The following is a 65104-nucleotide window of genomic DNA, read 5'->3' on the forward strand; positions in this document are numbered from 1 at the left end:
GTGGGCCAGCCACCACCGGCCTGAGGAGAGACACATGGAACGAGGGGTTAATACGGTAATTTACTCTCTCCACCTGCCTGTTACTCTCGGGGTGATAACCTGAGGTCAGGCTGCCCGAGACCCCCAGACGCTCCATAAACACCTTCCAAACCCTCGAAGTGAACTAGGGACCCCGATCAGACACTATGTCCTCAGGCACCCCATAGTGCCGGAAGACGTGCGTGAACAAGGCCTCCGCAGTCTGTAGGGCCGTAGGGAGACCGGGCAACGGGAGGAGATGGCAGGACTTAGAAAAGCGGTCCACAACGACCAGGATCGTGGTGATACCCTGTGAGGGAGGTAGATCAGTTAGAAAGTCCACCGATAGCTGTGACCAAGGCCGTTGTGGAATGGGTAAGGGTTGTAACTTACCTCTGGGCAGGTGCCTAGGCGGCTTACACTGGGCGCACACCGAGCAGGAGGAAACATAAACCCTCACGTCCTTAGCCAAAGTGGGCCACCAGTACTTCCCACTAAGACAGCGCACCGTCCGATCGATGCCCGGATGACCAGAGGAGGGTGACGTGTGGGCCCAGTAGATCAGCCGGTCGCGGACAGCAGACGGAACGTACATACGCCCAGCTGGACACTGGAGGGGAGTGGGCTCTGCACATAGCACCTGCTCTATGTCCGCGTCCAGCTCCCACACTATCGGGGCCACCAGGCAGGAGGCCGGGAGTATGGGGGTGGGATCCATGGACCGCTCCTCCGTGTCATACAGCCTGGACAGTGCGTCTGCCTTAGTGTTCTGGGAACATGGTCTGTATGAAAGGGTGAAAACAAAACGGGTGAAAAACATGGCTCACCTTGCCTGGCGAGGGTTCAGTCTCCTCGCTGCCCGGATGTACTCCAGGTTGCGGTGGTCAGTCCAGATGAGAAAAGGGTGTTTAGCCCCCTCAAGCCAATCTCTCCACGCCTTCAAAGCCTTAACCATAGCCAACATCTCCCGGTCCCCCACATCATAGTTCCGCTCCGCCGGGATGAGCTTCTTCGAGAAGAAGCACAGGGACGGAGCTTCGGTGGCGTGCCCAAGTGCTGAGAGAGCACAGCTCCTATCCCAGCCTCAGATGCGTCCACCTCCACTATGAACGCCAAAGAGGGATCCGGATGGGCCAGCACTGGAGCCGAGGTAAACAGAGCCCTTAGTTACCCAAAAGCCCTGTCCGCCTCAACCGACCACTGCAGCCGTACAGAACCCTCCTTAAGCAATGAGGTAATGGGAGCTGCCACCTGGCCAAAACCCCGGATAAATCTCCAGTAGTAATTGGCAAACCCTAAAAATCGCTGCACCTCCTTCACCGTGGTGGGAGTCGGTCAATTACGCACGGCTGAAATGCGGTCACTCTCCATCTCCACCCCTGATGTGGAAATGCGGTACCCTAGGTAGGAGACGGCCTGCTGAAAGAACAAGCATTTCTCAGCCTTGACGTACAGGTCATGCTCCAACAGTCGTCCAAGTACCCTGTACACCAAAGACATATGCTCGGCGTGTGTAGCGGAGTATATCAGAATGTCATCGATGTACACCATTACACCCTGCCTGTGCAAGTCCCTGAAAATCTAATCAAAGGATTGGAAGACTGATGGAGCATTCATCAACCCATACGGCATGACGAGGTACTCATAATGCCTTGAGGTGGTACTAAACGCCGTTTTCCACTCGTCTCCCTCCCGGATACGCACCAGGTTGTACGCGCTGCTGAGATCCAGTTTAGTGAAGAAGCGCGCCCCGTGCATTGACTCGATCGCCATGGCGATAAGAGGTAGCGGGTAACTGTACCTCATCGTGATTTAATTGAGACCTCGATAATCAATGCACGGGTGCAGACCTCCATCCTTCTTCACAAAAAAGAAACTCGAGGAGACGGTGAAGTGGAGGACCGAATGTACCCCTGACGCAGGGATTCAGAGACATATGTCTCCATAGCCTCCGTCTCCGCTTGTGACAGGGGATACACGTGACTCTTGGGAAGTGCAGCGTCGACCAGGAGATTTATCGCACAATCCCCCCGTCGATGGGGTGGTAATTGAGTCGCCTTCTTTTTACAGAAGGCGAGTGCCAAATCGGCATATTCTGGGGAAATGCGCACGGTGGAGACCTGGTCTGGACTTTCTACTATGGTGGCACCAACGGAAATGTCTACACACCTCCCTGAACACTCTCGCAACCACCCCGTGAGAGCCCTTTGTTGCCATGAAATGGTGGGGTCATTGCGAGCTAACCAGGGAAGGCCTAGTACCACGGGAAACGCAGGAGAATCATTGAGATAGAGACTGATTCTCTCCTCATGACCCCCCCTGCGAGAGGCACCGACTCCGGCCGAAGTCGTGACATTTATGGGCTTTTTGGTTGTTTCTGTTGTTTTTGTGTGGCTTAATCCAAATTGTATACTTATACAGACTCTTGAAATATTTGCTCTATACAGCCAAAATGTAACCTTAACATGTTAATGTAACTACGCTCCTTAGTAAAGACAGCAAAGATGTCTACGTATGGTACATGTTCTTTATGTGCTCTTTAATAAAAATGTATGTTAAAAAAAAGAAATGTGTGTGTGTGTTCATGCATGTGTGAATGGTTGTGTGTTTGTGATTAAGTGTGTTTTATATAACCATACACAATAACATTCTAATGTGAATGATGATGATTTCTAATATTGTCTGGTTTCATCCATCAGATGCCTGTGATCTCACACTGGACCCAAACACAGTAAACTGACTCCTCTCTATGTCTGAGGAGAACAGAAAGGTGACACGTAGGAGAGAGGATCAGCCGTATCCTGATCACCCAGAGAGATTTGAGTACCGTGGACAGGTGCTGTGTAGAGAAGGTCTGACTGGGCGGTGTTACTGGGAGGTAGAGTGGAGTGGGAGAGGGACTAATATAGGAGTGACATATAAAGGAATCAGCAGGAGAGGAAGTGGTTATGACTGTATTATTGGATTCAATGACAAGACCTGGAGTCTGGACTGCCATGACAACAGTTATGTAGCCTGGCACAATAATAATCACTACCATAGACGTCCCCTCCTCCAGCTCCCACAGAGTTGGAGTGTATCTGGACTGGCCAGCCGGCACTCTGTCCTTCTACAGAGTCTCCTCTGACACACTGACCCACATGTACACATTCCACACCAAATTCACTGAGCCCCTCTATCCAGGGTTTAATGTTTGGGGTGATGACTCCTCAGTGTCCCTGTGTCAGGTGGTCCCTGTGTCAAACACAACATGATGTTTCACTCTGATCATGTGTTTCATGTTTGATCAGAATATGACATTTACATACATAGAGTAACACACACACATCAGTTTGGGCCAGTTTATTCCTGTAAATAATAACCATGGTAACTCTGTCTGTCTCTTTCTGTGATCCTGAACCCTGTGAGAACGGTTCAGATTCACCACACACACACTGGACACACACACACTGGATACACACTGGACACACACACACACACTGGACACACAAACATACACCCTGGACACACACACACACACATTGGACGCACACACACTGGACGCACACACTGGACACACACACACACACACACACACTGGACACACACACACACTGGACACACACACACACACTGGTCACACACTGGACACACACACTGGACACACACTGGTCACAACCAGCCTGGACACACACACTGGACACACACTGGTCACAACCAGCCTAAAAACCGCAGACCACGTATATGGCGTCATGAAGGCGAGCGATTTACTGATGACAACGTTGTCAACAGAGTGCCCCATGGTGGTGGGGTTATGGTAGTGGCAGGCATAAACTACGGACAATGAACACAAGTGCATTTTATCGATGGCAATTTGAATGCACAGAGATACCGTGGTGAGATCCAATTGACGTGTACGACAGCGTGTTCCAGTTCCCGCCAATATCCAGCAACTTTGCACAGCCATTGAAGAGGAGTAGGACAACATTCCACAGGCCACAATCAACAGTCTGATCAACTCTATGTGAAGAAGATGTGTCGTGCTGCATGAAGCAAATAAATGGTGGTCACTCAAGATACTGACTGGTTTTCTGATCCACTTTCCTACTTTCTTATTAAAGTATCTGTGACCAACAGATGCATATCTGTATTCCCAGTCATGTGAAATCCATAGATTAAGGTCTAATTAATTCATTTCCTTATATGAACTGTAACTCAGTCAAATTTGAGAAATTGTTGCCTGTTGCGTTTATATTTTTGTTCAGTATAATAAAAAAGAGCGGTTCTAAATGTTTTATGTTTGATATGATGTTAGTAACTGTAACGTCTTGTCTGTAGTGTGGCGGAAAGAAGCGCAGGAAGCAGCGAACACTGTGTGGTAATTTTAATAAAACCACCTGTACAAAATAAAAGGTCTCCCAACAACAGGGAAAAATACAATTGACAAGCACAGTCGAACAAACGCAGTCGACACACAGAAAAACAATCCCGCACAATAGGGTGCGGGCCAGCTGAACTAAATAGCCCTCTTAATTGCCTAACTCAGGGCAGGTGAGAAAACATTAAAAAAGGGAAAAACAAAAAGGGAATCGGTGGTAGCTAATAGGCCGGTGACGACGACCGCCGAGCGCCACCCGAGCAGGAGGGGGCGCCACCGTCGGTAGGAATCGTTACAGTAACACTGTCATTTCGTCCTTTCACTAAAACTCTAAAGTAACTTTTTATTAACAGATGACTCATTTCCATGTTCTGGATTTTGATGAAAGGAAATTCCATAAAGCCTACTAGGTCCAAGAGGCTTCTAAACAGCTTTTACTCCCAAGCCATGAGACTCCTGAACACCTAATCAAGACTATTTGCATTGCCCCCCTATTTTACACCGCTGCTACTCTCTGTTTTTATCATCTATGAATAGTCACTTTAATAACTCTACCTACATGTACATATTACCTCAACTAACCGGTGAACCCGCACATTTTTATTTACATTTTTATTTAACCTTTATTTAACCAGGTAGGCCAGTTGAGAACAAGTTCTCATTTACAACTGCAACCTGGCCAAGCTAAAGCAAAGCAGTGCGACAAAAACAACACAGAGTTGCACATGGGATAAAGAAACGTATAGTCAATAACACAATAGAAAAATCTGTATACAGTGTGTGCAAATGAAGTAAGGAGGTAAGGAAATAAATAGGCCATAGTGGTGAAGTAATTACAATTTAGAAATTAACACTGGAGTGTGCAGATGAGGATGTGATATTAGAAATACTGGTGTGTAAAAGAGCAGAAAAACAGAAACAAATATGGCGATGAGGTAGGTTGTTGGAAGGATTGGCTATTTACAGATAGACTGTGTACAACTGCAGCAATCGGTAAGCTGCTCTGACAGCTGATGCTTAAAGTTAGTGAGGGAGATATGTGTCCAACTTCAGTGATTTTTGCAATTCGTTCCAGTCATTGGCAGCAGAGAACTGGAAGGAAAGGCGACAGAAAGTGGTATTGGCTTTGGGGATGACCAGTGAAATATACCTGCTGGAGTGCATGCTACGGGTGGGTGTTGCTTTGGTGACCAGTGAGCAGAGATAAGGCAAAGCTTTACCTAGCAAAGATTTATAGATGACCTGGAGCCATTGGGTTTGGTGACGAATATGTAGCGAGGGCCAGCCAACGAGAGCATACAGGTCACAGTGGTGGGTAGTATATGGGGCTTTGGTGAAAAAATTGATGGCACTGTGATAGACTGCATCCAATTTGCTGAGTAGAGTGTTGGAGGCTGAGTAGAGTGTTGGAGGCTATTTTGTAAATAACATCGCAGAAGTCAAGGATCGATAGGATAGTCAGTTTTACGAGGGTATGTTTGGCAGCATGAGTGAAGGAGGCTTTGTTGCGAAATAGTAAGCCGATTCTAGAATTCATTTTGGATTGGAGATGCTTAATGTGAGTCTGGAAGGAGAGTTTACAGTCTAGCCAGACACCTAGGTATTTATAGTTGTCCACATATTCTAAGTCAGAACCGTCCAGAGTAGTGATGCTAGTCGGGCGGGCAGGTGCGGGCAGCGATCGGTTGAAGAGCATGCATTTCGTTTTACTAGCATTTAAGAGCAGTTGGAGGCCACGGAAGGAGTGTTGTATGGCATTGAAGCTCGTTTGGAGGTTTGTTAACACAATGTCCAAAGAAGGGCCAGATGTATACAGAATGGTGTCGTCTGTGTAGAGGTAGATCAAAGAATCACCCGCAGCAAGAGCGACATCATTGATATATACAGAGAAAAAAGTCGGCCTGAGAATTGAACCCTGTGGCACCCCAATAGAGACTGCCAGAGGTCCGGACAACAGGCCCTCCGATTTGACACACTGAACTCTATCTGAGAAGTAGTTGGTGAACCAGGCGAGGCAGTCATTAGAGAAACCAAGGCTGTTGAGTCTGCCGATAAGAATGTGGTGATTGACAGAGTCGAAAGCCTTGGCCAGGTCGATGAAGATGGCTGCACAGTACTGTCTTTTATCGATGGCAGTTATATCATTTATGACCTTGAGCATGGCTGAGGTGCATCCGTGACCAGCTCGGAAACCAGATTGCATAGCGGAGAAGGTAAGGTGGGATTCAAAATTGTCGGTGATCTGTTTGTTCACTTGGCTTTCGGAGACTTTAGAAAGGAAGGGCAGGATGGATATAGGTCTATAACAGTTTGGGTCTAGAGTGTCTCCCCATTTGAAGAGTGGGATGACCGCAGCCGCTTTCCAATTTTTAGGAATCTCAGACGATACGAAAGAGAGGTTGAACAGACTAGTAATAGGGGTTGCAATAATGGCGGCGGAAAATTTTAGGAAGAGAGGGTCCAGATTGTCTAGCCTAGCTGATTAATAGGGATCCAGATTTTGCAGCTCTATCAGAACATCAGCTGTCTGGATTTGGGTGAAGGAGAAGCGGGGGGTGGGGGCATGGGCAAGTTGCTGCGGGGGGTGCAGAGCTGTTGGCCGGGTTTGGGGTAGCCAGATGGAAATCATGGCCAGCCGTAGAGAAATGCTACTTGAAATTCTCGATTGTCGTGGATTTATCGTTGGTGACAGTGTTTCCTATCCTCAGTGCAGTTGGCAGCTGGGAGGAGGTGCTCTTATTCTCCATTGACTTTACAGTGTCCCAAAACCTTTTGGAATTAGTGCTGCAGGATGCAAATTTCTGTTTGAAAAAGCTAGTCTTTGCTTTCCTAACTGACTGTGTATAGTGGTTCCTGACTTCCCTGAAAAGTTGCATATCGAGGGGACTATTCGATGCTATTGCTGTATACCACAGGATGTTTTTGTGCTGGTCAAGGGCAGTCAAGTCTTGAGTGAACCATGGGCTATATCTGTTCTTAGTTCAACATTTTTTGAAAGGGGCATGCTTATTTAAGATGGTGAGGAAAGCACTTTTAAAGAACAACCAGGCATCCTCTACTGACGGGATGAGGTCAATATCCTTCCAGGATACCCAGGCCAGGTGGATTAGAAAGTCCTGCTCGCAGAAGTGTTTTAGGGAGCGTTTGACAGTGATGAGTGGTGGTCGTTTGACCGCGGACCCATAACGGATGCTGGCAATGAGGCAGTGATCGCTGAGATCCTGGTTGAAAACAGCAAAGGTGTATTTAGAGGGCAAGTTGGTCAGGATGATATCTATGAGGGTGCCCATGTTTACGGATTTCGGATTGTACCTGGTCGGTTCCTTGATCATTTGTGTGAGATTGAGGGCATCTAGCTTAGATTGTAAGACGGCCGGGGTGTTAAGCATATCCCAGTTTAGGTCACCTAACAGTACGAACTCTGACGATAGATGGGGGGCAATCAATTCACATATGGTGTCCAGGGTGCAACTGGGACCTGAGGGGGGTCATTAACAAGCAGCAACAGTGAGGGACTTATTTCTGGAGAGATGGATTTTTAAAAGTAGAAGCTCGAACTGTTTAGACCTACAGTGCCTTGCGCAAGTATTCGGCCCCCTTGAACTTTTCGACCATTTGCCACATTTCAGGCTTCAAACATAAAGATATAAAACTGTATGTTTTTATGTTTGAAGCCTGAAATGTGGCAAAAGGTCGAAAAGTTCAAGGGGGCCGAATACTTTCGCAAGGCACTGTATGCCCTGGATAGTATGACAGAACTCTGCAGGCAATTTCAGACTTTTGTGGTGGCCTTCCTAAGCCAGGATTCAGACACGGCTAGGACATCCGGGTTGGCGGAGTGTGCTAAAGCAGTGAATAAAGCAAACTGAGGGAGGAGGCTTCTGATGTTAACCTCTCTGGGCTAGGCGGGACGAATTCGTCCCACCTACGCAACAGCCAGTCTAATCCAGTGGCGCGATTTTCAAATACCTTAGAAATGCTATTACTTCAATTTCTCAAACATATGACTATTTTACAGCTATTTAAAGACAAGACTCTCGTTAATCTAACCACACTGTCCGATTTCAAATAGGCTTTCCCACGAAAGCAAAACATTAGATTATGTCAGCAGAGTACCAAGCCAGAAATAATCAGACACCCATTTTTCAAGCTAGCATATAATGTCACAAAAACCCAGAAGACAGCTAAATGCAGCACTAACCTTTGATGATTTTCATCAGATGACACACCTAGGACATTATGTTATACAATACATGCATGTTTTGTTCAATGAAGTTCATATTTATATCAAAAAACAGCTTTTTACATTGGCATGTGACGTTCAGAACTAGCATACCCCCCGCAAACATCCGGGGAATTTACTAAAAATTTACTAAATTACTCACGATAAACGTTCACAAAAAGCATAACAATTATTTTAAGAATTATAGATACAGAACTCCTCTATGCACTCGATATGTCCGATTTTAAAATAGCTTTTTGGTGAAAGCACATTTTGCAATATTCTAAGTACATAGCCCAGTCATCACGGGCTAGCTATTTAGACACCCGGCAAGTTTAGCACTCACCAATATCAGATTTACTATTACAAAAGTTTGATTACCTTTTGTTGTCGTCGTCAGAATGCACTCCCAGGACTGCTACTTCAATAACAAATGTTGGTTTGGTCCAAAATAATCCATCGTTATATCCGAATAGCGGCGTTTTGTTCGTGCGTTCCAGAAACTATCCGAAATGGTAAATCAGGGTCGCGAGCATTGCGCAATTCGTGACAAAAAAAATCTAAATATTCCATTACCGTACTTCGAAGCATGTCAACCGCTGTTTAAAATCAATTTTTATGCCATTTTTCTCGTAAAAAAGCGATAATATTCCGACCGGGAATCTCCATTTAGCTAAACAGAGGAAAGAAAACAAAGCTTTCGGTCGACGCGGGCACGAGCCTGAGTCTCACAGTACTGTAACCAGCCACTACCCAAACGCGCTACTTTTTTTCAGCCAGAGCCTGCAAAGCCACGATTCAGCGTTTTGCCGCCTTCTGAGAACCTATGGCAGCCGTAGGAAGTGTCACGGGACAGCTAAGATCCTCACTCTTCAATAAACAGAGACAAGAAGAACGACACCTTGTCAGACAGGCCACCCTGCATGAAATCTTCTCAGGTTTTTGCCTGCCATATGAGTTCTGTTATACTCACAGACACCATTCAAACAGTTTTAGAAACTTTAGGGTGTTTTCTATCCAAAGCCAATAATTATATGCATATTCTAGTTACTGGGCAGGAGTAGTAACCAGATTAAATCGGGTACGTTTTTTTATCCGGCCGTGAAAATACTGCCCCCTATCCCAGACAGGTTAAATAATTTCCAAATTGATTGGGCTTCTACAATGAGACAATATGAACTTTTTCCACATGAACTTAGATGAAGCAAAGCTCTCAGGTAAATTTAAAGTTTAATTCCCAGATAGCCTATAAAGGTTTGATTATTCATTAAATTTGATTAATCAGTAAAATCTGCTTTTGCAAAGCACAATCAATCAGTCCCGCCTCCAGCGGGAATCCCATATGGCTGTGGCCTGAGGGGAAAGTGTACATTAGTGGTGAATGTACCTAACATTACCTTTAAAATAATCCAGCAATCTCAATTGCTTGGGTATCATCGTCTCATTCAATTTATTTATTTAAATTGTACAACATACCTTTCTAGGTTCTTCCAATTAAATGAGACATGTTAAACTTTGCAATAGTAACCTAGATGAACCAAGATAGCCTATCCTATCATACCCAGATAGCCTATCCAGGTATGATTAATCATTATCATTGATTAATTCAATTTGCTTTTGCAAATTCATTCACGTCCAACTCCCACAGTACTGTCCAGGACTGATTGTTCATTAACGTCTATAAATAGATTAAAATCATCTTTGCAGCTCCCAACATATTCCAAAACCAAACTTTTGAAAATTAGGAAAAACATTTTTCCTTTCAAATGTTCTAATAATGTGCAAGCTATCAGAGGGGGTAGTCCCCACTCACCCGCTAATTAGTGAACCTCCACCCGTAAATGGATTGATCTCTGACCTCAGCAGCGATAACAACCCTAATTATGCCATTAGTGGAAAAGCAGACAACAACGCTTTCCAAAATCAACCATCGGGCACAGGCCTCGTAAAGGTTCTCTCCAGTCTAGCCCTGATGTCTTGCCATCCGAGATTGGCATATGTCCAATACCGCAGTGCACAGCTGAAGCACTAGCAGGTAATGGTAGACATAAAGGGACAGGTGGAGAGAACCGGAAAACCAATGACAAATGCAGAAAAGGGAAAAATTCTGCTAGCTATGGAACTGCGCTTGAAAACTGAACAATTAAATGTAATTGCAAAAACGTATGACGATGAACAAGCACAAGCTCTTCAACAAAATTGTCTTCTACAGGAACAAGATCATGTGCTACAGGAGCAACTCGATTTAGCCAAAACTATTATACGATGATGTCCACGCCAAACTAGATAAATCTGAAGAGTTATCTACAAACAGGAGAACTTAACTTGATAACATGCATGCTGTTTTGTTGAATGTTACTCAAAGTAACACGGTTCTCCTCAAAACACTGCAGACCAAAGACGATCAGTTAATGAACACAATAACAAAGTTGGATGACAAATCAGCAGAACTCATTGAAGTCGCTGACCAAATGAATGATGAGAGAACTCAGGTGATGAAGATGGAAATATTGATTTCTAAGCAAGCGGAGGAAATCTCATCACTGAATCTCTAGCTCTGTACTCAAGACCTCTATCTGCAAACCATGACAGATAAGTTTGAGACCGAAAGGAGCAGGTGTGCCACTCACGTGTCCAAAATCAGTACTCTAAGCGCTCAAGTGGACTCTGCAATGCAGCAGAATACCACCCTTAGGAACCATCTGGAGGAAGTCCAGAATGGTCAAGCTCTACAGCGTGACTACCAATCCAAGCAACCGGAGCCCCGTACTCACAGGAGTGAAGACGATAGGTTTCAGACTTTGCCTCCATCATGTGTCCCTCAGTCTTCTCCTCTTGGCCATTCGGCACTGAGTAATATGGCACCTCTTGGCCAACAAAGCCAAAGCTTGGCTTCTCCTCTTGGCCTTTCGGCCCCAATCTCTCCACAGGATAAAGCCAACCCTCTCCGCTCGCTTGCCGCGGAATACCTTGACAAACTCGTCAAGAATTTCCCCACCTTTGACCCCGTTCCAGGTCAGCCAAACGATACTGAGACGTTCCTAGCTGACATAGAGGATGCGTTGGATGGCTACCCGAACGCTACGGGTTCTGACAGGGTTTACCTGTTAAAGCAAACGTCGAATAGACACGTGACAAGGTTCATTCGTCTACAACAGCAACACGTGCTAAATAACTACGCTAAACTTGCCACAGCTTTGAAATTAGAATTCAGTGGTTCTGCGACTCGCAAAAACGATTGCTCACTGGCTAACACCGTCAAACAAGCTCAGAACGAACACCCACAAGCTTACTATCATAGGCTTCGTTCAGCTTACTTTGGCCTACTCACTGAAACAGGAATGGAAGAGCTGTTACCATTCAAACAAATGTTTCTGTTGAACATGTATCCCACCTTCATTACCTACTTGGGCCCTGCCGCCCACGTTGGCTTGCCTATCTTACAACTCAGAGAGCTTGCAAGCACAGCTTTTGAGGCATCAAAAGTTCACAACGCTAAGAGCCCTGACCACTCGGTTTTGAAGTTTGACCAGGAGCACTCACTCCAGTTAGAGGGTGCATTATCAGGTATTGGAGCATTGAGAGATGACGCACAACAACAGTTTCTACCACGAAACCATTACTCCAATAACCTCCGCGGTCGAAATAACTGTAAAGTACGTTGCCATCAACATGTCTACCGCTACAATCGACCTGTTCGCTACGTTCCTGCACCCAACCCACAAAAAGTGTCAGAGCACAAGGGTGACAAAGGGTTGAAGGACGATCAAAACGTAGACCAATGTTCTCCAGAAGTTCCACTACGGGAAGAACTAAAGCGAGAACAATTTGAGAAAAGGGTAAAAGATAAGTCACAAGGACTAGACGGGGAATTACCGGACACCAGGTCTGCAGGAATTAACACCCATAGCAAGGACGTTAAAGTTCAAATTTCTCCTGCTCTCATTCGAGACCCTATCCAGGGCCCGTTTGATCAAGAAACAAGCACCCAGGCTTTGTCTATAGACTCTGATACAAAGGTTGCGAAGAAAAAGGTCAAACGCTTCGTTAAAGCCAAGCCCACTCAAAATCGGAAAAGTCAATCTGCTTCCACCTTGAACAGAAATGGCACATCACGTCGTTGCGAACGACCACTCCACTTTGTGGGGAATATGTCCACTAACCACGAATCTAAACGGCCATACCTGGAAACAGTCCTGGAGGACTGCTTAACTTGTCATGTGCTAATTGATTCTGGTGCGACAATATCACTCATCTCTCAAACATTGTTCGATGATCTCAAAAGGGCTTTGAAGCCAACTAAACGTTGGTTAACCTGTTAGGGCTAGGGGGCAGCATTGACACGGCTGGATAAAAAACATACCCGATTTAATCTGGTTACCACTCCTACTCAGTAACTAGAATATGCATATACTTATTACATATGGATAGAAAACACCCTAAATTTTCTAAAACTGTTTGAATGGTGTCTGTGAGTATAACAGAACTCAAATGGCAGGTCAAAACCTGAGAGATTCCTTTACAGGAAGTGGCCTGTCTGACCATTTGTTGAACTTGTTTTCCATCTCTATCATTTACTAAGGATCTCTGCTCTAACGTGACACTTCCCACGTCTTCCATAGGCTCTCAGAGCCCGGGAAAAAACAGAATGTCGTCATTCCAGCCCCAGGCTGAAACACATTATCGCCTTTCTCAAGTGGCCCATCAAGAGACACTAGCTTATGCGCGTAACCCCGACCGCCCCCGCCTTTGGGATTTTTTCCTCTGTTTGCCGAAAAGGAGATTCCCTGTCGGAATATTATCGCTTTTCTACGAGAAAAATGACGTAAAAATTGATTTTAAACAGCGGTTGACATGCTTCGACGTACGGTAATGGAATACTTTGAATTTTATTGTCAGGAATTGCGCCAAGCGCGCGACACTTCTTTACTATTTCGGATAGTGTCTGGAACGCACGAACAAAACGCCGCTATTCGGATATAACGATGGATTATTTTGGACCAAACCAACATTTGTTATTGAAGTAGCTGTCCTGGGTGTGTATTCTGACGAAGACAACAAAAGGTAATGACATTTTTATAATAGTAAATATGATTATGGTGAGTGCTAAACTTGCCGGGTGTCTAAATAGCGAGCCCGTGATGCCTGGGCTATGTACTTAGAATATTGCAAAATGTGCTTTCACCAAAAAGCTATTTTAAAATCGGACATATCGAGTGCATAGAGGAGGTCTGTATCTATAATTCTTAAAATAATTGTTATGCTTTTTGTGAACGTTTATCGTGAGTAATTTAGTAAAATGTTAGCGAATTCCCCGGATGTTTGCGGGGGGTATGCTAGTTCTGAACGTCACATGCTAATGTAAAAAGCTGGTTTTTGATATAAATATGAACTTGATTGAACAAAACATGCATGTATTGTATAACATAATGTCCTAGGGTTGTCATCTGATGAAGATCATCAAAGGTGAGTGCTGCATTTAGCTGTCTTCTGGGTTTTGGTGACATTATATGCTGGCTTGAAAAATGGGTGTCTGATTATTTCTGGCTTGGTACTCTGCTGACATAATCTAATGTTTTGCTTTCGTTGTAAAGCCTTTTTGAAATCGGACAGTGTGGTTAGATTAACGAGAGTCTTATCTTTAAATGGCTGTAAAATAGTCATATGTTTGAGAAATTGAAGTAATAGGATTTTTATGGTTTTGAAAATCGCGCCACAGGCTGGCAGTGGCTGTTACGTAGGTGGGACGAATTCGTCCCGCCGGTCCCATAGAGGTTAAAAGTGGAACGATGCGACACTACACTTCGAGGGGTCACTCAGGCTACCTCGCCTCTCACATTGAGAGTCATGCTGAAACTACACTTTAAGGACGTATCGCTCGTTCACCCTGTGTATGTTACCAGCCTCGAAACTGTACCCCTGCTACTTGGAGCAGACTTGATGGATTGGTTACTCCCATTGATGGATTGGAAAACCAACCAGGTATGGTCACAGGCCAGAGTGCCCTCTCCACTGACCACACTGTCTTCCCCTAACACTAGCTGCAACGCAGTCATTCACAAGGGGTATCTGTCGAAAGCACCCCTTGGGAAAAATACATTTAGAAACCTCTTGGTGCAGAATCCAATCCAAGGAGATATTACGATATCTCGACACCTTCCATCAGCCAACCTGATTGACCATTCTTTTCATGATTTCGAGCCAGCTGTCTCTGTGAATAAGCAACTTCCCTCCTCCTTGTAGTCTTGCAATACGGTAGTTGAGATGAACTTATCTTGCCCTTTGGACACTTTCGCAAGCACTGTGGCTGTCTCAGCAAGAAAAACATTGATGCGCAGAGTATACTCTGCTTCCGATGATACACCTTCCGCTTTGTTGGGGACTGTCACCCCTTACAATGACACTAATGGCATCAGTCCAGGACTCCCACTGGTGAAACACTTTGCGATATCACAGACCGATATCCTTGTCTCAGTTCGCAGGTACTGAAGAGGTTGCCACATGCGGACGCGGTGGTGACTGACAGGCCTCGACAGCCACTGAGCGTTTAGAATCACAAACACCAAGAGATTTGGTTAAAAGGTTACAGCCATTCTCATAACAACGCGGCCACTGACAACTCATACATAGGGTCCGACCTTTTCGTTTGCGCCTCGGATACCAACACCACCCTCTGGTGGGGGTGTCCCGAGACACAAAGGGGGGTAATAGTAGCCCAGACCCATGATGAGCCTCATCGAGGCCGGTGGGGGGGTCGAGGCTACGGACAACACGATAAGAGGCTGCCAGAGCATAAATCAAATCTAGTTGTAAACTCCCCTATGAGAACAGTGAGGAGCAGACAGGCCCCAAGGCGTGGATTATCTTAGAACACATCTAAGATAGTACTGAGGTGTACCACACTGGTCGTAAAGGAAGTCCAGTGGACTTGTCCACCTCCAAAACAAATGGCAACAATAATCATTCCTTGCCATGTGTAGGTTCAACTACAATACAACTAGTAAAATGCTCCAATCATGTGTTCCGATAGTATAATATTTCAGAATAAATCAGTAGGATAACTGGTCCCCTTGAGTACCAGTACCAATACCAGCAACAGTCAGTCCAGCTACAATCAGTAAGAAGGTTAGAGACCTAACCAATCAAATTACCCTTGACAACAGCGACATAGGAGTCACTCTGAGTGCAACACGTGGAAGGGAATCTCCAGTGCACTCTTGCAATGGTTAACACACGTCACTAATAAATAGAATCCTCCATTCAGGGGGAAAATTATTAGAAGTCATGAACCATGATCACACCACATACGACTGGTCCAGTACTTCCGTCGTAAGGTTAGCTCCTCCGTGGATAACATACAGTGGGGGAAAAAAGTATTTGATCCCCTGCTGATTTTGTACGTTTGCCCACTGACAAAAAAAGGATAAGTCTATAACTTTAATGGTAGGTTTATTTGAACAGTGAGAGACAGACTAACAACAAAAACATCCAGAAAAACGTATGTCAAAAATGTTATACATTTATTTGCATTTTAATGAGGGAAATATGTATTTGACCCCCTCTCAATCAGAAAGATTTCTGGCTCCCAGGTGTCTTTTATACAGGTAACGAGCTGAGATTTGGAGCACACTCTTAAAGCGAGTGCTCCTAACCGCAGCTTGTTACCTGTAAAAAAGACACCTGTCCACAGAAGCAATCAATCAATCAGATTCCAAACTCTCCACCATGGCCAAGACCAAAGAGCTCTCCAAGGATGTCAGGGACAAGATTGTAGACCTACACAAGGCTGAAATGGGCTACAAGACCATCGCCAAGCATCTTGGTGAGAAGGTGACAACATTTAGTGAGATTATTTGCAAATGAAAGAAACACAAAAGAACTGTCAATATCCCTCGGCCTGGGGCTCCATGCAAGATCTCACCTCGTGGAGTTGCAATAATCATGAGAACGGTGAGGAATCAGCCCAGAACTACACAGGAGGATCTTGTCAATGATCTCAAGGCAGCTGGGACTATAGTCACCAAGAAAACAATTGGTAACACACTACGCCGTGAAGGACTGAAATCCTGCAGCGCCCGCAATGTCCCCCTGCTCAAGAATACATATACATGCCCGTCTGAAGTTTGCCAATGAACATCTGAATGACTCAGAGGACAACTGGTGAAAGTGTTGTGGTCAGATGAGAACAAAATGGAGCTCTTTGACATCAACTCAACTCGTCGTGTTTGGAGGAGGAGGAATGCTGCCTATGACCCCAAGAACACCATCTCCACCGTCAAACATTGAGGTGGAAACATTATGCTTTGGGGGTGTTTTTCTGCTAAGGGGACACTGCATCAAAGGGACGATGGATGGGGCCATGTACCGTCAAATCTTGGGCGAGAACCTCCTTCCCTCAGCCAGGGCATTGAAAATGGGTCGTGGATGGGTATTACAGCATGACAATGACCCAAAACACACAGCCAAGGCAATAAAGGAGTGGCTCAAGAAGAAGCAAATTAAGGTCCTGGAGTGGCCTAGCCAGTCTCCAGACCATAATCCCATAGAAAATCTGTGGAGGGAGCTGAAGGTTCGAGTTGCCAAACGTCAGCCTCGAAACCTTAATGACAGATCTTGGAGAAGATCTGCAAAGAGGAGTGGGACAAAATCCCTCCTGAGATGTGTGCAAACCTGGTGGCCAACTACAACAAACGTCTGACCTCTGTGATTGCCAACATGGGTTTTGCCACCAAGTACTAAGTCATGTTTTGCAGAGGGGTCAAATACTTATTTCCCTCATTAAAATGCAAATCATTTTATAACATTTTTGACATGTGTTTTTTTTATTTTTTTTTATTCTGTTTCTCAGTGTTCAAATAAACCTACTATTAAAATTATAGACTGATAATTTCTTTGTAAGTGGGCAAACGTACAAAATCAGCAGGGGATCAAATACTTTCCCCCCCCCCCACTGTAGCTATGAAATAGACTTCATACTTATCACCACTACAATAGTGGAAGACAGTGACTGGTAGTAAAACCACTACAGACTCCCTCGACACCAATTTTGACCGACCTCCAGGCATTGATCTGAAAATTACCTGACTACGTCAGACTCATTCTGAACAAGTTGTAATCTGACAGGATACTTGGTTTTCTTCCCTTGACATGCGCGCTTGTGCAAGCATAAACGCACATACACAACGGAACATCCAATTAGGATTTATGCTAGGATCACTTAAGGGTCCAAGCAAAATACCGGCCTTAGTAAAGTTGAACATTTACTTCTAGGCCTTTGACTCTACAGCACTCACCAGTTTTCTTCCCAGAAGTCCATAGGTCATCCCTGTAGACTGCCCAAAACTAGTGCCTTACAGCTGTAGACTTATCATATAGTTATCAACTTAGGATAGTGCCTAATCAACACACCAAATAGGAAAACCCTAGATATGGCATTAGAGACAATGCCATGATAGTCATTTTGCCAGAACATTGGACGTATATAGAATACAGTCCAATTAGATGATTTTTGTGTGAGAACTATATTTTGTATATCTTTTGTTTATGCTTTCATTCCTTTTCGGTTCAGTTCCTTTTACACTTAGGAAGTGATAGAGCCATTAACAAAGTCCCCATACAACCACCACTTAGTGCCACAATCCCACTCATTGGGGAATGAATGTAATTATATATATATTTCATGAGTGTTAACGTTGTTAACATCTGCATAAGTTACTGCCCAGATCTTCCAGTCTAGACGACGACCAGACGATGGGTCCGGAACGGTGACCCCAAATCCGGACACCCACGGCCCATCCTTGTGACGGCATGCCCCGCTGTCAGAGAGCCTACCAAGGTAAACCACCAGAGGGGTGGACCGCAACGGCGATCACCAACCAGGACATCCCCTGGCCCTTCCTGGGGTACTTTGCAGCTTCCAGGGAACCTACCAAGGTAAACCACTAGAGGGGACCGCAACGGCGATCACCAACCGGAAATCAACTGCCCATCCTTGTGGTGGACTGCTCCGCTTTCAGAGAAGCCTACCAAGTTCAACCACCAGAGGGGACTTCAACGATGATCTACAAACAGGACATCACGTGGTCATGATTTTTATGTTGATTTGTGACTTGTAGGATAAACAAGATCCAAACCACCAGGGGGGGTATGTCATGACATTGCCCTCTTTGGGTACAGTGAGCACCATCCCCCTCTCCCTCTCTATACTCCTTACACCAGGCTCTGTAAGAGAGGTCATAAATTCCTGGAGGAGACCCTCTCCTCATGGCCAGAGTATAAGAGAGAGTGAGTTTTCATAGAGAGAACAAAGGAATTTCATCCACCTCACAGAACTTGACAACCGAACAATATTCATGTTCCGGAGAAGGTATAAAAGATCGGTGAAGAATCCAGCTACGAACTGGTTCGTTTGGTACAATTTTGTGAAACTCATGAGAGACAATTGTGGTGGCTTATTTCCGCATTACCAAATGAGGAGTTACAAACACACCAGTCCGAGTTAAACTACATCTTTAATACTTAAGATACTTTTGCAAAAGTTCTTGACCCCCAATAATGCACTCTCTCGAATTAATCATTTAATGAGGTGATTACAGAATGGCTACAGGGATCTTTTATAGCAACGATACAGCCCCTTCAACGTACATTGACAAACCACAGATACTTAGTAACAGTTCACAAAGGTTACGTTTTGTATGACAGATATCAATAAAACACATCAGACAGTAAGTGCTATGTCAACAGGATTAATGGTATAGCCCAGTATCTGGTCTCCTTAGAACCGTCCCTCCCTGGTACGGTATTGAACAGAACTATTTCATCCAATGGCATATATCATTGTCAACTCTAGATACTCCCATCTCAAGCAAACCCCCTCTTGACCCCACTCCTGGACAGGCTCACTGGGGAGTGAGCCTCTAGGCCATATATTATCACAGGATAAGTGTGAGATCTAAGAGAGGACATACAAGGGTCCATTTACTGCCATAATCCTCCCCACAATAAAGAAAAGGAGGGAGTGACTTGTTCACAGACATTGTGGAGACAAGTCATTGGTTCCCCATTAATCGCGCCATCCCTTCACATGGTTTAAGAAATAGGTAAAGATACATTCTCATGACGACAAGTCTGACCTCTCCCCTCTCTGGGCCCCAAGTGTCTGAGCCCCAGCTAAGGTAGACATGCAACTGAAAAGACACCAGAGTCCAATGGACACTTTCTAATGACAAGTACCTCAAATAAGCATATTATACTAATAAAACATCTTAATTATCTATGTTACCCAACTAATTCTGATTCGTCCACGACACATTACAGCCACATTACCATAACGCTGTTTATACAATCTATTCTATTACGACATGAATGAATGTCACTCTGAACTATCCATTCTAACCACGAGAGAGAGAGAGCGGACAAACTCTCCGACAACACACTGAGCGTAAATATATATATTGATTGCAATTATTCCCGAATGAGTGAGCGTTCATGTGCAAAGGATTAGCATTTCAATGTTATAATTATCAACTCTGTAGTGCCTTCTCAGCTGACCCCCACTCCCCTTTTGTCTAACAAGCCGCCATGGTTTAGCCCACTAGGGCACATTCCTCTATCATTTCTTTGTAACCATATCTACTTTGTTTGTTTGTGTTATGCATTTCTGTGAATTACCTAGTTAGTAAATAAATGATTTTAAGACAATTGATGTATGGATGACTCATAGTGAAGACTAGGTTCGTGCAGATAACCAACAATTTATGACGTTTGGAATGAGACTAACGTGAGGTAAATAATAATTCATTAATTCGAGGACTAATTGATCAGATATTAAAATATCTGAAAGTTATATTAGGAAAATTATAACTTTGTAATCTGAATATTTTCCTTGGTGCCCCGACTTTCTAGTTAATTACAGTTACATGATTAATAATAATTACAGAGAGTTATTTGATAAATAAGTCTTCATTTTTAATGATGCGAAAGACACGACAGTGCACTCATGGCTTCAGCAAAGAGAGAACTAGGGGGACTGTCATCTGCAGCACCTTTATAGCCTCTGACGGCATTCCCCATTAGTAAACAATGCTTTCAAGAAATGTTTATTTTGTCTGAAATAGTTTTTATTTTGTCTGTGAACTTGAGTCATGTGTGGGATCGTGGAGGGGAGATGCTGCACATGCACAAGGAAGTTATAGTTTTGTCTGAGTTCAATCAGTAGCATACATAATCTCAATTTCTCATTGTGTGTGTGTGTGTGTGTGTGTGTGTGTGTGTGTGTGTGTGTGTGTGTGTGTGTGTGTGTGTGTGTGTGTGTGTGTGTGTGTGTGTGTGTGTGTGTGTGTGTGTGTCTTTGTGGTTTTGTGGTTTTTGTGGTGTGTAAATGATTTTTTAAGTGCCCAGGTAAAAAAATGACCCAAAGACAATCTTTGTGCCCTGGTGGTGTACAGCTTTCATGGAAATATGAACAAAGGCGATGTTTCACTTTTTCTAATGTTGGTTGAAAGAATATCATTTAGGGGGTTTTCTCTGCTTTTAAACATAGCGGCGGGTAATTTTTTTACCCTTAAGACAACACAAGTGTTAATTATGTTAAATATGTATATTAGAAGGCTGTTATGGATGCTATTGTGACACCTGGTGGATGCCTATAATTCACCTGTAAATCTAGAGAATGAAGGGTTGTGGGTAAAGATGGTTCCAGTAACTCACTAGGACAGCTGATTGACCTGATGGAAGACTCCTAGTAGAGCTACAGTTTTCTACCATTTCGTTTGTATTTTTTGAACCTGTTGCTACTTATCATTTTGTACCTTGGGATTTGACCTTTTTGCCATTCATATCACTTGGAACCTGTTTAACCTCATCTGGATTACAATGCTTTCTTTTACCAACCTGGAATCTGTGTGACAAACAATGGACAATTAACTTGTGAGTAATAAATACATTTAAACTGCAACAGCAACTCTTCTTTCATCTATCGAAAACGCGTAAAGAACCATATCTCTATTTAGGTGTTTATAGAAGTGTTCTTTAGTATATGGAAGCTTAGCCATTTGTTTACCTCAAGTAAATATGATCTGTCAATCATTCAATAATGTGTTAATAAGGAAGCATTTCTTCTCTAGGTCCCTTAATACAAGGGTTGGTTTACTGCCTCAGTGTTAGGTCCCTTACTGTGATGGTTGGTTTACAGCCTCAATGTTAGGTCCCTTAATACAAGGGTTGGTTTACTGCCTCACTGTTAGGTCCCTTAATACAAGGGTTGGTTTACTGCCTCAATGTTAGGTCCCTTACTGTGATGGTTGGTTTACAGCCTCAATGTTAGGTCCCTTAATACAAGGGTTGGTTTACTGCCTCACTGTTAGGTCCCTTAATACAAGGGTTGGTTTACTGCCTCAATGTTAGGTCCCTTAATACAAGGGTTGGTTTACTGCCTCAATGTTAGGTCCCTTAATACAAGGGTTGGTTTACTGCCTCAATGTTAGGTCCCTTAATACAAGGTTTGGCTTACTGCCTCAATGTTAGGTCCCTTAATACAAGGGTTGGCTTACTGCCTCAATGTTAGGTCCCTTACTACAAGGTTTGGCTTACTGCCTCAATGTTAGGTCCCTTACTACAAGGGTTGGTTTACTGTCTCAATGTTAGGTCCCTTAATACAAGGGTTGGTTTACTGGCTCAATGTTAGGTCCCTTAATATAAGGGTTGGTTTACTGCCTCAATGTTAGGTCCCTTAATACAAGGGTTGGTTTACTCTCTCAATGTTATAATATCTGAGTTGGAACCCAACCAAATCTCATGCTAGATATCTTAGCTAGCTAACTCAATTTGATCCTGTGGGCGGAGGTGGCTGACTCTGGGACGGTTCTCTGGCTCAGGGGTTAACTAGTTAACTAGTGGAAACTAGCAGATTCAGCCCCTCCCCAATTTACAGAACATAACCAAGTCTGTCACTAAAGATGAGGTGTCAACTTGGAAGAAATGAATTATCCTCAACAGCTGTCTAAAACTAACCATGCCTATTTTCTTTCTCCCTCCCTCACTCTCTCTCTGTCCCTCCCTTCTCTCCCACTCCCTCTCTGTCCCTCCCTTCTCTCCCACTCCCTCTCTGTCCCTCCCTTCTCCCCCACTCTCTCTCTCTGTCCCTCCCTTCTCCCCCACTCCCACTCTCTGTCCCTCCTTTCTCCCCCACTCTCTGTCCCTCCCTTCTCTCCCACTCTCTCTCTGTCCCTCCCTTCTCTCCTGTCACTCTCTCTGTCCCTCCCTTCTCCCCCACTATCTCTCTGCCCCCCCCTTCTCCCCCACCCTCTCTTTCCATCTCTACTCTCCTCTCTCTCTGTCCCTCCCTGCTCTCCTGTTTCTCTCTCTGTCACTCACTGCTCTCCCATCCCTCTCTCTGTCCCTCACTGCTCTCCCGTCTCTCTCTGTCACTCACTGCTCTCCCATCTCTACCTCCGTCTCTCCCTTCTCCCCCACTCACTCTCCGTCCCTCCCTTCTCCCCCACTCTCTCTGTCCCTCTCTGCTCTCCCGTCTCTCTCCTTTCCTTCCCCTTCTTCTCTCCTTTCCTCTACCTTCCTCTCTCCTTTCCTTTCCTTTCCTTCTCCGTCCTCGCTCCTTTCCTTCCTCTTTCCTTTCCTTCCCCTTTCTCTCTCCTTTCCTCCCCCTTCCTCCCTCCTTTCCTCCCCTTTCCTTCCCCATCCTTTCTCTTTCCTTTCCTCCCCCCTCCTCTCTCTTCCTCTCCCCTCCTCCTCCTCCTCCTCCTCCCCCTCCCCCTCTCCCCAGGTCTATTTGTGATGTGTGGAGCTATAATCTACACGGTGATGAGTCCGGATACGGAGGTGGAAGCTGTGTTCGGCTTTGCCTATGTCCTGGCCTGGGAGTCCTTCCCTCTGTGTCTGGTCAGTGGTCTCATCTACATTGTACTGAGGAAGAGGGAATGAGATAGAGAGGGAGGCTAAGGTCTCACATCACCACCAGCAGCAGGAGCAGAACACAGCACTGTGCCCCAGGGTTGGGATCAATTCCATTTGAATTCCAGTCAATTCAGGAAGTGCACTGAAATTCAAATGATCTTCAATGCTTCTCAATGAGGTTTGCTTTTTGAATAGAAATGTAATTGACCCCAACCCTGCTGTGCCCACTGACCACCAGAGGAAGCTGGTGAGGGGAGGATTAATGGCTCATAATAATAGCTTGAATGAAGTGAATGGTATGGTACCTATGTGTTTGATACGTTTGATACCATTCCATTCATTTTATTCCATCCATTATTATGAGCCTGTCCTCTGCTGACCAGAGACCAGACAAATAGTCTAACTGCCAACCCACGGATACATTAGTCTGTTTCCAGATCTGCGCGTGTTTAAGCCAACTCCTTTAGATATACATGGCATTACAATGACAGTCAGAAGAGTTGGTTTGAACAGATCTGAATCAGGAAACTAGGAGTTGGTTTGAAAAGACTGAATCAGGAAATGAAGGGTTTGTTTAAATAGATCTGAATCAGGAATTTAAGAGTTGGTTTGAACAGATCTGAATCAGGAAACTAAAAGTTGGTTTAAACAGATCTGAATAAGGAAATTAATAGTTGGTTTAAACAGATCTGAATCAGGGATTTAAGAGTTGGTTTGAACAGATCTGAATCAGGAAACTAATAGGACCACATACCAGACCTGGGCTCAAATAGTATTTGTTTTCCGTCAAACACTTTGAGCATTTGGTTACATTTTGAGTGATTGCACATTTGGGATTCTTCCATTGGTTTCATTGTGCCAGGCAAGCTCAATCAAGCCCAGCTAAGGCATTTGTAAGAAAACAAATCCTATTTGAACCCAGATCTACATTATACATACCTATGCGTTAGTACACTACAGAGAAGAACAGAAGATCCATGTTCTAGTGGAAAGATGTACATAGTGTCTGATTGTTAAAATGTATTAAATTTCTACATACCGTTAGTACATAATGTGAGTGAGTTGCTTTGTTGAGCTCAGTTCATAGTTTTTTTCATAATTTCTCCTCTGTAACAAAGAGATAAAGCTGTGATATCAGCTTTTAGGAAAAAAGTAAAACATTTTAAAATCTTTTACATTTTTCTTTTTTCTTTACTATAGTGTAGTGTCAACTCCTAAACTGTCATTGTCCAACCAAACATGACAATTCCATAAAGAGTTAGCAAGAAAGACAGAACAAATCAAATCAAATCAAAGTTTATTTGTCACGTGCGCCGAATACAACAGGTATGCTTACTTACAGTCTCTAACCAATAGTGCAAATAAGGTATTAGGTGAACAATAGGTAAGTAAAGAAATAAAACAACAGTAAAAAGACAGGCTATATACAGTAGCGAGGCTATAAAAGTAGCGAGGCTACATACAGACACCGGTTAGTCAGGCTGATTGAGGTAGTATGTACATGTAGATATGGTTAAAGTGACTATATATATATGATGAACAGAGAGTAGCAGTAGCGTAAAAGAGGGGTTGGCGGATGGTGGGTGGCGGGACACAATGCAGATAGCCCGGTTAGCCAATGTCCGGGAGCACTGGTTGGTCGGACCAATTGAGGTAGTATGTACATGAATGTATAGTTAAAGTGACTATGCATATAAGATAAACAGAGAGTAGCAGCAGCGTAAAAGAGGGGTTGGGGGGGACACACAATGCAAATAGTCTGGGTAGCCATTTGATTACCTGTTCAGGAGTCTTACGGCTTGGGGGTAAAAACTGTTGAGAAGCCTTTTTGTCCTAGACTTGGCACTCCGATACCGCTTGCCATGCGGTAGTAGAGAGAACAGTCTATGACTGGGGTGGCTGGGGTCTTTGACAATAAGTAGGGCCTTCCTCTGTCACCGCCTGGTGTAGAGGTCCTGGATGTCAGGCAGCTTAGCCCCAGTGATGTACAGACTGGCAATCAGGCTAGTCAACTCCTTCAGACAAAGTGAATTAATGAACATCTGTATATCCTGGTTGTTAGTCTTGTTATTAAATGGTGCTTTGTATCTGTAACGGGGTAAGTGACTGGTTGCCAGGAAGTCAGGCGCAGGAGAGCAGAGATGGGTGATAACAGGAGAACTTTAATATACACCCTGGCCCAAAGGCACAGGTGAGGCAGCACAAAGCACAACCACGGTACCATGAACCGGCTTAAACAAAACAAACAAACCTAGGTTTGAAACAAACCTAGCGCAAGCCAGCCTGTAGCATAACACCCTACACAAAAAACTATTCCACACACAGACATGGGGGAAACAGAGGGTAATATACATGTAGTCTGATGAGGGAATGTGAACCAAGACAAAACAAATGGAAAATGAAAGGTGGAGCGGCGATGGCTAGAAGACCGGTGACACCGAACGCCGCCCGAACAAGGAGAGGAACCGACTTCGGCGGAAGTCGTGACAGTATCTGCCATTCTTCTACTGTATAGCCTGGTTGTTAGTGTTGTTATTAAATGGTGCTATGTATCTGCTATTCTTCTACTGTATAGCCTGGTTGTTAGTGTTGTTATTAAATGGTGCTATGTATCTGCCATTCTTCTACTGTATAGCCTGGTTGTTAGTGTTGTTATTAAATGGTGCTATGTATCTGCTATTCTTCTACTGTATAGCCTGGTTGTTAGTGTTGTTATTAAATGGTGCTATGTATCTGCTATTCTTCTACTGTATAGCCAGGTTGTTAGTGTTGTTATTAAATGGTGCTATGTATCTGCTATTCTTCTACTGTATAGCCTGGTTGTTAGTGTTGTTATTAAATGGTGCTTTGTATCTGCTATTCTTCTACTGTATAGCCTGGTTGTTAGTGTTGTTATTAAATGGTGCTATGTATCTGCCATTCTTCTACTGTATAGCCAGGTTGTTGGTGTTGTTATTAAATGGTGCTATGTATCTGCCATTCTTCTACTGTATAGCCAGGTTGTTGGTGTTGTTATTAAATGGTGCTATGTATCTGCTATTCTTCTACTGTATAGCCTGGTTGTTAGTGTTGTTATTAAATGGTGCTATGTATCTGCTATTCTTCTACTGTATAGCCAGGTTGTTGGTGTTGTTATTAAATTATTTTAACAACGCTAGTGACTTGTGTCTTGTACGTGTGCCCAACCATAGATGGGTCTATAAAGAGGTCCAGAATACATATCTAGCTGAACCAACCACAGATGGATCTATAAAGAGATACAGAATACATATCTAGCTGAACCAACCACAGATGGATCTATAAAGAGATACAGAATACATATCTAGCTGAACCAACCACAGATGGATCTATAAAGAGATACAGAATACATATCTAGCTGAACAGACCACAGATGGATCTATAATAGGTACAGAATACATATCTAGCTGAACCAACCACAGATGGATCTATAAAGAGATACAGAATACATATCTAGCTGAACAGACCACAGATGGATCTATAATAGGTACAGAATACATATCTAGCTGAACAAACCACAGATGGATCTATAATATCAAATTTATTTTTAATTTTCAAATCAATCAAATCAAATTTATTTTTATATAGCCCTTCGTACATCAGCTGATATTCTCAAAGTGCTGTACAGAAACCCAGCCTAAAACCCCAAACAGCAAGCAAAGCATGTGAAAGAAGCACGGTGGCTAGGAAAAACTCCCTAGGAAAAACTCCCTAGAAAGGCCAAAAACCTAGGAAGAAACCTAGAGAGGAACCAGGCTATGAGGGGTGGCCAGTCCTCTTCTGGCTGTGCAGGGTGGATATTAAAACAGAACATGGTCAAAATGTTAAAATGTTAAAATGTTCATAAATGACCAGCATGGTCAAATAATAATAATCATAGTAGTTGTCGAGGGTGCAACAAGCACGTCCGGTGAACAGGTCAGGGTTCCATAGCCGCAGGCAGAACAGTTGAAACTGGAGCAGCAGCACGGCCAGGTGGACTGGGGACAGCAAGGAGTCATCATACCAGGTAGTCCTGAGGCATGGTCCTAGGGCTCAGGTCCTCCGAGAGAAAGACAGAAAGAGAGAAAGAGAGAATTAGAGAGAGCATATTTAAATACACACAGGACACCGGATAAGACAAGAGAAATACTCCAGATGTAACAGACTGACCCTAGCCCCCCGACACATAAACTACTGCAGCATAAATACTGGAGGCTGAGACAGGAGGGATCAGAAGACACTGTGGCCCCATCCGATGATACCCCCGGACAGGGCCAAACAGGCAGGATATAACCCCACCCACTTTGCCAAAGCACAGCCCCCACACCACTAGAGGGATGTCTCCAACCACCAACTTACCGTCCTAAGACAAGGCCGAGTATAGCCCACAACGATCTCCGCCATGGCACAACCCAAGGGGGGGGGGGGGGGGGGGGGGGGGGCGCCAACCCAGACAGGAAGACCACGTCAGTGACTCAACCCACTCAAGTGACGCACCCCTCCCATGGACGGCATGGAAGAACACCAGTAGGCCAGTGACTCAGCCTCTGTAAAAGGGTTAGAGGCAGAGAATCCCAGTGGAAAGAGGGGAACCGGCAAGGCAGAGACAGCAAGGGCGGTTCGTTGCTCCAGCCTTTCCGTTCACCTTCACACTCCTGGGCCAGACTATACTTAATCATAGGACCTACTGAAGAGATAAGTCTTCAGTAAAGACTTAAAGGTTGAGACTGAGTCTGCGTCTCTCACATTGGTAGGCAGACCATTCCATAAAAATGGAGCTCTATAGGAGAAAGCCCTACCTCCAGCCGTTTGCTTAGAAATTCTAGGGACAATTAGGAGGCCTGCGTCTTGTGACCGTAGCGTACGTGTAGGTATGTACGGCAGGACCAAATCGGAAAGATAGGTAGGAGCAAGCCCATGTAATGCTTTGTAGGTTAGCAGTAAAACCTTGAAATCAGCCCTTGCCTTAACAGGAAGCCAGTGTAGGGAGGCTAACACTGGAGTAATATGATCAAATTTTTTGGTTCTAGTCAGGATTCTAGCAGCCGTATTTAGCACTAACTGAAGTTTATTTAGTGCTTTATCCGGGTAGCCGGAAAGTAGAGCATTGCAGTAGTCCAGCCTAGAAGTAACAAAAGCATGGATTAATTTTTCTGCGTCATTTTTGGACAGAAAATTTCTGATTTTTGCAATGTTACGTAGATGGAAAAAAGCTGTCCTTGAAACAGTCTTGATATGTTCTTCAAAAGAGAGATCAGGGTCCAGAGTAACGCCGAGGTCCTTCACAGTTTTATTTGAGACGACTGTACAACCATCCAGATTAATTGTCAGATTCAACAGAAGATCTCTTTGTTTCTTGGGACCTAGAACAAGCATCTCTGTTTTGTCCGAGTTTAAAAGTAGAAAGTTTGCAGCCATCCACTTCTTTATGTCTGAAACACAGGCTTCTAGCGAGGGCAATTTTGGGGCTTCACCATGTTTCATTGAAATGTACAGCTGTGTGTCGTCTGCATAGCAGTGAAATTTAACATTATGTTTTCGAATGACATCCACAAGAGGTAAAATATATAGTGAAAACAATAGTGGTCCTAAAACGGAACCTTGAGGAACACCGAAATTTACAATTGATTTGTCAGAGGACAAACCATTCACAGAGACAAACTGATATCTTTCCGACAGATAAGATCTAAACCAGGCCAGAACTTGTCCATGTAGACCAATTTGGGTTTCCAATAGGTACAGAATACATATCAAGCTGGAAAAACAATGTCTGAATAGTGGTTTAGAAAAAAAAACAAGTTAGGTACAAGTTATCTTTATCACATTGAATATGAACTTTGTAGTAGACTGGAGTTGCTTGTTAAAAATCATGCAGATCACTATTCATCCAGACAACTTGGCATAAGTCCTTACCACGGTGTTGCTGCTTGGAGTTAGGTTGAAGCTAGGGTTAGGTTTTGAGTTGGGTTAGGTTTAGGTGTAGGTGTAGGTTTAGGGTTAGGGTTTGGTTGAAGCTAGTGTTAGGTTTGAGCCAGCATGTGGACGGACATGAGTCTAAGGTTTGAGGATATATAATTAATTCTCTGTCTGTACTGGCCTGATTGACCCCTATTTCTAGTCCAGAGAGAGAACAACATACAATAAAATGTGTTTAACATATTTTGTTCTTCTTTTTTTTACTAAAACATTTTAATCATGTTAATTTGTAGCAGATTCTGTATGGCAGATTCTCAGTAGGTTTCCATAGTCCATTATTATGACAGCCTGGCTGGCCTACACTTCCAATGAGAGGGAGAGAGAAAGAGAGAGAGTGTGTGTTTGGGTACTGTGGGATTCTTTAATCAGTTTGGCTCATTAGACAGGTCAGAGTCTATGTTTGTGAGAGAGAGTGGAGTGTAGAGACTTTAGAGGGGGAGACGGAGAGAGGAGTGAAGAGAGAGATAGAGACCGGAGACATTATCACCACCTACCACTAGAGGGTGACTAATACACCGTTTTGTTAGTTTATCATTCTTACATTCATGGCAACAAAACAAACCCAGCAGAAACCCTGATGTCCTGTGTCTTTCAGGAGTCAATTGAGTCTGCCATGAGAGGACGTGCTGTAGTGTTCAGGAGTCCATTGAGTCTGTCATGAGAGGATGTACTGTGGTGTTCAGGAGTCTATTGAGTCTGTCATGAGAGGATGTGCTGTGGTGTTCAGAAGTCTATTGAGTCTGTAATGAGAGGATGTACTGTGGAGTTCAGGAGTCTATTGAGTCTGCCATGAGAGGATGTGCTGTGGTGTTCAGGAGTCTATTGAGTCTGTCATGAGAGGATGTGCTGGGGTGTTCAGGAGTCTATTGAGTCTGTCATGAGAGGATGTGCTGTGGTGTTCAGGAGTCTATTGAGTCTGCCAAGAGAGGATGTGCTGTGGTGTTCAGGAGTCTATTGAGTCTGCCATGAGAGGATGTGTTGTGGTGTTCAGGAGTCTATTGAGTCTGTCATGAGAGGATGTGCTGTGGTGTTCAGGAGTCAATTGAGTCTGCCAAGAGAGGATGTGCTGTGGTGTTCAGGAGTCTATTGAGTCTGCCATGAGAGGATGTGCTGTGGTGTTCAGGAGTCTATTGAGTCTGTCATGAGAGGATGTGCTGTGGTGTTCAGGAGTCTATTGAGTCTGTCATGAGAGGATGTGCTGGGGTGTTCAGGAGTCTATTGAGTCTGTCATGAGAGGATGTGCTGGGGTGTTCAGGAGTCTATTGAGTCTGTCATGAGAGGATGTGCTGGGGTGTTCAGGAGTCTATTGAGTCTGTCATGAGAGGATGTGCTGTGGTGTTCAGGAGTCTATTGAGTCTGTCATGAGAAGATGTGCTGTGGTGTTCAGAAGTCAATTGAGTCTGCCATGAGAGGATGTGCTGTGGTGTTCAGGAGTCTATTGGATCTGCCATGAGAGGATGTGCTGTGGTGTTCAGGAGTCTATTGAGTCTGCCATGAGAGGATGTGCTGTGGTGTTCAGGAGTCTATTGCGTCTGTCATGAGAGGATGTGCTGTGGTGTCTTTTGGAAGGAAGCTTGACTGCATCATTGTGACATCACAGGCAGAGAGAGAGAAGGCTGGATAACACTCAGTCTGCCTCCTCCAATGGCACCCTATTCCCTATAGTGCACTACACAGCCCTATGGGCCCTGGTCAAAAGTAGTGCACTATGTAGGGAATAGGGTGCCATTTGGCATGGAGTCTCAGACTTGAATCATTGGTCCTGGAGACTGCAAGTTGTTCATACGGTATTGTTTTTAATGATTAACCTTGTACTGCAGTGGGCTAAATCAGGGTCACACAGAGTGTTTCCTGGTAATCTTAAACAAATCTACTTTGAAACAAAAGTATTCACCTCACACACATGGTTATGAGCTTAAACAAAGAAGACAGCTCTACCATGTCAGATGTAGAGTTGAAATGTATTCACTTTTGAGTTTGTATCCCAATATCACACTTTGTATGCAGAAGACTGAAATATATCAAAACCATTTGACATAAAAAAGCAGATTTTCAGCGTTTAAACAACAATGTTTACTAATTATGAAATTATGAAAAATATTATTAGCATTCCACTCATGAGGACACTAGGTAATTTGACTGCAGGAAAGTGGTAGCTACACAGCGATTTTATTGTGAACCCATGGCTTTTCCCGCAAACAGGTTAAACCAGTTTTCTGATTATGCTTACATGGGGTCAATGTCACCACATTTGACCAGAAATGACAGTATCCTTAATAAATCAGTAACTAAAACTTTACAAAGTCACTTGACATTGGGGAGGTGAATACATTTTTTCCCAAGGTTTCTTTCTCAGCACAAAGAAAATCTCACTGACTTGACATGTTCTGGTAGTGAATTCAAGCTGCAAGGTAAGGATCCTACCAGGGATTTTTCATGTATGATGTTGGTAGAATGTTGAAGTTGGGATAGTAGTAAAAGACCGGTGTGTAAATGACTAAGATTTAAGACTCTCGTCAATTAGGGAGCTTTGTTTCTTTGTTGTGTGTTTAGTTGTACCTTTACCTTCCTATTGTTGGCCATCTGGAAGGATTCTGTATGGAGGAATGGTCTAAGATCTCTCCCAATGTGTTCTCCAACTCATAAAATATTTTAGAAAAAGGCTCAGTGTTATCGTCGCCAGGTGAGGTATTGAAAGGTATTTAAAACAGGTTGTCAATCATTTTGACTAATACCATTTTGAGATTATTTTTATTACTTGTTCAACCAAATCTCGTTCTCTGAGCAATTGTATTACTATGAAATTATATCATCAAAAAATGTAGCATACAATATAGGTCAGTATTTGAATGATTTATTTTATAGATTAATTTCCGCTCATCTTTATCTTTATCAAGGGTGTCAATAATTTCAGACGCCAGTGTAGATTTTAAAACCACAGCATTTCACTTGGACCTTCTTTTTTTATATTTTCAGAGAAATTTTTAACAAACACAGCCCAAAAAGAAAATTTGAATTAAAAACCGGTTCAGCCCCTGGTTAAACCGTGATCATGCAGAGTTACTCCACCTCAAGAATTGCAATTGGCGAAAGGCTCGGCACACGCATACTCAGGCTGACTGGCTCTCGTTCAGGCAGATAAGAAATAAATGCACTCAGGCTATCCTGAAGGCCAAAGTTAGTTACCTAAATTAAGGAGCAATACTCTCTCTGTGGGTCTAACCCCAAGAAGTTCTGGAAAACAGTTAAACACCTGGAGAGTAAACCCTCCTCCTCTTAGCTGCCCATGTCCCTTAAAGTTGATGGTGTGGTTGTTACTGACAATTTCTTTACATTTTATTTCACCTTTATTTAACCAGGTAGGCCTGTTGAGAACAGGTTCTCATTTACAACTGCGACCTGGCCAAGAAACAGCAAAGCAGTGTGACAAAAACAACAACACAGAGTTACACATGGGATAAACAAATGTACACAATAGAAAATCTGTATACAGTGTGTGCAAATGAAGTAAGGAGGTAAGGCAATAAATAGGCCATAGTGGCGAAGTAATTACAGTTTAGCAATTTACACTGGAGTGATAGATGTGCAGATGAGGATGTGCAAGTAGAAATACTGGTGTGCAAAAGAGCAGAAAAAAACAATAAACAAATATGGGGATGAGGTAGGTAGTTGGTTGGATGGGCTATTTACAGATGGGCTGTGTAGAGCTGAAGCGATCGGTAAGCTGCGCTGACAGCCGATGCTTGAAGTTAGCGAGGGAGATATAAGTCTCCAACTTCAATGATTTTTGCAATTCGATCCAGTCGTTGGCAGCAGAGAACTGGAAGGAAAGGCGGCAAAAGTAGGAATTGGCTTTGGGGGTGACCAGTGAAATATACCTGCTGGAGCATCCATGGATGTTGCTATGGTGACCAGTGAGCTGAGATAAGGCAAAGCTTTTCCTAGCAAAGACTTATAGATGACCTGGAGCCAGTGGGTTTGGCGGCGAATATGTAGCGAGGACCAGCCAACGAGAGCATACGGGTCGCAATGGTGGGTAGTATATGGGGCTTTGGTGACAAAACGGATGGCACTGTGACAGACTGCATCCAATTTGCTGAGTCGAGTGTTGGAGGCTATTTTGTAAATGACATTGCCGAAGTCAAGGATCGGCAGGATAGTCAGTTTTACGAGGGTATGTTTGGCAGCATGAGTGAAGGAGACTTTGTTGTGAAATGGGAAGCCGATTCTAGATTTAATTTTGGATTGGAGATGCTTAATGTGAGTCTGGAAGGAGAGTTTACAGTCTAGCCAGACACCTAGGTATTTATAGTTGTCCACATATTCTAAGTCAGAACCGTCCAGAGTAGTGATGCTAGGCGGGCGGGTGCGGGCAGCGATCAATTGAAGAGCATGCATTTGGTTTTGCTAGCGTTTAAGAGCAGTTGGAGGCCACGGAAGGAGTGTTGTATGGCAATGAAGCTTGTTTGGAGATTAGTTAACACAGTGTCCAAAGAAGGGCCAGATGTATACAGAATGGTGTCGTCTGCGTAGAGGTAGATCAAAGAATCACCCGCAGCAAGAGTGACATCATTGATATATACAGAGAAAAGAGTCGGCCCGAGAATTGAACCCTGTGGCACCCCCATAGAGAATGCCAGAGGTCCGGACAACAGGCCCTCCGATTTGACACACTGAACTCTATCTGAGAAGTAGTTAGTGAACCAGGCGAGGCAGTCATTAGAGAAACCAAGGCTGTTGAGTCTGCCGATAAGAATAGGGTGATTGACAGAGTCGAAAGCCTTGGCCAGGTCGATGAAGACGGCTGCACAGTACTGTTTTTTTATCGATATTGGTTATGATATCGTTTAGTACCTTAAACGTGGCTGAGTACCTTAAATGTGACCAGCTCGGAAACCAGATTGCATAGCAAAGAAGGTACGGTTGGATTTGAGATGGTCGGTGATCTTTTTGTTCACTTGGCTTTCGAAGAATTTAGAAAGGCGGGGCAAGATGGATATAGGTCTGTAACAGTTTGGGTCTAGAGTGTCTCCCCCTTTGAAGAGGGGTATGACCACGGCCACGTTCCAATCTTTAGGAATCTCAGACGACACAAAAGAGAGGTTGAACAGACTAGTAATAGGGGTTGCGACAATGGTGGCGGATAATTTTAGGAAGAGAGGGTCCCGATTGTCTAGCCCAGCTGATTTGTACGGGTCCAGATTCTGCAGCTCTTTCAGGACATCAGCTGTCTGGATTTGGGTGAAGGAGAAGTGGGGGGGGGGGGGGGCTTGGACCAGTTGCTGAGGGGGGTGCAGAGCTGTTGGCCAGGGTTGGGGTAGCCAGGTGGAAAGCGTGGGCAGCCGTGGAGAAATGCTTACTGAAATTCTCGATTATCGTGGATTAATTGGTGGTGACAGTGTTTCCTTTCCTCAGTACAGTGGGCAGCTGAGAGGAGGTGCTCTTATTCTCCATGGACTTTACAGTGTCCCAAAAGTTTTTGGAATTAGTGCTCCAGGATTCAAATTTCAGTTTGAAATAGCTAGCCTTTGCTTTCCTAACTGACTGTGTATATTGGTTCCTGACTTCCCTGAGAAGTTGCATATCGCGAGGACTACTCAAAGCTAGTGCTGTGCGCCACAAGATGTTTTTGTGCTGGTCAAGGGCAGTTAAGTCTGGAGTGAACCAAGGGCTATATCTGTTCTTAGTTCAACATTTTTTGAAAGGGGCATGCTTATTTAAGATGGTGAGGAAGGCACTTTTGAAGGACAACCAGGCATCCTCTACTGACGAGATGAGGTCAATATCCTTCCAGGATACCCGGGCCAGGTCGATTAGAAAGGCCTGCTCGCAGAAGTGTTTTAGGGAGCGTTTGACAGTGATGAGGGGTGGTCTTTTGACCTTGGACCCATAACGGACGCAAGCAATGAGGCAGTAATCGCTGAGATCGTGGTTGAAAACAGCAGAGGTGTATTTAGAGAGCAAGTTGGTCAGGATGATATCTATGAGGGTGCCCATGTTTACGGATTTGGGGTTGTACCTAGTAGGTTCCTTGATAATTTGTGTGAGATTGAGGGCATCTAGCTTAGATTGTAGGACGGCCAGGGTGTTAAGCATATCCCAGTTTATGTCACCTAGTTGTACGAACTCTGACGATAGATGGGGGGCAATCAATTCACATATGGTGTCCAGGGCACAGCTGGGAGCTGAGGGGGGTCTATAACAAGCGGCAACAGTGAGAGACTTATTTCTAGAGAGATGGATTTTTAAAAGTAGTAGCTCGAACTGTTTGGGCATAGCCCTGGATGGTATGACAGGCTAACTCTGCAGGCTATCTCTACAGTTAGTTGCAACTCCACCCCCTTAAGCAAGTTCTATCTTGATGGAAAATGTTGTAATTGGGGATGGAAATGTCAGAATTTTTGGTGGCCTTCCTAAGCAAGTATTCAGACACGGCTAGGACATCAGGGTTGGCGGAGTGTGCTAAAGCAGTGAATAAAGCAAACTTAGGGAGGAGGCTCCTGATGTTAACATGCATGAACCCAAGGCTTTTCCGGTTACAGAAGTCAACAAATAAGAGCGCCTGGGGACACATGGGGCCTGGGTTAACCTGTACATCACCAGAGGAATGGAGGAGGAGTAGGATAAGGGTACGGCTAAAGGCTGTAAGAACTGGTTGTCTAGTGCGTTCGGAACAGAGAGTAAAAGGAGCAGACTTCTGGGCATGGTAGGATAGATTCAGGGCATAATGCACAGACAAGGGCATGGTATGGTGCGAGTACAGTGGAGGTAAACCTAGGCATTGAGTGACGATGAGAAAGGCTGCATCTCTGGGAGCGCAAGTTAAGCTAGGTGTGGTCTCCGCATGTGTGGGGGGGGGTGGGGCAAGGGAGCTAACCGAGGCATGTAGAGCGGGACTAGGGGCTCCGCAATAAAACAAAGCAATGAGAGCTACCCTGAACAGCAATATACAAGGCATATTGACATTAGAGGTAGGCATAAAGCAATCCCAGGTGTTGATTGGGACTGCTAAGACAACAACGGGTAAACAGCTAAGACAACAACAACGGGTAAATGGCGATGAATGGGCAGAGAGGGTCAGTTAGCTACACACAGGGCCTGAGTTTGAGGCTGGGGACGACAGATAAACAAAATGAAGAACCGTGTTAATGAACAGTCCAGTTGGCATCAACTGTGTAGCCGATTGATCATAGGGTCCAATGAGCAGCAATGGACGAAACAGGGAGTATATAATTTTAATGGTAGGTTTATTTGAACAGTGAGAGACAGAATAACAACAAAAATATCCAGCAAAAACGCATGTCAGAAATGTTATGAATTGATTTGCATTTTAACCTCTATGGGCTAGCGTCCCACCTACTCAACAGCCAGTGTAGTCCCGTGGCTCAATATTCAAATACCTTAGAAATGCTATTACTTCAATTTCTCAAACATATGACTATTTTACACCATTTTAAAGACAAGACTCTCGTTAATCAAACCACACTGTCCGATTTCGAAAGCAAAACATTAGATTATGTCAGCAGAGTATCCAGCCAGAAATAATCAGACACCCATTTTTCAAGCTAGCATATAATGTCACATAAACCCAAACCACAGCTAAATACAGCACTAACCTTTGATGATCTTCATCAGATGACAATCCTAGGACATTATGTTATACAATACATGCATGTTTTGTTCAATCAAGTTCATATTTATATCAAAAACCAGCTTTTTACATTAGCATGTGACTAGCATGTGACTAGCATTCCCACCGAACACTGCCGGTGAATTTACTAAATTACTCACGATAAACGTTCACAAAAAGCATAACAATTATTTTAAGAATTATAGATACAGAACTCCTCTATGCACTCTATATGTCCGATTTTAAAATAGCTTTTCGGTGAAAGCACATTTTGCAATATTCTCAGTAGATAGCCCGGCATCACAGGGCTAGCTATTTAGACACCCAGCAAGTTTAGCACTCATCAAAGTCAGATTTACTATAAGAAAAATGTTATTACCTTTGCTGTCTTCGTCAGAATGCACTCCCAGGACTTCTACTTCAATAACAAATGTTGGTTTGGTCCAAAATAATCCATCGTTATATCCAAACAGCGGCGTTTCGTTTGTGCGTTCAAGACACTATCCGAAAGGGTAAATAAGGGTGACGAGCATGGCGCAATTCGTGACAAAAAAATTCTAAATATTCCATTACCGTACTTCGAAGCATGTCAACCGCTGTTTAAAATCCATTTTTATGCCATTTTTCTCATAAAAAAGCGATAATATTCCGACCGGGAATCTGCGTTTAGGTAAACAGACAAAAAAAAAGAAAGCATTCGGTCGACTCGGGCACGCGCCTAAGCCCAAAGTACTCTGAGCGGCCACTTGCCAAAAGCGATAAAGTGTTTCAGCCAGAGCCTGCCTCGATATCGTTCAGCTTTTTCCCGGGCTCTGAGAGCCTATGGGAGCCGTAGGAAGTGTCACGTTATTGCAAAGATCCTCAGTCTTCAATAAAAAGAGCCAAGATGAAACACAACTTCTCAGACAGGCCACTTCCTGCATGGAATCTTCTCAGGTTTTGGCCTGCCATATGAGTTCTGTTATACTCACAGACACCATTCAAACAGTTTTAGAAACTTTAGGGTGTTTTCTATCCAAAGCCAATAATTATATGCATATTCTCGTTACTGGGCAGGAGTAGTAACCAGATTAAATCGGGTACGTTTTTTATCCGGCTGTGTCAATACTGCCCCCTAGCCCTAACAGGTTAAAACCTCTCTGGGACATCTGGGCACACTATCAACAGGCAGTGATATAGCAGGGCGGCAAATTCAAAACAACAAAAATCTCATAATTCAAATTTCTCAAACATACAAGTATTATACACCATTTTAAAGATAAGATTCTCCTTAATCCAACCACAGTGTCCGGTTTCAAAAAGGCATAAAATTAGATTATGTTAGGACAGCGCCGAGACAAGAAAAATCACACAGCCATTTTCCAAGCAAGGAGAGGCATCACAAAAACCAGAAATACAGCTAAAATTAATCACTAACCTTTGATGATCTTCATCAGATGACACTCCCAGGACTCAATGTTACAAAATACATGTATGTTTTGCTTGATAAAGTTCAAATTTATATCCATAAACCCCATTTTACATTGGCGCGTGCACTCCGGTGAATGAGCACATCAATTTACAAAAATACTCATCATAAACGTTGATAAAATTTACAACAGTCATTGAAAGAATTATAGATACACTTCTCCTTAATGCAACCGCTGTGTCAGATTTTAAAATAGCTTTACGGCGAAAGCACATTTTTCAATATTCGGAGTTCAGAGCTCAGCCATCAAAGCAAGCTATACCCACCAAGTTCTGGAGTCAACTAAATTCAGAATTAGTATTATAAATCTTCCCTTACCTTTGCTGATCTTCGTCAGAATGCACTCCCAGGACTCCCACTTCCACAAGAAATGTTATTTTTGCTCGAAAAAATCCATATTTATGTCCAAATACCTCCGTTTTGTTCGCGCGTTCAGATCACTAATCCAAAGGCATAACGCGAGAGCGCAAAACCAGCGACAAAAGGCAAATAGTTCCATTACCGTACTTAGAAACATGTCAAACGATGTTTACAATCAATCCTTAGGGTCTTTTTAACATAAAACTTCCATAATATTCCAACCGGACAATAGCGTATTCATTACAGAGGAAAAAGAAGGAGCGGCGCGCCAGTGTGCCCGCGCAGTAAACAACTCACTGGTCCCAGGCAGTCCACTGATTAACTGAGCTCCTATTCTCTGCCCAGTAACAATAGACGCATGAAACAAGTTTCTAAAGGCTGTTGACAGCCAATGGAAGCCTTAGGAAGTGCAAAATGACCCCACAGACACTGTAGTTTGAATAGGGATTACATAGAAAAACTACAAGTCACCTCCTGGTTGGATTTCTTCTCAGGTTTTTGCCTGCCATATGAGTTCTGTTATACTCACAGACATCATTCAAACAGTTTTAGAAACTTCAGAGTGTTTTCTATCTACTAATAATATGCATATCCTACCTTCTGGGCCCGATAAGCAGGCAGTTTAATTTGGGTACGTCTTTCATCCGGACGTCAAAATACTGCCCCCTATCCTAGAGAAGTTATGTCAGGATTCCTATTTGACTCAGCCATGCCTCCTTGCTCATCCAACATTTCCTCATCTCCTACCCCTTCTAATACGACTAGCCGTGATCCTTCTCCCTCTTTTTCCCCTGCCCCGCTACAATATGTACATGTAGGTTGAGTTATTAAAGTGACTATGCATATATAATTTCAGAGAGTAGCAGCATTGTAAAAGAGTGTGTGGGGGGGGCAATGCAAATAGTCTGGGTAGCCATTTGATTAGATGATCAGGAGTCTTATGGCTTGGAGGTAGAAGCTGTTTAGAAGCCTCTTGGACACTAGACTTGGCTCTCCGGTACTGCTTGCCGTGCGGTAGCAGAGAGAACAGTCTATGATTAGGGTGGCTGGAGTCTTTGACAATTGTTAGGGCCTTCCTCTGACACCGACTGGTATAGAGGTCCTGGATGGCAGGACACTTGGCTCTAGTGATGTACTAGGCTGTACACACTATCCTCTGTAAGCGCCTTGCGGTCAGAGGCCGAGCAGTTTCCATACCAGGCAGTGATGCAACCAGTCAGGATGCTCTCAATAGTGCAGCTGTATAACTTTTTGAGGATCTGAGGACCCATGACAAATCTTTTCAGTCTCCTGAGGGGGAATAGGTTTTGTTGTGCCCTCTTCACAACTGTCTTGGTGTGCTTGGAACATGTTAGTTTGTTGGTGATGTGGACACCAAGGAACTTGAAGCTCTCAACCTGCTCCACTACAGGATGACCATCCTACCCATGGTAGATTATGGAGACGTAGTTTATAGATCGGCAGATAAGGGTGCTCTCGAGCGGCTAGATGTGCTTTACCATTCAGCCATCAGATTTGCCATCAATGCTCCATATAGGACACATCACCGCACTCTATTCTCTTCTGTAAACTGGTTATCTCTGTATACACGTCGCAAGACCCACTGGTTGATGCTTATTTATAAAACCCTCTTAGTCCTCACTCCCCCCTATCTGAGATATCTACTGCAGCCCTCATCCTCCACATACAACACCCGTTCTGCCAAGCACATTCTGTTATAGGTCCCCAAAGCACACACATCCCTGGGTAGCTCGTCTTTTCAGTTCACTGCAGCTAGCGACTGGAACGAGCTGCAACAATCACTCAAACTGGACAGTTTTATCTCAATCTCTTCATTCAAAGACTCAATCATGGACACTCCTACTGACAGCTCTGGCTGCTTTGCATGATGTATTGTTGTCTCTACCTTCTTGCCCTTTGTGCTGTCGTCTGTGCCCAATAATGTTTGCACCCTGTGCTTCTGCCATGTTGTGTTGCTACCATGTTGTTGTCATGTTGTGTTGCTACCATGTTCTGTTGTCATGTGTTGATGCCATGCTATGTTGTTGTCTTAGGTCTCTCTTTATGTAGTGTTGTGTTGTCTCTCTTGTCATGATATGTGTTTTGTCCAATATTTGTATTTCATTTATTTTTATTTTTAATCCCAGCCCCCATCCCCGCTGGAGGCCTTTTACCTTTTGGTAGGCCGTCATTGTAATAAGAATTTGTTCTTAACTGACTTGCCAAGTTAAACAAAAATAAATAAACGTTTAGATCCAATGCAACTTTTTGTAAAAAAAATGATGGATTTGATTGCACGTACATTTTCTCAACAGTTGAAAAGTATCACAGTAACATGGAGATCAGATGGACAATAAAACATAAAGACAGAAGTTTTAAACGTAGACTCAGGGTCATACTCCTTAACATCTAAGAGCGTTGAAGCTGGAGAATAAACTTCTCCGCTGTTTTTGTCCCGTAGCAACCAGGTTGTAGCAGCGTGAAGCGAACCTTGGCATGTGCACAGATATTCTGAGTGAGAGCAACGTCTGGCATCTGCTGTGCTGAGTCTACCTTTAGAATAGACAAATGTTTAATACATATATTGGCTCTTTGTTTTAGGGGTCAATACTCTCAAATTAGTCTCTGAGAAGAGCGAGGAGAGGGGCACTGCCTCTAAAATGAGTCTCTCTGGGGAACATGACACCAAAGCTAAGAGGTGAGATGACAATGTTGTTTAAGAATTTATTAAGTGTTTATTTCCAAAACGCATGTTTGCTTTTTCATCAGAAATGTTTACTTATGGGTACCTTCATTTGTGGGTAAAATATTACTGTTCTAAGTTTTTAATTAGTAGCTGTTAGCGTATGAAAATATATTTTGAGCAAAATGCGATATATCTATTGTTTAGCTGGAATTGAATGTCCGTATCCTGTATATCTGATTGTGATATGTGGTTGTCTCACCTAGCTATTTTAAGATGATTTTTACTTATGTCCGGGGTCCCCCGAGATTATGTTTATGTAGAAGAATTGAGAAGCTCAGTTCTGGTGACTTTTTAAAAAGACATTCTACTCCAAAATGTATTAAAATGATGCTGATACTGTCACGTCCTGACCAGTAAAGGGGTTGTTTGTTATTGTAGTTTGGTTAGGGCGTGGCAGGGGGTGTTTGTTTAGTGTGTCTCTGGGTTTTTGGGCAATGTTCTATGTTAGTCTATTTCTATGTCTGTGTCTATGTATTCTATTTCTATGCTTAGTTTATTGGGTTGACCTTCAATTGGAGGCAGCTGTTCCTCGTTGCCTCTAATTGAAGGTCCTATTTAATAGGGGTGTTTTTCATTGGGATTTGTGGGTAGTTGTTTCTCCGTATAGTCAGTTTGTCCTTACAGGACTGGTTTTCGTCGTTGTTTTGTTCAAGTGTTTTGTTTCGTTTCTTTAATAAATAAGATGAGCATACATATTCCCACTGCGTTTTGGTCTACTCCATACGACGAACGTGACAGATACCATCTAAAATATAATTTCCACCTCCATTAAATAGCCCAATAAGATATTGGTAAATATGATGTTAAGTTATTTTAACATATTGGACCATATAACCTGTATGGATCGTCTATTATCAGATGTTAAATGATTTTAAGATATTGGACCATATAGCCTGCATGGATGGTATATTATCTGATGTGCTATTATCAGTAAGCATTATCAACTGTAGCCCAACTGATGCAGCATAGTGGCTATAAATAAATAGGCTGAAGAATGGGGTTGCCTATCTGCATTTAACCTATTGGGCTAATCATTAGCTAGATCCCAAATGTAATCTTTTAACTAGTTAGCATCTATTGATGAATTTTATGTCCCAAATAATGTGCATTAACTCAGTGAATATAATGTAGGCCTACCAGTTAGGCTAACTTGGGGTAACAAGCCCCATGCCTGTGCTTCTCCCAGAAACCATGTCACAATATTTCTGCCAACACTTTCCCTGGTTGCCAAAACTCGTGTCATTTATCAGACACTCTTATCCAGAGCGACTTACAGAAGCAACTAGATTGAAGTGCTAAGTGATCTCTGGTTGCCACAACTCTTGCTCAAATACAAATGCCACCTGTCTCATCACAATTTTAGTCACTCCGTAAAATGTTTTATTTTAAAAAGTAGAGTGGCGTTTTACCCCAAGTTACCCTACAATTGACTCGTGTTACATTTAGCCCCACTCTTGTCTATGCACTCATGGTGAATTGTGGTAAGGTTTTAACGATGACTTTGCTAAAAACTCCAGGTTTAAAATGGTGCAGTTTGTACATATTTAGTAGTTTAGAAATAAATAAAGTAGGAATGGAACGCTGGGATCACCCTCTTTTTAACAAAGACCATTAATACTGCTGTTTTTCTCACAATTACAAGAATTGTTGTGCATTGACTGCTTGTCAGAATGCAGGTTTCCCTCCCTATGGCTCTTGTAACTTGAATGCGTCTTGAGAGGCATATTTATCTTGCATAGAATACACAACAACAAGCTGTCTAGGTAAACAGATCAACTATTCTACTATGGGGTTGTCCGATTTTTTTTTATTCAGAACACGTTTTGTTTGCAGAGGAAAAGTAAATATGGACTGTTGTAGCGTTTTCAAAGTGTGCCTCGACAGAAATATTTTTTGGGTGTGGCAGCAAAGATTTTGCAGTGACACAGCAGCACTGTTAAATGACTGCAGCAGAAACACCGTTGCCTAGTAAACTGACCACTGAGTGTCAGTCTAATTCAAATCCTTTTCTCATTTTGAGGTTTTAATATTATTCTGGTTTACAGTTCATCTCAGGGTTTTATAGGTCCAGTATTATTCTGTGGTCGTCTGGTGGTTCATTGTGTCCTTTGTGATAATCGCAATGTCCTTACATTATTTTACTTTTACATTGTAATCTATTTTGGAACATTATCTTGGATTAATTCCACTAACTTGGTTGTATCATATAGTTTCCTTATAAGCAAGTTGTGACCTTTCAAGTGTTCATTCTTATTAGGTGGAGGCACCACATTACTCTATCCATGGTTCATATACAGTCGTATGGTATATCTTCCCCCGTATCGATCATGGACATACTGACTCATGGTGATACACATACAGTGTCCTGTAGGCCTACATGCTACCCCAGCCTGGTCTAATAGACTAGATGTAACATAGCACATATAAATCCGGGCCCTGTCTCTAAAATGAGTCTCTCTGGAGAACATGACACCAAAACTAAGAGGTGAGATGAGAATATTGTTTAATAATTTATAAAGAGTTTATTTCCAAAACGTTATATCCAACATTTTTTCACATTTGTGTTTTTTCATCATAAATGGTTGCTTATGGGAACCTTCAATATGACTTTGCTCAGGTTTTGTATTAATAGATTTCAAATGTGAATGAAAATGTTTTTTTGTTTTTTTAAACACTATACAGTGCAATCAGAAAGTGTTCAGACCCCTTCACTTTTTCAACATTTTGTTACGTTACAGCCTTATTCTAAAATGTATTAAATGTTTTTTTTTCTAATGCACTGTATATCATTTGTTTAGCTTGAATGGAATGTTTGTATCCTGATTATTTGACTGTGATATGTGGTTGTCTCACCCAGCTATCTTAAGATGAACGCACTTACATATACCATATCTTAATTTGACTCATTTTATCAAAGCAGGAAAATAATCCTGCAGCAACAGGAAATATGAATTATTATGTTGATTGTATTAATGAACATTTTTGTAGGGGTTGATCGATTTTTCATTAAGGCTAATCAAGTCTGACAGGAAAATTCCTGCAGCACAGGATTATCAAATTAAGATATGGCAACTGTACTGTAAGAGTCTCTGGGGCCGGTTTCCTGATAGCAATAAAACGTATGCTTATGAGTGTTTTAAGATTCATCTTTCCTACAACGGGCGAAGATGAAACATGCGTTTCCCAAAATGGTCCCTTACGTTGTTGGAGCATGTGTCGATACTGGTAGAGCATGTGGCTCAGTTGGTCGAGCATGGTGTTTGCAACGCCAGCATGGTGTGTGCAACGCCAGGGTTGTGGGTTTGATTCCCACGGGGGGTCAGTAAAAAATAAAAAAAAAAGAAATGCATGAAATTAAATGTATGCATTCACTACTGTAAGTTGCTCTGGATAAGAGCGTCTGCTAAATGACTAAAATGTAAATGATAGGATTGAAAGGGAGCACTGCTCAGCTTTCTCCATTCAGATCTTACCTTAACATTATAACTACTTCACAATAATGACGATGGATCAGCTTCTAGAGAGATATTACCACCTACAGCTGCAAATATTGAGGGGGCTTATTCTAATGCGTACCCAATAAATCACATATTTGGCACATCATTGTGCACATTTTAGTCTTCCAAATCATCGCCTGAGTTAGAGTACCTCATGATAAGCTGTAGACCACACTATCTACCAAGAGAGTTCTCATCTGTATTATTCATAGTCGTCTATTTACCACCACAAATCGATGCTGGCACTACGACCACACTCAACGAGCTGTATAAGGCCATAAGCAAACAAGAAAATGCTCATCCGGAAGCAGGGCTACTAGTGGCCAGGGACTTTAATGCAGGCAAACTTAAATCAGTTTTACCATTTCTACCGCACGCCCGAGGAAAAAAAACTCTAGATCACCTTTACTCCACACACAGAGAGACATGCAAAGCTCTCCCTCGCCCTCCATTTGGCAAATCTGACAATAATTATATCCTCCTGATTCCTGCTTACAAGCAAAAATTAAAGCAGGAAGTAATACGGAAGTGGTCAGATGACGCGGATGCTACTCTACATAGACTGTTCTCTCTGCTACCGCACAGCAAGCGGCACCGGAGCGCCAAGTCTAGGACCAAAAGGCTCCTTAACAGCTTCTAACCCCAAGCCATAAGAATCCTGAACAATTAATCAATTGGCCACCCAGACTATTTACATTGACACCCACCTCTATTAGTTTTTACAGTGCTGCTACTCGCTGTTTATTATCTATGCATAGTCACTTCACCCCTACCTACATGTACAAATTACCTCAACTAACCTGTACCCCCGCACACTGACTCGATACCGGTACCCCCTGTATATAGCCTCATTATTGTTATTTTATTGTGTAACTTTTTATAGTTTTTTACTTTAGTTTATTTAGTAAATCTTTTCTTAACTCTTTCTTGAACTGCATTGTTGGTTAAGGGCTTGTCAGTAAGCATTTCAAGGTAAGGACTACACTTGTTTTATTCGGCGCATCTGACAAATAATACTTGATTTGAAAAATGATTTGTTTTATTTAAGCAAGTTCAAAAGATTAAAGGTGTGTCTTTCAATGGCCTTCAATGTCTTTTATCAAAATAATCACACAAAAGCAGTGGACAAGTTCATTTAGGGACATCAAACTCATTCTATGGAGGGCCTAGTGTCTCTCATCAGCTGGTGGTGCTAATGAGAGAGGGTGTGGTAGACTATACAGGTTGGACCTCAGGGTGAGTGGTACTGTGGTCAATGTCGCCACCTAGTGGTCAAATACATAAATGGAACCAGTAAAAGCCTTTCCCCCGCAACTACAAATCTGGCAATTGTACTCAATGCCAAAAGTATGTAAGGTTTCTCGAACCTCAGATCGGATCGTGAAAAAAATCTAAATTATTTTTTTTCCAATTGCGATTTTCACATTGTGATCTACGTGATTCGCTGCCCGTGCAGCTTATTTTACATATGAGAGACCTTAAGGGAGTTACGCACTAGAATGTACTGAAGTGCCATTCGATGTGCCGACGCCAATAGCCCAGAGACCCTCCATTTCAAAGAAAGAGGACTCTCGCTTTGTGAGTTTTATTTGGGGGGGAAATTAAACAAGTTAGCAAAAACAAACACGGTGGAGACGTTGACAAACACTGGATCCATTCCTTAGGATATTTAGTCCCCAGAGGTCCTAACCTACAGCAAGACTATAGCATGTTTAACCTAGATCTTCTCTGTATAAAGTGAGGGCAAAAAAGCATCTAAAGACTCTCTTAACTCTTCTACAAGTGGTCTGAGAAAGGTGTTAGATTACGAGCATTTTGAAGTGCAACGTTAATAACGATGTTTTGAGAAACAGCTCTGTTACGAATTCCCTGCCGGTGACTGTTATCAGCACCTCACAACCCCAAGCTGTACACTCCACTCCCCATCCCCATGACTGGAGCCTGACAGTCAAGGGGGTTCAATAAATCTGCCTCTCAAACTCTCCCTGATCTGTGTTTGTTAACTCTTGGGCTGCTTTATACCCCACTAACCGGGGACGAAGTCAGTGAGTCACAAACCAGTAAAATATGTTTAGGCGGGTCACTCTCTTTCAAGCTCGGAGATTTAACAATGCTCCTATGAAGGATCTAACAATTAACTTTACCTTAATAAGATGCTTTTCGGAAACTGGGCCCTGGATAAATACATCGGCTAAATGACAACAATTTTGCATGAAAATGTTTTACATACAGATCTCATATACTGATGTCACAAATGTATTATTTAAACAGTTCTTTATTATAAATATAGTTATTTGTTACATTTGACTGTGTAAAACCTAGCCGTACTACGTATTTCTCTGAGAGTGATGCAGATATATGGCATTATGCAAAAAAAACATGATTATTTGTTTCTCTGAAATTAAACCATCAAGTGATAGATTTTAAACAAACATTTGTTGGGGTGGCATATGGTGGTTAGAGAGTTGGGCCAGTAACCGAAAGGTTGCTAGATCGAATCCCTGAGCTGAAAAGGTAAAAAGCTGTCGTTCTGCCCCTGAACAAGGCAGTTAACCCACTGTGCCTAGGCCGTCATTGTAAATAAACATTTGTTCTTAACTGACTGGCCTAGTTAAATAAATAAAATAAAATGTCATTGAACAACCCCATGCTATGATTAGCTAGTGAAAAAAAACGTATCTCTTTGATCATGTATTTAAAACATAAATTACCAACATTTCTGAAAAAGGAGCGTTTTGGAAGGAATCTCTTCTCATGTTTCCCCATCTGAGTTCAGAGTAAATGAGAGATGGAATTTTTGTCTCTGTTGTGTTGAAGTCCAATCAAGCAGGAGAGACCAGCCTCCCCTGTACCCAGCTGTGTGTCCATGAAGAGTCAACCTATAGAGTTGAGAGAAGTAGACTTTTCTACTGAACAAAGGTAAGAAGAACTCATGGGTCATGTTCAGTGAGTTAAACAACACTGTCTCTAGTTATTTCTCCTCTCCCATTTATTTTTGTTGTTTTCATAATCCATAGGCTAATCCTTTTTTCCATTTTCATAGTTCTAAAACAATATTAAACAAACACAACATTCCCTCCGTGTGTGTGTGTGTGTGTGTGTGTGACAAACAGTGACATATTATTATTATTATTGACAGTTAACAAGGAGACGAGATATCAGTCACAACTACATGTTCATGTGATTGCATTAAATCACCTGACTGTTTGGATGTGTCTGTTAGTAAATGTTTTATTTCTAAGAGATAATGAATTAATGAGAACAATTGACATTCAATAATTAGTTGTCACTGTGTTTAACAACAACCAACATGCTGGATCTCTGTTTAGGGGTCAGTGCTCTAAAATGTGTCTCTCTGGGGAGAGAGAGGATGGGGTCTCTGCCTCTAAAATGAGTCTCTCTGGGGAACATGACACCAAACCTAAGTGGTGAGATGACAACTTTTTAAAGAATTTATTATGTTTATTTCCAAAACGATATATCCACAGTTTTTATCAGTTAGAAATGTTTAACTGGAAATTACAAAATTTAGAAGTCGTTTTAAACCTCAAATACACTTCAAGTTTGCATTTCCTGCTGTGCAGGAACATTTCTGCCACAACAGATCAAATTAAGATATGGCAACTGTACTATAAGTCTGTCCGGTGCCGGTTTCCCGATAGCAATGGAATTTAGGCTTACGAGTGTTTTAAAGATTTATCTATATTACAATGGCCGAAGATGTAACATGTGCATAGTTTTTTTTTGTATGTATGAATTACAAATCAACCTTTACTTATATCATGTTTCTAGTCTATTGCATAGTTACAATGTGTAATCATTGATGTCCCATTGTAATACATACATGCAGACACAGCATCATTCAAAGAATGGAGTTTGATACACCTGGTATTGGATATGACTGAAAAAGAATGTCTCACAGAGATTCATACCTGAACCGCATCTTTATTTGTGTAACGATTGCAGTAGTGGGTGTGGAGTCAGGCGCAGGAAACAGGAGTAGTTGCTAACGGGCTTTTAATGAATTGCACCGTAAAAGAAAAGTACACCCACGAAAACACAACTGGGTGTGATCCAACAAACACAATGATCCAATAACACGTACCACTGCATAAACAACAGACGACAACAGCAAGTAAGCCCGCACACAGAACAGGTGGGGAAACGGGCTTAAATACTCAACTAAACACTAATCATACACAGGTGCAAACAATCAAGACAAAACCAACAGAAAAGGGAAAAAGGGATCGGTGGCAGCTAGTAGGCCGGTGACGACGACCGCCGAGCGCCACCCGAACAGGGACAGGAGTCAGCCTCGGCAGGAGTCGTGACAATTTGCCAAGGAAGAGTACATGATCAGTGAAGATATTCAATGTACAGGCTACAATGTGGGGATCTCATGCGTGGTAATAACTACAGTACATGTATATAGGACTTGCATCCTTGGCACAATAAAGTTATTATATTCTACTCTATCCATAGGCTTCATTTACACCATTCAGACTTGAAGTTGACACAATAACTAGGAGTTTTTTGTTTTGTTTTTACCTTTATTTAACTAGGCAAGTCAGTTAAGAACAAATTCTTATTTTCAATGACGGCCTAGGAACGGTGGGTTAACTGCCTTGTTCAGGGGCAGAACGACAGCTTTTTACCTTGTCAGCTCGGGGATTCAATCTTGCAACCTTTCGGTTACTAGTCCAACGCTCTAACCACTAGGCTACCTGCCGCCCCTGAGGTTCATAGATTGGTATGACTATTAGTTCAGAACCTAACATTTTAGGGTCCATACACAGATCGGCTACATACTGTAGCTAGCTACATATCCATAGGCATACAGTTATTTTATCCACCACTATACAATAAGCAAGTAAATAGTTTGCTAGCTATGTTACTTCAGCTGCATTGCACGGCAAGGCAAGCTTACACAATTGTACATTCAATTTGCAGTAAATGATTTAGCTAGCTATATTCTTTACATCCACTGTTTCCCAAGATGACAGCCTGGTTTGCTGGTTTTCTCAGGAGTCCCTAAAACATTAAACAACACGAATTACAATGTTATACTCATGTCATAACACCAGCTAGCTAGCTGGCTAGTCAGCTAACTTGCTAAATAGTGATTTTCGTGAATTAACTTTATGAAAAAAAAATATGCACAATCGTTTGTCTCTACATTAACTAACATATTCCTCTCAATTGTATATTTTTTGCCTGACTCGTTATGACGTTATAATTACTTACATTTGCTTCCCCCATAATGTTTTGTCAGCCATCTTTGCTTAAGAAAGTCATCAAGTCACCACTCGTGTCAAATTCGTCATTGGAATCACTCGATATGATTGATCATATAAAAACCTTGGGACCCAAATGCATAACGAGTGATCTATTTTCCCCTTGTGGTGGTCTGGAGCAATGAAGCCGTGACGCTGGATACCGCTAAGTCCCGCGGTGTAAACTCGCAACTTTTAAAGGAGGAACCACTGTAGCTGTTCTACAAGTGATGTTAGGCAGGCGTTGGATTACGAGCGTTTTCAAGTGCAACGTTAGTAACGATGGTTCTGGGAAACAGTTTAGCCTTAAGATGCTTTTGTGAAACCGGGCCATGGATAAAAACATCTACTAAATTCCGAAGTAAATGTTTTACATACAGATCTCATATTACTGTATTGAATTATTTTGTAAAAATGTATTTTAATATTGGTGTCACAAATGTATAATTTATACAGTTCTTTATTTAAAAAAGTTATTTGTTACATTTGACTGTGTTAAACCTAGCAGTACTACTTATTTCAGTGACGCAGATATATATAGCATTAAAGAAACATGATTATATATCTCACTGAAATTAAAAGATCTAGAGATAGTTTTGAAACAAATACATTTCTCTCATTGAACAACCCCATGCCATAATTAGATAGTGAAAAAACACATCAATCCCTTTCATCATTTCTTTAAACAATAAAATTGAATTTACCAACATTTCTGAAAATGGATATAAACCATTTTTGAATTATACTCTTCTTATATTTCCCCATCTGAGCTCAGAGTAGATGAGATTGAATGTTTGTCTCTGTTGTGTTGAAGTCCAATCAGGCAGGAGAGACCAGCCTCCCCTGCACCCAGCTGTGTGTCAATGAAGTCTATGGTTCCTCCTATAATGTTTAGAGAGGGAGACTTTTCTACTGAACAAAGGTAAGAAGAACTCATGGGTCATGGTCAGCGAGTTAAATATCACTGTATCTAGTCATTTCTCCTCTCCCATTTTCCCATCTATTTAGGTTGTTTTCATAATCCATAGGCTAATCCTTTTTTCCATTTTCATAGTCCTAACACAAAACTAAACAAACACACCATTCCCTCCCTGTGTGTGTGTGTGTGTGTGGTGTGTGTGTGTGTGTGTGTGTGTGTGTGTGTGTGTGTGTGTGCTCTCCTTTGATGTTTTCTCCACAGAAACCAACAGGAGAGATCAGAGTCAGGGATTCTCAGTGGTCAGTCTTCCCAGAGTCATCAAACAGACCTGGCCTCCATATTCATTGTATGTTGTCCTGTTATGTACATACATTTTTGTTTACCTCAAGTAAAGTTGATCTGTCAATCATTCATTAATGTGTTAATGAGACATTATTTATTTATTTATTTCAGTTGCTTGAAGAGAATATTATGACATTTGTGAAGAATGAGCTGAAGAGGTTCAAGAGGATTCTTGGTTCAGAACTCCCACAAGGCTTTGAGAGTCAGAAGCAGGATGAGGAAGTGGTGGATGCTGAAGATGAGAAGCAGGAGAGCAGTGCCAGGAAGGAGGCTCTGAAGATCACACTGCACATCCTGAGGAAAATGAACCAGAAGGAGCTTGCTGACACACTGGAGAAAAGTAAGAGCTGTCTGCCTCATGTTGTCTGCCTCATGTTGAATGCTATTTTATAACAAACATTTAAAAGCTGTAGCTAAGTTTAAGCTAAAGTAGCTGTGTAACTCAATGATATTGTAGCAGCCTTAATCCCCCATCGTAATGAAAGCAGTACGAGTTAGACATTTCCTAACAAGGTAATCATGCTGCCTGAAAGTTGAACAATGCTAGCCTTGATGAGGCCCTTATCCTGTTGGGGATGTTGTGTGTAGCATGATTTCCTTAGGGTCAAGCGACCTGGCTTCAAGCCTACCTCAGGTCAATACCCCCTCCTGCCATTTGCTACTCTGATGAGCAAAAGTAGGATAGTGTATAAGGGTCAAAAGCATGTCCTGTTAAGAGGGATTTGTGAAAGAGAAGCACAGGTTGTGTTTTCTGAACAGAGAGAGTAGTGTAACGTTCCTAACACCAAGTGACCTCGTCAACTAGCAGGGATGTGCTGTGTTGATTAATTTAGACAGAGAAGAGGAGAGACAACATTAATAATACCATCAATAATACCAATAATAATATAATCAGTCACACCAGTGTGAAATGCATTATGAAAACATTTACACATTTCTACAGGCAGTTATGAGAATAAATGATTATAATGTACAACTTTATAACACAGTCTTACAATACTGTAGGCAATAAAACAGACGTAATATTAATATCCTCTATGTTATTTCTTCATTCAGATGAGCTTGCTGTGATTTGCCAAAGTGAACTCAAATCTAATCTAAAGAAGAAGTTTCAATGTATATTTGAGGGGATCGCTAAACAAGGAAACCCAACACTTCTCAATAAGATCTACACAGAGCTCTACATCACAGAGGGTGGAAAAGGAGAGGTCAATAATGAACATGAGCTGAGACAGATTGAGACAACAACCAGGAAACAAGCAAGACCAGAGACTGCAATCAAATGTAACGACATCTTCAAACCCTTAACTGGACAAGACAAACTTATCAGAACTGTGCTGACAAAGGGAGTCGCTGGCATTGGAAAAACAGTCTCTGTGCAGAAGTTCATTCTGGACTGGGCTGAAGGAAAAGCAAATCAGGATGTCCAATTTGTATTTTCATTCCCTTTTCGGGAGCTGAATTTGATGAAAGGGGAAAAACACACTTTGATTGAACTTCTCAATCACTTCTCAATGGAAACCAAAGAATCAAGAATCTCCAACTACGACAAGTACAACGTTCTGTTCATCTTTGATGGTCTGGATGAGTGCCGACTGCCCCTAGACTTCCAGAAGAACAAGATCTGTTGTGACGTCACAGAGTCAACCTCAGTAGATGTTCTGCTGACAAATCTAATCGAGGGAATTCTGCTTCCCTCTGCTCTTCTCTGGATAACTACCCGACCTGCAGCAGCCAATAAAATCCCTTCAGGGTGTGTTGACCAGGTGACAGAGGTACGAGGGTTCAATGACCCACAGAAGGAGGAGTACTTTAGGAAGAGATTCAGTGATGAGGACTTGGCCAGCAGAATTATCTCACACATAAAGACATCAAGGAGCCTCCACATCATGTGCCACATTCCAGTCTTCTGTTGGATTTCTGCAATAGTCCTTGAACACATGCTGAAACACAAGAGAGAAGAGATGCCCAAGACTCTAACAGAGATGTACACACACCTTGTGGTGTTTCATACCAAACAGAAGAATGAAAAGTATCTTGGGAAAGAAGAGACAGGTCCACAATGGAATAAAGAGAGCATTGTGTCACTGGGAAAACTGGCTTTTCAACAGCTGGTGAATGGCAATTTGATTTTCTATGAAGAAGACCTGAAAGAGGCTGGCATTGATGTCAATGAAGCCTCAGTATACTCAGGATTGTGCACACAGATCTTTAAAGAGGAATGTGGGCTGTACCAGGACAAGGTGTACTGCTTCGTACATCTGAGCATTCAGGAGTTTCTGGCTGCTTTATATGTGTTCCTCTCATTCATCAACAACAATGAGAATACAATGGCCGAACCGCAATCAAAGTACAGGAACTTTACTGCGCTGTTCAGAGACAAGCCTGAAGTTACTTTCTACAAGAGTGCTGTGGATAAAGCCTTACAAAGTGAGACGGGAAACCTGGACCTTTTCCTCCGCTTCCTTCTGGGCCTCTCACTGGAGTCCAATCAGAAGCACTTACGAGGTCTACTGACAAAGACAAGAAGCAGCTCACAGAGCCATGAAGAAACAGTCAAGTCCATCAAGAATAAGATCAGGGAGAATCCCTCTCCAGAGAGGTGCATCAATCTGTTCCACTGTCTGAATGAACTGAATGACCATTCTCTAGTGGAGGAGATCCAAAGCTACCTGAGCTCAGGAAGTCTTTCAGAAGCCAAACTGTCACCTGCACAGTGGTCAGCTCTGGTCTTTGTGTTGCTGACTTCAGAAAAGGAGCTAGATGTGTTTGACCTGAAGAAATATTACAGATCAGAGGAAGGTCTTCTGAGGCTGCTGCCAGTGGTCAAAGGCTCCAGAGCTGCTCTGTGAGTACATAAAATGAAATTTAAGTACTAACCATCAGGAAGAAATATTCAGTTTTGAGAAAATTCTGTATTATTGTAAAACACAGTGAATCAATGGATAGATGTTCACATTTGTATAACAATGTGACCATACAATTCTAGGAGACGGAAGATTAATCTATCTGTTGTTTGAGAGAATAACCAAATGCATCTGCCATTGTCTTTCTACACTACTGGTGTTAAATTAACAGTGTGTTTGTGAAATCATGATGATCTTTCTGTCAGGCTGTCAGGCTGTGGAGTCAAAGAGAAAGGCTGTGCTTCTCTGGTCTCAGTTCTCAGCTCAAACCCCTCACACCTGAGAGAGCTGGATCTGAGTAACAATGACCTGAAGGATTCAGGAGTGAAGCTTCTCTCTGCTGGACTGGGGAATCCCAACTGTAAACTGGAGATTCTGAGGTCAGTATTCCTGAAGTTGGTCAACAAGTGATAACTGTTCACCAGATCCACGTAGTCCACACCATATGTGTTTGGACAGTGAAGCTTACAATTTTAAATTTGGCGCTATGCTCCAGCATTTTGGATTTGAGATTTGTTTCATATTAGGCGACAGTACAGAATGTCACCTTATATTTGAGCGTAAGGGTGAGAGGCTAGCGTGTTTTGTTGTAGACTCTGTAACTTTCTCTCATTATTATTCAGGATTCATTCATGATTTTTATTAATCAAGGCATCACTAGGATTAATTTAATAGTGTTTAGAAACATGTTATCTACTCATTTAGAATGAAAATTACCCCAGTTATCATCCACCATTCAGTTACTATTGGGCAAAACATAACCCAAAACACAACCAAATCAAGCTTGATGTAGTCATTGTGTGCAAGGAATATGGGACAAAGCACTAAACTTTTTGCTTCTTTAATACACTATACGTGAATTGGTCAGAATACTTATGACTTATTCAAATGGGGGCGACTAGATACATAAAGTGCTTTCATTTCTAAATGGTGAAAGAGATATGTATGAAAATACCCTCAAATAAAAGGTGACATTATATACTGTCACCTCATATGAAACATTTGATCTGAAATCTAAAATGCTGGAGTATAGAGACATGTTTAAAATGTTAGCTTCGCTGTCAAAATAGCTATGGTGTGGACTGTATACTGAATACAATTTACGTATCTAGTTCTCCCATTTGAAGAGGTTGTAATTATTTGGACAAATGCACTTCTATTGTATTAAAATAGTCAAAAGTTTAGTAATTGGTCCCATATTCTTTGCCTGCAGTGATTACATCAAGCTTGTGATTCTACAAAGTTGTTGAATGCACTAGCAGTTTGTTTTGGTTGTTTTGGGAGATGTTTTTCCCAATAGAAACTGAATGGTGAATAATGTCCTGTGTCATTTTGGAGTCACTTCACTTGTTTTGTCAGTAAGAATAGAAAATGTTTCTGAACACTTCTACATTCATGTGGATGCTACCATGATTATGAATAATCATGAATGAATCGTGAATGATGATGAATGAGAAAGTTACAGAGACACAAAGATCATATCTCTGTTATTGGTAATGATGAGAGATTCGCTGTTTGTGTAGCCTCTGTAACTTTCTCGCTCATCATTTTTCGTGATTGATTACCTATTTTTCTTAATTATGGCATCATCAGGATTCATTTAGTAGTGTTTAGAAGCATGTTATCTACTCACTTAGACAGAAGATTAAACCAGTCATCATCCACCATTCAGTTACTATTTGGCAAAACATAACCTAAAACACAACCAAAACAAACTGCTAATGCAACCAACGAGTTTGGGACCAAATGCTAAACACTATAAGTGAATTGGTCAGAATAATTATGCCTTCTTCAAATGGGGAGACTAAATACATAAAGTGCTTTCCTTTTGAAACGTGAAAGAGATATGTATGAAAATACCGTCAAATAAAAGGTGACATTATATGTCTACTTTATATTTTTCTCTCTACATGCAATACTTTGATAATTTGTCATTTGTAATGTTATATACATTTATGAATAGATATGGCAGGTTTCAGGACACTGATATATCTGAATATGTTGAAGATTTTCACCACCAGAGAATAGCAGTGTGAATTTAAACTTATTTTACTATTTGCAGGCTGTCAGGCTGTCTAGTCACAGAGGAAGGCTGTTCTTCTCTGGTCTCAGCTTTGAAGTCAAACCCCTCACACCTGAGAGAGCTGGACCTGAGCTACAATCACCCAGGAGACTCAGGAGTCAGACTGCTCTCTGCTGGACTGGAGGATCCACACTGCAGACTGGAGAAACTCAAGTATGTAGAAGGTTTATGTCAATGTTCATATCAGACATGTTTGAGTTATCAGGCTAGTTAAGCCAAACATTCTTACCACCACTTGGACAAAGTTATATGCTGACTCTCTCTCTCTCGGTGTGTGTGTGTGTGTGTGTGTGTGTGTGTGTGTGTGTGTGTGTGTGTGTGTGTGTGTGTGTGTGTGTGTGTGTGTGTGTGTGTGTGTGTGTGTGTGTGTGTGTGTGTGTGTGTGTGTGTGTGTGTGTGTGCGTGTTAACATGTATCACTCAATGACTGTCTGTTCTTCTGCTTACCTCCACAGTGTGGAACATAGTGGAGAGTACACAATGACACCAGGGCTTAGAAAATGTGAGTGTTGACTGCTGTGAAGTATATGACTAAGAATAAGTCTTAACTTGAATAAAGTCAATGTCAAAGACCACCATCATTACTTACTTGGTCATATTAAATATAAGCTGTAGTTCTGCAGAAGCAGAAATCAGGGACACCAAAGTGTAGAAAGAGTTACTTTGACAATATGTTTGTCTGTGTATGTGCGTGGTGTGTTCGTGTTACATTATAAATGTTTGTGTGTGTGTGTGTGAGTGTGTGTAAGTAATGGGAATAAATGTGTTTTATATTACCATACAGTATAACATATGATCATTCAACAAGTATCAAGTTACATGAACTTCTCCTTTTGACACCTAGAATCATCTACATTAAATGAATTAGTGAAAAGTGAGTTAACATTCTAATGTGAATGATGATGATGATTTCTAAGATTGTGTCTGGTTTCATCCATCAGATGCCTGTGATCTCACACTGGACCCAAACACAGTACACAAACACCTCTCTCTGTCTGAGGAGAACAGAAAGGTGACATGGAGGTTAGAGAAGCAGCAGTATCCTGATCACCCAGAGAGATTTGACTACTGGAGCCAGGTGCTGTGTAGAGAGGGTCTGACTGGGCGCTGTTACTGGGAGGTAGAGTGGAGTGGGAGAGAGGCTAATATTGGAGTGACATATAAAGGAATCAACAGGAGAGGAAGGGTTAAGGACTGCGGGCTTGGATCCAATGACAAGTCCTGGAGTCTGTTCTGCTCTGACAACAGTTACTCTACCTGTCACAATAATAATACCACTACCATAGACGTCCCCTCCTCCAGCTCCCACAGAGTAGGAGTGTATCTGGACTGGCCAGCCGGCACTCTGTCCTTCTACAGAGTCTCCTCTGACACACTGACCCACCTGCACACATTCCACACCACATTCACTGAGCCCCTCTATCCAGGGTTTAATGTTTGGGATGACTCTTCAGTGTCCCTGTGTCAGGTGGTCCCTGTGTCAAACACTACATGATGTTTCACTCTAATCATGTGTTTTATGTTTGAAATATGACACTTACATACATAGAGTAACACACACACACCAGTTTGGTCCAGTTTATTCCTGTAAATAATAACCATGGTAACTCTGTGTCTGTCTCTTTCTGTGATCCTGAACCCTGTGAGAACGGTTCAGATGCACCACACACACACTGGACACACACACACTGGATACACACTGGACACACACACACGCTGGACACACACACACACACACATACTGAACACACACACACACACACAAATACACACACTTGACACACACAAACTGGACACACTTACCACTCACACACAAACTGGACACACACTCACCACTCATCTGACCAATACAACAGTGAGGTGAGTGACTCATCAGACCAGGAGAACACTGAGGTGAGTATCTTTGTAGGAACAGCATTTTCGTTTGCTGACTACATTATCTATCAGCTGAAAACTCTTGAACAAATTATAATATAAACTGATCAAGTTAAGTAGAAGCATCTAGCCATTTCTGCACAGTGTTCACATTAGTCATGCACGATTACAGTGTAAGCAGGGAAAGCTTAGCGTAACATAATACAACCTGTCTGCCATGATATTTACTCTATGTTGTCAGACTCACTGACTGTGAACTCAGACACATCCTGTGAAGGGCTGGCCTCAGTTCTCAGTTCAAACCCCTCATACCTGAGAGAGCTGGATCTAACAACGACCTGAATGATTCAGTTGTGAAGCTGCTCTCTGCTGGACTGGGGAATCCCCACTGTAAACTGGAGACTCTGAGGTCAGTGTTCCTGTAGTTGGTCAACAAGTGATAACTGTTCACAAGATCCACATGTGTTTATAAAGGACCAAAATACACAATTCAATGTATATCTGACACCCCACCATCTGACCTTGACTGACAGAATATCAAACCATTTTATTTAATTCAATAATTTTTAAAAGCTGATCCTTTCTTTTCACCACCAAAGAAGAGCAGTTTTAAATCATGTTAAAGTCTGCAGGTTGTCGCTCCGTGGAGTCAAAGAGGAAGGCTTTGTTTCTTTGGCCTCATCTCTGAGGTCAAACCCTTCACACCTGAGAGAGCTGGAGTACCTATCACCCAGGAGACTCAGGAGTCAGTCTGCTCTCTGCTGGACTGGAGGATCCACACTGGAGACTGGAGAAACTCAAGTATGTACAGTCATTGCTCAATTTAAAGATTTGAGATTATGCTGCGGGATTTAGAGGTAATTTGTGGTTTAGTATGGTACCCTGCATCACTGCCTCATTGCAGGGGGAGTCAGAGCACTGATTATGCTTTTGGGTCCCAAGGCGCTAATGTGTCTCTAACTGACAATGAATGGACGACATAAACCAAATAGAAACTGATAATTGTGCACAACTTCTAAATTGAATTTCAATTAACTGAATGATGAGGATGAAGAAGGTGGTTGAATTTAGAACAATAGTGTAAGAATTGCTATTCCTTCATCCGGAAGAAAAATACACATATTTTTTTGTTTCTATTCGTCAGTATTACTTACTAAAACTGTTGTTACACTAAGGTTTTTATTCTAAGAAAAATGAAAATGTTCAATTGTATTCCATGATATTCTTAAGATATATGTGTTGACTGAATATTAGCAAGTGATGTCTGCTAAATAATCAAGTTGATGGCGCAGTCATATAGCCTCGGCACCTACATAAAGCTGAGTAACTCACTCATTCATGGCTTTGGATCAAAATAAATACGTTTTTTGGTTATCCTGACCTGGACGCCATGTATTATAGTCTTTAAAAGGAAAAATATTACCACCGTCTCTTGCGCATGTCATTTTCCATATGGATCCATAAGGAATTACTATGGGAATAAATATCACTGAATGACAGAAATATTGGAACAAAGTAGGCTAATGAAGGTAAACAGATTGTTGCTTACTGGAAAATACTCTTTAAAAGTTAACGGAAGAGGCAAGTGGATTGGAAAAAAGACAGCATTCAGAGGTGAAGACAGCAATGCTCTGAGACAAGCATGGGGACTGGTCTTGATAAATCAATTAGATTTTTATTTTCACTGAATCTCTGCTTGCGTATTGGTTAGAATTATGGTGTGGAAATGTTAGGATTATTTTTGCTCTTACTGTAGTACTGTAGCCTACTCCCAACCGGTCATGTTGTACAGCGCCATTATGGGCTATTAGCAGGACAATAGACTCTTGCTGTCACGTCCTGACCAGTAAAAGGGGTTATTTGTTAGTGTAGTTTGGTCAGGGCGTGGCAGGGGGTGTTTGTTTTGTGTGTTTCGGGGTTTTTGGTGTATGTTTTCTATTTCTATGTGGGTTTTCTAGTTTTTGTATTTCTATGTTAGTTTTGGGAATGACCTCCAATTAGAAGCAGCTGGTTGTCGTTGCTTCTAATTGGAGGCCATATTTAAGTGGGGGTTTTTTTTCTCTTGTGTTTGTGGGTAGTTGTTCCATGTATAGTCTATGTACCTTACAGGACTGTTTTTTGTCGTTCTTTTGTTCAGTGTTCATTTCTTTAATAAATCAAGAAGATGATTCACATCCCTGCTGCAGTTTGTCCGATCATTACGACGCTTATGACAGAACTACCCACCAAACCAGGACCAAGCAGCGGGGATTGGAGCAGAGATAGAAAGGATGGACATGGGAGGATGAACGACGATTCTGGGAGGACAAACTAAGGGAGCTAGAGGAGACCGAGAGGCATCCCCCCAAAAAAATGGGGGGGGGGGGGGGCACACGGGGTGTTGGGCAGAGTCAGGATGGAGACCTGAGCCAACTCCCCGTGCTTATTACGGGGAGCGACGGATCAAGAAAGCACCGAGCTATGCGGAAATGCGTACTGTATTGCCCAGAGGCATTCAAAGGCCGGTGCGATCGGTAAAAGCTCCTCAGTATGGCCAGGCTATGTTAAGCACTCAGCCAGGAAGGGTTGTGCAGGCTGTATGCTCCAGACCTCCAGTGCGTCTCCAGGGTCCAGTTTACCCTGTTCCTGCTCCTCGCACTAGCCCTGAGGTAAGTGTTACTAGGCTGGCGCCTCCAAAGCCAGCCCCACGCACCAGGCCTTTAGTGTGCTTGCCCAGTCCAGTACGTCCTGTTCCTGCTCCTCGCACTAGCCCTGCGGTGCGTGTCACTAGTCTGGCGCGTCCAAAGCCAGCCCCACGCATCAGGCCTTTAGTGCGCTTGCCCAGTCCAGTACATCCTGTTCCTGCTCCTCGCACTAGCCCTGTGGTGCGTGTCACTAGTCTGGCGCCTCCTAAGCCAGTCCCACGCATCAGGCCACCAGTGCGCCTCCATAACCCGGTACAGCCAGTCCGGCGCGGCCAGAGTCGCCCGCCAGTCCGGCGCGGCCAGAGTCGCCCCTCAGCCCAGAGCCTTCAGAGGTGGGCTACAGCCCTGAGCCTTCAGCGGGGGTGGACAGGCTTGAAAGGGGACTAAGGCCGGAGCCAGAGCCACCTCCGTAGTTGGAGGATTGGGGGGGTGTAGCACGGTAGCCGTCGGTGACGGTAGCCACCCTCCCTTTAATTTTGGGGTTATTGTTTTGTTAGTTTTTTGTTTCAGGTGCATCCGGGGTCTGCACCTTTGGGGGGGGGGGGGGGGGGGGTACTGTCACGTCCTGACCAGTAAAAGGGGTTATTTGTTATTGTAGTTTGGTCAGGGCGTGGCAGGGGGTGTTTGTTTTGTGTTTCGGGGTTTTTGGTGTATGTTCTATTTCTATGTGGGTTTTCTAGTTTTTCTATTTCTATGTTAGTTTTGGGAACGACCTCCAATTAGAAGCAGCTGGTTGTCGTTGCTTCTAATTGGAGGTCATATTTAAGTGGGGTTTTTCTCTTGTGTTTGTGGGTAGTTGATTTTTGTATAGTCCATGTGTCCTTACGGAACTGTTGGTTTACATCGATTTATTTTAAGTGTTCACTTTTATAAATAAAAGAAGATGAGCACGATACCCGCTGCGCCTTGGTCCACTTTCTACGACGCACCTGACACTTGCCAAGAAGGGGGGGTAGGGGGAGAATTGCATCGTCAAATGTATTTCTTAGTTAGGTTGGCTGTATCACAACCGGCCGTGATTGGGAGTCCCATAGGGCGGCGCACAATTGGCCTAGAGTCGTCCAGGTTTGGCCGGGGTAGGCCGTCATTGTAAATAACAATTTATTCCTAACTGACTTGCCTAGTTAAATAAAGGGTAAATAAAAACAATAATAATAAAAAATACACTGCTGCCCCCTGTTGGTTTGGGTTTTGTTTTTTGTTTTTCTTGGAATAGAAACGCCATAATATTAATCAAATGAATTAAGCTACATTTCTTAAAATCAGTCCCATATACTATCTTCTTACAAAAAAGGTTTAAAATTCTCTATTACAGCCAATAACTTTTGGTTATTTGAAAACGAAATAATCTCCAAATATTGTTGATGTTTTCAAACACTTGTTTTTCACAAGGGCTATTAGCACGACAATAGATATGTGGTCCCAAAAACACCTCTCTGACATAGGGTCCAGCATATCTCTTGCTGATGTCATTGATTGTCTCTGTTTAAGTAGTATTTTTTGATGTGATGGGGCCTCCCGAGTGGCACAGCGGTCTAAGATATTGCATTGCAGTGCAAACTGTGTTGCTTCAGATGCTGGTTTGATACCCATGCTGGCTGCGACCAGGAGACCCATGAGGCGACACACAATTGTCTGGGTTAGGGGAGGGTTTGGCCGGCTGGGATGTCCTTGTCCAAAAAATAGGCACAGTTGGCTTTTGGTTTCTCTCCCTCAAAACAGAAATAAATCATTCTAAATACCAAACTGGCTTTATTTACAAATTAGTAAGAATGTCTCACCCCATGTTCAAGAATGGCCCTTTATTCAGATTACAATCGCTCACTTTCGGTTATTTGAAAGTGAAATAATCTCAAAAATATCATTTTTTAAACAAGGACTTGAAAATGAGATCGTGGACTCTGTAAACAACGTTTCCTGTCCGAGAATGAGAATGGTAAATGACTAATTAATACATTTGATCAATACAGTAGAATACAAAATAAGCCATCCATTCACCCATTATGGGCTATTAGCAGGACAATAGACTTTTACCAAGAATGAGGGTAGGGTTCAGAATTGTATCGTTATGGATGAATTTTTTCAGCTGATGCCAAACAAATTAGATCCGATTTAACCTGTTATGGCTAGGGGGCAGTATTTTCACGGCTGGATAAAAAACGTACCCGATTTAATCTGGTTACCACTCCTACCCAGTAACTAGAATATGCATATACTTATTACATATGGATAGAAAACACCCTAAAGTTTCTAAAACTGTTTGAATGGTGTCTGTGAGTATAACAGAACTCATTTGCCAGGCAAAAAACTGAGAAGGTTTCATGCAGGAAGTGGCCTGTCTGACAAGGTGTCGTTCTTCTTGTCTCTGTTTATTGAAGAGTGAGGATCTTAGCTGTCCCGTGACACTTCCTACGGCTGACATAGGGTCTCAGAAGGCGGTAAAAAGCTGAATCGTGGCTTTGCAGGCTCTGGCTGAAAAAAAGTAGCGCGTTTGGGTAGTGGCTGGTTACAGTACTGTGAGACTCAGGCTCGTGCCCGCGTCGACCGAAAGCTTTGTTTACTTTCCTCTGTTTAGCTAAATGGACATTCCCGGTCGGAATATTATCGCTTTTTTACGAGAAAAATGGCATAAAAATTGATTTTAAACAGCGGTTGACATGCTTCGAAGTACGGTAATGGAATATTTAGATTTTTTTTGTCACGAATTGCGCCATGCGCACGAACATTATTTACCCTTTCAGATAGTGTTTGGAACGCACGAACAAAACGCCGCAATTTGGATATAACGATGGATTATTTTGGACCAAACCAACATTTGTTATTGAAGTAGCAGTCCTGGGAGTGCATTCTGACGAAGACAACAAAAGGTAATCAAACTTTTATAATAGTAAATCTGATATTGGTGAGTGCTAAACTTGCCGGGTGTCTAAATAGCTAGCCCTGTGATGCCGGGCTATGTACTTAGAATATTGCAAAATGTGCTTTCACCAAAAAGCTATTTTAAAATCGGACATATCGAGTGCATAGAGGAGTTCTGTATCTATAATTCTTTAAATAATTGTTATGCTTTTTGTGAACGTTTATCGTGAGTAATTTAGTAAATTGTTAGCAAATTCCTCCGGAAGTTTGCGGGGGGTATGCTAGTTCTGAACGTCACATGCTAATGTAAAAAGCTGTTTTTTTATATAAATATGAACTTGATTGAACAAAACGTGCATGTATTGTATAACATAATGTCCTAGGTGTGTCATCTGATGAAGATCATCAAAGGTTAGTGCTGCATTTAGCTGTCTTCTGGGTTTTTGTGACATTATATGCTAGCTTGAAAAATGGGTGTCTGATTATTTCTGGCTTGGTACTCTGCTGACATAATGTAATGTTTTGCTTTCGCTGTAAAGCCTTTTTGAAATCGGACAGTGTGGTTAGATAAAGGAGTCTTGTCTTTAAAATGCTGTGAAATAGTCATATGTTTGAAAAATTGAAGTTTTTGTATTTTTGAGGAATTTGTCATTCGCGCCACGCCTATCATTGGATATTGGAGCAGGTGTTCCGCTAGCGGAACGTCTAGATGTAAGAGGTTAAATCAGGAGACCTACATGTAGAGATTCATTTTTCTGTTGTTGATATACTGTAGGGCTACTGTAGGTGTTGTAGGTCTTTTATTTATTTATTTTGGTGCTACCCATTCCAGGGTTAGGACTGTAACCACCAGAGGACTTGAAAATGAACCGGAGCTGAGAGGATCACCAAAACTAAAGGTATTTTGGATTCAGTGCATACTATGTAATAAAATTGATAATTGTGTACTAAAAACATGAATGTGTTTTTGCAGAGCATAC

General features: G+C 42.5%; 1 protein-coding gene across 2 annotated transcripts; it reads left to right on the forward strand.

Annotated features, from left to right (window-relative positions):
- Window positions 1–31800: 31800 nt before the first annotated feature.
- Window positions 31801–58318, forward strand: LOC123743530 (protein NLRC3). 2 transcript variants are annotated; one of them, XM_082976075.1, is made up of 12 exons: window positions 31801–31894; window positions 41543–41639; window positions 48002–48103; window positions 48514–48612; window positions 51272–51379; window positions 51638–51722; window positions 51830–52058; window positions 52775–54566; window positions 54831–55004; window positions 56687–56860; window positions 57162–57208; window positions 57648–58318. In XM_082976075.1, exons 2-12 carry the CDS (start codon window positions 41602–41604, stop codon window positions 58199–58201), a joined length of 3402 nt encoding a protein of 1133 aa, XP_082832201.1. In that variant the 5' UTR covers window positions 31801–31894; window positions 41543–41601; the 3' UTR covers window positions 58202–58318. The 2 variants fall into 2 exon arrangements, with proteins under 2 accessions (XP_082832201.1, XP_082832202.1); XM_082976076.1 differs by lacking the exons at window positions 48002–48103; window positions 48514–48612.
- The last annotated feature ends 6786 nt before the right edge of the window (window positions 58319–65104 follow it).

The sequence above is a fragment of the Salmo salar genome, chromosome 06 (assembly GCF_965601325.2).
Source record: "Salmo salar chromosome 06, fSalSal1, whole genome shotgun sequence".
NCBI classification, from domain to species: Eukaryota; Metazoa; Chordata; class Actinopteri; order Salmoniformes; family Salmonidae; genus Salmo; species Salmo salar.

Excerpts from the sequence above, each read along its gene's own strand:
- LOC123743530 (XM_082976075.1), top strand. The coding sequence starts at position 41,602 with ATGAGTCTCTCTGGGGAACATGACACCAAAGCTAAGAG. Across the intron at positions 51,723-51,829 it reads ACCTGGCCTCCATATTCATT|TTGCTTGAAGAGAATATTAT; the intron begins GTATGTTGTCCT and ends TATTTATTTCAG. Across the intron at positions 56,861-57,161 it reads TGCAGACTGGAGAAACTCAA|TGTGGAACATAGTGGAGAGT; the intron begins GTATGTAGAAGG and ends TTACCTCCACAG.